Source organism: Monodelphis domestica, chromosome 2 (genome assembly GCF_027887165.1).
Source record: "Monodelphis domestica isolate mMonDom1 chromosome 2, mMonDom1.pri, whole genome shotgun sequence".
Taxonomy (NCBI): domain Eukaryota; kingdom Metazoa; phylum Chordata; class Mammalia; order Didelphimorphia; family Didelphidae; genus Monodelphis; species Monodelphis domestica.
In genome coordinates, this window is record NC_077228.1 from 199,333,006 (window position 1) to 199,402,060 (window position 69,055).

Genomic DNA, 69,055 nt, shown 5'->3' on the forward strand with positions numbered 1-69,055 from the left:
TGGGTTCAAATATGACCTCAGGTTCTTTCTGACTATGTGGCCTTGGGCAAGTCACTTAACCCCCTTTGCCTAGCCCTTGTCTTTCTGTCTTAGAATTACTGAGACAGTTAGGACAGTTATTTAGAACTACTAAAACAGAAGGTAAGGGTTTGGGGTTTTTTTAAACTAGAAAATGCTTTAAATAGTTAAACACAATGATCATGGTCACCCCTAGGTCTTCTTTTCTCTAGTCTAAATATCCCCAGGCTCTCCCAACAGTCTTCATTGGGTGTGGTTTCCAGTTACCTACATCCTGGGCAGCTAGATAGTGAAGTGAATAAAGTAGTGGTCCTGGAGTCAGGAAGACCTGAGTTCAAATCCAGCCATGGGCATTTATTAGCTATGTGACCTTGGACAAGTCACTGAACCCTGTTTGCCTCCGTTTCTTCATCTGTCAAATGAGCTGGAGCAGGAAATGGCAAACTTCTTTAGTATCTCTGCCAAGAAAACCCCAAATAGGATCATGAAGCATTGGCCACAACTGAAAACCAACTCAGCAAGAACATAGTTCTTATGTAGTAAATATTTGTGAAGATTTTAGATAGATGATTTCATTTGAGCCTCACAAAACCCTGAAAGGATACTAAAGATATTTTTAATCCCTATTTTACAGATGAGGAAACTGAGGATCAGGAAATTGAGTGATTTGCCCACAGCCAAAAAGCCAGTAAATGTTGGCAGTAAGATGATGAATCCAGGTCTTGTACATTCTTCAAACAACAGCCTATCCACAATGCCGTAAGAATAACTATCTGCTATCCATAAACTTCTTTGTATCCTCCAGTGTCATGGATATAGTAAGGCACAGGACCAGAGGATTCAGAGCTTAGGGGGCCTAAGAGAACACCTAGTTCTAACCCTTTATTTTACAGAAAAGACAATTGAGGCCAGATTTGTTCAAGGTCACCCAGCTAAAAAGAAACTGGGGGGTGGGTTTGAACCTAGGTCTTCTGATCCCAAATGATGAAGCATCTAAGCTTCATAATAGCTGAGATACATAACAGCTGTTCTTTTTCAAAAGGGACTAATAACATAACAGGATAATATTTTGCCTTTCGACTGAACTGGCTCTAAGTGAGATAGAGTTGTACAAAGTCATTAGCTTCACTGTCTCCCCCAGTCATTCAAGTCCACACAAAAGTAAGGATGACTGGTGATAGAGAAGAATTCAGTAGAAGACCTTGGCATCTTCCATGTCTGACCAAGCTCTCATCATCCCACAGGGATTGCTTCAGCCACCTTCAAGGTTATCAGAACAAATTATTCTCATCCACCCAATTTGCTAGGGAAATCTTCACATGCTTGGAGTAGACACCTCTCTGATTCAACAATGGATTTGAGGTCTATCAGTTACCCTCAGCCTGGTTTAGCTTGAATCTGTTTTAGCAGATGCTACAGCTTCTTGGAGTCACAAATGAGGGCTGGATGAAAAGTGGACATCAAAGGTGGATGAGCTGCCCTGAAAAGGCTATATATAATTGCACTTAATTCTTTAATTATTGACTGATTCTGGGCAAATAACTTTTCCTTTCTGAGTCTCTGTTTTCTTGCCCATAAAATAAGATTGGGACTGTCCTCACAGCTCAAGCAGTAGCAGTGTTTGTATGCCTCTCTTCCCACAATCCCAACATTAGATTTTCCCATCTTTGACAATTTGACAGGTGAAGTGAGACAATGAAATTATTTTAATTTGCATTCCTCTGTTTATTAATACTTTCTAAGAGATTCTTTTCAGATGATTGTTTCTAAATTGCCTTTCTTCTTAAAAAAAAAATCCTTACCTTCTGTCTCATCAATACTAAGTATCAGTTCTTGGGCAGAAGAGCAGTAAGAGCTAGACAATTGGGGCTAAGTGACTTGCCCAGAGTCACACACCAAGGAAGTATCTGAGGCCAAATTTGAACCTAAGACTTCCATTTCTAGGCCTGGCTTTCTATACACTAAGCCACCTAGCTGCCCCTTGCCTTTCTTCTTTTGAAAACTATTCATTTTCCCAGCCACCATTTGTCTATAGGGCAATGGCTCCTAATTTTATAGATTTTTGCTTTCCCTTGAGGAAAATGAAAAAGAGGGAATATGTCATAGTGGATAAAGAGATGGGTTTTAACTGCTTGATCACATGGGTCAATGGGGCTATGACTGGGAAAGTAGACTCTAAAAGATCACCCTAGTGCAAATATTAATAATATGGAAATAGGTCTTGATCAATGACACATGTTAAACCCAGTGGAATTACATGTCAGATATAGGAAGGGGGTGGGGGGAGGGAAGGGAAAGAACATGAGTCTTGTAACCATGGAAAAATATTCTAAATCTAATTAAATTAAATAAAAATTTAAAAAAATAAAGAAATGGGTTTTGAGGCAGGAAAACCTAGATTCAAATCTTGTCTCTGACAGACACATAGTGGTTGTATGATCCTGGGCAAGGAATTTAACTACTATAAATCATAGAGAAGTTATCAATCTGCATTGGCAAAAGGAAGTTACCAAGGGAGAGTTTCACTGCACAAAGGAAATTACAGATCCAGTTTAAAAAGAAAAGGAAAGAACTGTTTTATTTTTCTTTAACAATGCTTGGAACTTAATAAGTTCCTAATAAATGCTTATGTAATTAAATGGAATCTGAAGCCAACAGAAAATTTATGGAGCTGGAAAAGACCATGGAAATCATCTAGTGTGATCTCCCCCAATTATTTTACATACTTATTTTATAAATAAGGAAGCTGGGGTCCATCTAGAAAGCTGAGAATTCCTTTTATGAATAAGGAATCTGAGGATTGTCTATACAGCTCAAGTCCCACAGAAGTAATAAGTGGAAAAGTCAGGTTTTGAACCCAGGCCCTTTAGCTCCAAAATCCACCTCTCTTTCCACTACACTATGGAGCAGGAGGGGGAGGGGTGGCTGGAATGTCTCTCTCTGAAGGTTCTGTGGCAGTTTGTAAGGGGCCATTAGCCAGAGCCAGAAGAACAGGGTTGAGGGTTACAGAAGTTGTAAATAAATAGGAGGAACAGTGTCAGTGGGCATCAAGGGAAAGGATGAGGGGAAGTGACAGAAAGTAGGAAGAACAGCTGGGTATTTAGAGGGAGAGTGAGCAGCACCTCATTTCTCCATTTTCCATGCTGGTAGAAGACAAGGATGAAATCCTGGATGATTGCTGAGGGTGGGGTAAAAAAAAACTTCCCAAACCCCCAACCATTCATGAACTAGTCTTATGTCTGAATTCTTTTCAGCATTTGCTCCAGAGCAGCACCAGGGGATGGTAGGCTACATTAGTTCCTTTGATTCCCCATGAGATGGAGTAGCTATTTAGCAGAGAAAATGCTCAGAGGTGGGAAGACAGTAGGAAAGAATGTCCTATGAGGAGGACCTACTGAGGGAATAGGGCATGTTTAACCTGGAAAATGGAAAATTCAGGGAAGATATGGTAGCTGTTTTCAAGTATTTGAAGAGCTGTCGTGTGGAAGAGAGACTACACTTGTTCTTTTTGCCCCCAAAGGACAGATGAACGTGTTGAGGGGCAAATTTAGGTTCCGTGTCAGGAAAAACTTGCTAACAGAACTGTGTAAAAGTAGAATAGGTTGCCTCAAGACATGGTGGGCCCTCCCTCCTTGGAGGTCTTCAAGCAGAAGCTGGCCTTGTTGGGTATGTTATAGTGGGGTTTCCTTTCATGTATGGGGTTGGATTAGATGTCTGAGGAGGTTGATTCCAGCATTCGAATTCTGTGAATCTCTGAAAGGCAAAGAGGATTGGGTAAGAGTACAGAGATTTGGAGTCAGAGGGCACGAGTTTGAATCTCAGTTCTGCTATTTATCATTGGGCGTGACTTTGGGCAAGTTACTTCCTTTCTGGATCTTAGCTTCCTCCTCTATAAAATTAGAGGATAGGTCCCTAAATGATCTTCTTAGGTTCTATCCAGCTTTTTGTCCCAAAGGCCTAATTCTCAGGCTAGATCACCAGATCCCAGAGAAATCAGGAAATTCTAGGGAAACCAGCCTCAGTATAGGAAAGACAGAAAGATAAAAGCAGATGAATGCAAGGGATCCACAGAGACTGAGATTCTTCTCTAGCTACCCAGCAAAGGCTGGGCAAAATATTTTTTACTTAAAATAGAATACACATTCGTCTTTATCAAGAAAGACAGTTGACGGATTGTAACCTTCTCTATAATGGTCAATGGTTGGTCTTGCTCATTAGTTAAGATTCTCCCTGGGAAGGGTCGCTTCCTTCCTTCCTCTGTATGCACTGCTGATCCCAACTTCAACACTCTCAGAAATGGGGGCTTCCTTACATGAATGCCAAAGGCTTAGTCAGAGCAAAGAGTAACTCTACACAAAAGGGGAAGTAAGGGAGCCCCTCCAGAAGCAGGCAAAGAGAAGGGAAAAGCAAAGAACAGAAGTGGGTTAAGAGGCAGAGTCCTAAAGGGAAAAGCATGAGCAGCAAAGAGAAATTATAGAAGAGGGGCACAAAGCCATGAAAGGACACACTCACCCTCAAATGAATTTAGGGAGTCAGCAGAGAAGACAGTGGAGATTTGGAAGGATGGGGCTGGAAAAAAAGAAAAAACCCAGGGAACCAGAAGCGGGTTAGAAGAAGGGGCTACCCTTTGGGAGCAAATACGAGACACAAGAGTGGAAGAGTCGACCCTGGCAGATGTTGAAAAAACAAGAGCATTGACTCACCAGACTCCAAGCCTTGGCTCCAGGAAGATGGCAGCAGGTAGGAGGAAGGACAATTGAGAAAGCAAAAAGGGTATACTGAGGGGAGGGGGAATTCAGGTTTGATCTTTTGGCAAAGCCTTGTCTTGGGCCTCCCTGCCAGGAGGGCAAGTCTGGAGAAAGCTGGGGAAAGTAAAAAATATTTTTTGGAAAGGTACGTTCTTCCTCCTCTTTTGTTAATAAGAGGAAGTTTCTTGGAAGAGAAATTATTAGATGAGTTTTGTAAGAAGTAAAGACTGCATAGAAGATTTTCTTATGTGGTTGGAGTCTGAGGGTTTGTTTAAAAAAAACCAAGATCTACACTATGTGTATTCTGAAATTACGGTACTAAGAGGAAAAGAAAAAGAGGTCAATTTTTAAATGTTGGTTTTTGGGGTGGGGAGATCTGAATCAGTGGCAGCACCCCCAGTGTTGAGGGTAATAAAAAATAGCTAGCATTTATATTGTTCTTCAAGGATTGTGAAGGACTTTACAAATACGATTTCATTTGGTCCTTACAAACAACCCCGAGAAGTAAATGCTATTATTATTTCTATTTTACAGATGAGGAAACTGAGGTAGACAAGGGTTAAATGACTTTCCCAAGGTCACACAGCTAAAAGGTGTCTGAGGATAAATTTGAATTCAGGTCTTCCTTACTAGACCCAGCACTCTATCCACTGCTCTGTTGCCTCTGAGCCCCTCTTGGTCCTGCAGCATCCCCCACCCCACCCCCACCCCCGGTGGTGGATAGGGACGCAGGCTGTCCAGTTCCTGCGGAGATAGAGATGTTGCCGTGGTACATTAATTGAGCTCACATCCTACCCCGCCCCCCCTTTACCCTCCCCCCCCCCCCCCCCCCCCCGTCGGAGGCAAGAGGACTACGGGGCGTGGCAGACCTACGGGTGCTTGGCCAGGATGTGGCTGCACTAGGGCCGACCGCATCCTTCAAACTAAAGACCTCAGCAAACAGCTGTGTCCCAGGCTACTTGGCTTATTTGTGTAGTTTATCCCTAAGGGCTTCTGATTGGCTTTAGGACAGGTCAATCCTCTTAACTTCGGGGTTAGAAGCGAGGAGAAAGGTCAAATGAAGCCAATAGGAAGACACTTGGAAGATAAGCCCCGCCCCCTCAGGCTTCCTGTCGCCGTCCGTCAACCTCATTTGGGGCGGGACTTTGCTTCGTGGATCGTTGGTTAGCTCTCCTGTCACTCATTCTCGACTTGACTTCGGATAGGTAGGCAAGTCTGTCCATCATTGAAATTTCACGAGTCAATTGGTAAATTTCAGCGTCGCTCTCGAAGACTTTAGGCAACTGGTCGTGAGGGCTGTCGGTCCTATGTGGGTCGGGTTCTCATTGGTAGGGGCCGCCGTCGCTCGGGCGGTGGCGGGCACAGGGATTGGCGGGCCCGGGGCGGGCGGTGTCAGGCTCTCGGCGGCGGCGGAGGCGGCGGAGGCCAGGGAGGAAGATGTCGTAATGAGCGGTGGGTCCCGGCCACTGCCGGAGGGATCTTCTTTCCCCCTATGGCCTGAGGAGGCGGCTGAGGGCCTTGGGGAGGGCGGGTCGGGGCTGGGGGCTCCCCCAAGGGGCTGGGCCCGACGCCGGGGCCCGGCCGCAGGGGGGGGACGGGGGAGGGAGGATTCCCGCCCGGAGGAGGAGCGGCGCTGGCCGGCCGGGCGGAGGCACCCGGAAGGGGGCGTTCGACTCCCCGCCCCCTCGGAGCCCGCTGGGCCGGAGGGCGGCGCTTCCGGAGCGGGCACCCCCGGGTCCCCGGGGCGGGGCGGGGCCGAAGCTTCCCCTTCGGGCATAGGGGCAGGCCCCGAACCAAACCCACCCGTGGGAGCTGCGGGAATCGGCGGATGCATCTCTCCTGGAGAGACGGGGAGTGACCTCCCCGAGCTGTCCCCGGGCTTCGAGGCTCCCACCAGACACCCCCGAAAGCCCCCAAAGGCTCCCAGCGCAACTGTGGGAGCTTCGGGCCCCGGATCGGCCCAGCGCCCTGGGCGTTAGCTGGGAGGGAGGGCAGAGGGGTCTGGAAGGAAGCCGGTAGGGAGATGCCCTCCCTAGGGGGCCCTGAAAAAGAAAAATAAAGTGGACGTTGCCCTTCCATCCCGGTCCTTGGCTTCTCTTCTTCCCTTCTCATTTTAGTTTACGAAACAAACCACCAGCAAAACCCCTGTCCCTCCACCCCCAAACCTGTGTCTCTCCAGGCCATTGAAAACCTGCCCTCATTGCATTTCTTGGATTCGATTTCAGTGCGCTGTCATGTTGAATCGTTTTTTAATTAACTTTTTCCAGGGGGCCATAGTCGGGCTTTACTTAGCTTGTGTTTTCCTGAAGCTCATCTTTTCTTCTGAGGTCACTTCTTGCTCCAGCAGGATTGTCTCCCGGTGTAAGAATCAGATAGTTCTGTTACAATCTCCCCCATACACCTCTTTCTCTTGATGGGCTTTATTGCAGGATGAAGGGAGATGATTGATTGTCTCAGGGAGTTCTAGTGTGCCCTGTTTAAGACGGCAGCCTAGTGGTTCCCCCTAAGGGGCTGCATGTCCGTGGAGGGCCAAAAGTTGAGTTGGTATTTTGGCTGATTGCAAGGCTTCTTCCAGGGCAAGAAAGTTTAGGTTGTCAAAGAGAGGCTTTGAAGGAAATGGTGGTAGAGCCCAGACCAAGGGAACAATTGCGTAAAGAAAAAGCAAAGAAAGTCTTTTTCTGGAATAATGAAGATAACTGCAGTATCTTGTTTTGTTTTTAAATTCTTGTGCGCAATGAAGGGGGCGAATCTGTCAGACAACCTACCAATTGGGCTGATGTGAATGTTCCAGTCGCTTCTAACAGGCGTTAATACCTGTTGGAAATGGATTCTCATTGGCTGGGGCGATTGGTAAGTTTTCTAATTCTTGTTCTTCCACTTGGTTGTGCAGATGCTTATCCTCTTTGGTTTTTTTGTTGTTTTTTAAAATTCTTTTTTTGTTGTTTTTTATTTGTTTGTTTGTTTTTTTTTACTTGGGTTGGTCTGACCCAACTATAGATTTGGAGAGCAGGTCATTTGACTGTTAAAGGCATGCTTCTTACCAAGGAGACACTGTTCAGCTAGTTTATCAGTTACCTCTTCTGACTATTTGCCCAGGGGGAGAGAGCCAAAATACATAAAGAATTGGTTCCAAGAGGAACAGTTTGGCATCTCTCCTGGCAGCCCATTAGACTCGTTCTTTCTTTTAATCTTTTATGGAGGTTTTGGTCCCATGCAAGCCTGTCAATAGAGACTGAAGGAATGGTGATGTGAGGCAACCATGCAGAGATACAAGGATGAGGAGACTAATGACAGCAAGAATATAATGGGTGGAATAACTATCATTTGACCTGTGTGAAGTGTTTGGTTCCATTCTTGCTTACCTGTAAACCCTCCTGATAACCAGCTTGCCATCCCACCCTTCCTTACAGGGTCAGTGGTAGTTGAATAGCTACTTTTTAATCTACCTGCCTGTCCTAAATAGTTCTTCCCTGTGTACAAATGACTATTGGCAAACTTGTTTTAAAGTAGTGTTTCCCAACCAGCATGTCACAACACTTTAGAGTGTCATAAAAGTGTCCTAATATGTTGCAGCAAACTTGTGAACTCGAACATCCTCAGCTTGGGCACAGATATGTGTGGTGTTTTTTTTTTCTCTTTCTCTTTGATTCTGTCACAATCGCCCTAAACAAGCACAAGCTTTTTCAGAGGCCTACTATCCTCCCTACTTATTCCAGGAATGCACACACCCCTACCAGATTTCCATGATTGGTATTCTTCCAATCACAAGATGTCATGGAAAGTTAAAATTGAGAACTTTTTCTCTCTTCTACCCCCCCCCATCCCCCCTGCCTTTTTTTTTTATTGGTGGAGAAGACCAGAATGAAAAAAGTTGAGAAGCATTGCTTTAAAGTCTCTGTAGAGTATGGCTAATAGATTGGGGCTGAAGTGCTAGAGTAGTCAGTAATCTGTATTTGTATGATTAGGTGGTGGGCAGGACAGATTGTATACTCTGAAGCCCTCTGGGCTACTAGCTTGAAGTTAAATATATGCTCAATAACTCAGATAATTGTTTCTGAGTTTGTAAGGAGATGAAATCTTGGGCCTCTCTTTTGGCTGGTAAATGGATTTGTTCCAAACAACCTATTTATTAGGAAAGTTCAGCCTCTAGACACAAGCTGTGCTAGAAAACAAAAAGATTATGGTGTATCCTAATAGATGTGAATCTTCCTATAATGCTTCTACATCTGTTGTGGGGAAATATCAGTTCTCTTTGCCTTTATTTCTTTTTCCAGAGTGCCTATACCTTCTTTTTTTCTTGAAATGAAACCTGTTTTCCTCCTTAAAGAAGAACTCTTTTTAACTTTCTATATTCCTTCAGGAGATCTCTGGGAGCCAGCTATTGCTTGTGAGCAATATTTACAAACCCTAGGGTAAAGAGAAAGGTCTTTTAACATAGGCTAGCGAATGAATAAGATGGAGAGGGAAATGAATGTTTCTAGTTCCTGGCCATTAGCAATGTGAATAGAGAAGGGAATGAGAAATGATACAAAAAATCTGGCTCTTTCTAGGAGGTGTTCTTAGTGGTGGGGATTGTAGTAGATCTTTTCTAATTAACAGACTCCCAGGGCATAAAATGGTCTTTTCTTTGCTTCCCTGAGAGAATGAAAAACAACCCCACCCTCCAGCTGTGGGACTATCTTTCCCAGTTTGGGCAAAGCCAGGCTCCTGCTACCTTTTGTCTAAAATGGCCTAATAAAGAATTCTTTCCAAGAGACTCTCAGATTCTTCTGACATGGGTATTTAAAGAGGCCCTCATCACCATAGGCCCCTGGGCAGCCTTGCCATTGGAGGATGAGCTGTGCTCAAGGCAAGGGGTTTTGAAATTGCTGAGTGTCCAGTTTATTTGCCTTTCAGTTCACACCCAAAGAGTAGCTGGAAGCAGTGTTGAGGTGCCAGAGTTGTTTGAGTCATGAGAAGATCACGCAGACATAGCTATTAAAATCCTCTTTTCAGTTGATCTCACATCCTGCTCTCACTTTATTTCATTCGTTAGAATCATCTATGTCATTTAAACAGAAGCTTCACTGCCATAATTCACATTCTGTATCACAGAGACTTAAGCCCAGGTGACTTGTTTGTTTTATGACAGTGAATAGGATTCACTGGACTCCAAAATTTAATTTTCCACTATCCATTGCATCTCAGCTACAGAGTTACTTTATATGGTCCAGGGGTGCACATGCACCTAACTCTTCCTTTTCTGATGTCCCTTTCTTTCTTCTCAATTGGTTCTTAGACTATCTTCCTTTCTACAGGCTTCTGTGTGAATTGGAGTAGAGTATTATTCCTAGTGGATACTTGATCTTTTCTAGTTCATCAAAATGTAAAAAGATAAATCATTACCCTCTTCTGAGGAGTAGGTGGAATCTCTCACATAGCATAAATTTATCCTTGCCATAGGTAAATGAGTGAATGATTATCACAAATAAGAGTGTAGAGATAGTGGGACTTGGGAAGGCCCTACCTAATCCTAGTCCTTAAAAAAGAGCTATTTCTCTTATTCCTCACTCCTGTCCCTCAGGGCAGAATCCCAGTGGAAACTCATCTTTTGTTGAAAACAGTTTACAGTTTCCCATACCCTGTGGGGGGAATGTTTCCATCATATCTAAAGAGCTTGAGTGCTAACCCCCTTTCCTGGCCTGGTTTCTACTGACTCCTCTTCAGTATGAACAGTACCCAGACATCATTTAAACCCACAAATAAGAGTCTCCCATTAGCTGGAGAGAAATGAATGGGGTAGGAATAGACAGGTGAGTTATTTGTATTGGGTAGACTATCCATCAGGACTCCTGACTCTTAATTTACCTAGAAAACAGCTTTCCCAAAATATGTATTATATGAAGGGGGGGGGGGGTGGAGATAGATTTTCTGCTATGTGAAAATGAGACATATGTTGTTTTTCTAGCACTTTGGTTTAGTTGCATTGAATCATTCCATTTAGTTTGCAGACAATGCCATTTGTGAGATGGACTGGTTCAGATAAGGGGGTTATTCTTTCTGGGACAGGGATAGAATACAGTTTAACTGATCTGTGGCAGAAGAGAATCTCAGATTAGCACCAGGTACTCTAGCCAGGGAGCCAACTACTTTATTTAGTTAACGGGCACATGGCTAGAGAAATCTATTTCTGTCTGGTTTTTTTTTTCTCCTTCCTTTTCTTAAAGGAAACTTGTCTCCACATGGGAAAGTTTGGCTTTGGGGTTAAAGTATGTATCATTTACAAATGGTCATGTGAAGGGTGGTATTTTCTTCCTTATCTTTGCAAAGACAAGATCTTTATTTATTTACATTGCTTTCCTGGCCTGCTATGCTGAAGGATCCCAGCCCCTCAGCATTCTTATGTTTGGTAGTATAAAATCACTTCCATTTTTGCATGTGTTTATTGAATAGCTTCTCAACTTTTTATTAAATTGACTCTGTGTTGCCTATGAATAGTATGTAGGCTGAATCTGGAATCTTTAACAGCTCATCTGATTGTTCTTTCCATCCAAACTAGCTCTACGGATTCATTTCTCCACTGCTTCAATTGTCCAACTTTATTTTAAAGAATCAGCCAGAGCCTGGTTCTTCCCCATCAGCCATAAATCCCTTAAGTAAGTCACAAAAAAATTCTGGACTGAGAAGCTGCTTTGCTGGCAGCAGGCCTGGCCAAGCTGACCAAAATATCCTGCAGAATGAATGTTGCAAGCAGTAGAAATTCCTCCAGAGGAAATGTCATACTTATGCCTTCTTCCCATTCTTATCCCCCAGATCATCACCAGGATGATCAGAATGCATGAAGGGAGAAAATCTAGGCATGGATTTGACTCATAAAAGCAAAGATGAAATTCACAACTTGAATTTTTTAAATTCTCTTTTTTAATTAAGAATTTTGTACAGACATGTAAAGTAAAACACAAATATTCAAAGAGCAGAAAAAAGAATTGTATGTGATTCTGAACTTTTACTACATGGAATTTTAAAAATATATTAAATTTCACATGTTAGTAACAAAATTGCCCAGTTTGTATCTCCTTCAGAACTTTCCTTCTTTCTCCCATGTACTTTTAATATTTCCTTAATACTCTTTTTCTTGCTTCTTTTTTTAACTTCATTATCTCTATCCCTCAGTTCTTTCTGCCTAATTCCCTCTAGTAGAAGTCCCCTCCCCTTTAACAAATACTTGTAGTTAATTAAGTAAAACAGATAAAAACATTGGCTATGTTTGAAAGTGTATGTCTCATTCTCAAATTCAAGAAGTGTGGAAAGAATGTGTCATCAGCCTTTCAAGACCATGACTGACTTGTATTAATCAGAGTTCTGAAGTTGTTCAGTTTCCTTCTCTTACATCACTGTGGTCACTGTAAATAGTTACCCTGCTTCTACTCACTTTATATAAATTCTCTCAGTTCTGAATTTGTAATGTCATTTACTATGGCACAATAATTACATTTATTTATTTTCACCTACCTTGCTTCCTGTTCTTTGCTACCACAAAAAATCCTGCTGTAAATATTCTCTTATATAGAGCATCTCACCCTCTGTTTTTGACCTTTTAGGGGTATGTTTGTATTGATTTATCACTGGGTATCACAGTTTATTGAATTTGGAAGTACAATTCCAAATTGCTTTCTGGCAAGTTGGACCTTCTCAGTCCCTCCAACAATGACTACTTTTCTTTCTTTTATTATCTTTGCTGAGTTGATGAGTATGGTGCAGAATCTGAGTTATTTTAATTAGCATTTCTCTGTTAGTAATGATTTGGGTCATTTTTTTCTTATAGTTGATAGATTATATTCTTTTAAAAACTTCCTATTCATGTCCTTTGACCATTTATCTACTGAGTGATCTTTTTATATATTTATATTCATTTTCCATCTTAGAGAGTAGACCTTTATCAGAGAAATTTGCTATAAAGATTTTTTTTTCCCACAGTTAACCCAGCGGGTAAATTTTTTCATGCTTTTGGCTAGAAAAAGCCCTTTCTCCCATAATGCTTTTTGTTTGTTTTCCTCATACCTCTCTCTCTCTCTCCTATTCTCTCTCTTTTATTTTTATTTTTTAACCATTTCTGTCTTAAAAACTGATACTAAATATCAGTTCCAAGGCATAAGAGCGATTAAGACTAGACAACTGGGGATTACGTGTTTTACTCAAGATAACCTAGCTAGGAAGTATGTGAGGTCATATTTGAACCTAGGACCTTCCTTCTCTGGACCTGGCTATTTCTCTCCTTAGCCACCTAGTTGCCCCTTTCCTTTTCTTAAGTATTTTTAAATTTGGCACCAGAGAGGGTCTCTGAAGTGGTATGATTAAATTGAAGAATAGAGGAAGGCATGCTAAGTGCTAAATCTCAGGATATGGGGTCCTCTCCTGGACTCTGCTCTTGTTCCCCTTACCTGGGACCTAAATCATCCCAGAGAATAATTGTGATCATTAAGTTAGATACTAGAACTTTCAGGAATACTAAAGGAAGAGGGAGTTTTTGATGGATTGAGAATTAAATTATTCTCTGGTATAGGGAAAAGATACTCCAGGAGGAAATCCATAGCTGCCAACTTGGCTGCTGCCATATTTAGAGCTTGACATAGTCTTGTTAATTCATCCTCTGCCCTCTCAGTTCAATTCAACAAACCTATATTTAGCAGGTACCATGTTCAAGGTTTTATACTCGAGGGTTCCAGCCTTAAACCTGAGAAGAAAATATAGAAGACAGCACAATATATGCATAATAATGGAGAAAAGGCAAAAGTGGACCAGTGAACAGTCTCAACTGTAGAATTCTAAAAGGAGGCACTTTTATCATTTCAGGATACAAGTAGCACCACTAAACAACATTACTAAATACACTTGTTGCTGGACCTATTTTAAAACTAAATATGTCATTGGTAAGAGTACATTAATTTTTTGTTTGAAAATAGGAAGCCCTGGGTTCAAATACTATCTCTGGGTTCACATACTGGCCTAAGTGACCCTGAGGAAATCATTTAAGCTCTCAATATCCCCAAGTAACTTTATAAGACTCTAAAATGCAGGTTATTACTAAGAGTTTCTTCAGACAATGAAATTATGGGTATATGAGCTCTCCCTCTCCTTCAAAAAAATAAATGGGTAAATAAATAAAAACAAAATGACTGCTATTAAAGAAGTTTTTAAAAGCCAAAGATTGTTTCAGTAATCATTAGCATTTCTTATAAAAAATAAGCTTGCATAAAGAGAAATCTAAGCCTTTCTCAGATCCAGTGTCATAGCTCCAATTTGAGATTGCATTACCTATTTAAATGTTTTTGGGCCATAGTATTGCAATTCTAACTTCTTTTTTCTCTCTTAGACCTTTGTTCCTTTTCTAATGTCTGCTGGAAATGCATCATTTTAGATCGTTTTGTTTTCCCTGGACCAAGGCTTATCATTATAGGCGCCCCAAAGCCCTGGGTGACCCAGAGAGACGCATTTGCAAACATTTGTGAGGTTATTTCAACTCACCTGTATTTGCTCATTCGAGAACAAATTAGAAAGGATATGACCCACAATGAAATGGTATAGCTTCAAGAATGAGCAATCCACAGTTGGTGTCCAAAGGAAATTCAGCTTTTCCCCTAATTGATTTCAATTTGGTCTCCAAATATTTTTGAGCACTAATTTATAAGGTAGCAAAGCAAAAGCTAACTAAGAAATGTGGAACTAGAGGGGGTCAGGTCACTTTTGTTTTTTAATTATAAAAATCCTTACCTTTTGTGTTAAAATCAATACTGTGTATTGGTTCCAGGGTAGAAGAGCGATAAGGGCAGGGCATTGGGAGTTAGACAGCCAGGAAGTGAGGGGCAGATCACTCGTCATTGTCTTTTGTACTCATGGGGCCATAGATAAAAGGGACTTGAGAGACCAGATGGTATAACTCCTTATTTTACAGACAGGGAAACTGAAAACCCAGGGAGGTTAAGTGACTCGCCCTAGGTCACACAGGTAGTAAGTGCCAGAAAAAGGATTGAACTTAAAGCCTTTGAATGTAGCATCAGTGCTGATTCCACTGTGCCACCCTGTCTCCTGGAATAACTCCTCTTACTGTATTTGTTTCACCAAATAAGAAAATCCCAGGCAGAATCATTCCCTATTATTAACAAAGAGAGCTTGAGCCAAAGACAGCAGCCACTGCCTTCTCATTATTCCCCTGAAGGCCAATATGGTGGTACTGAATGTATGTGTTATCAATAATGTAGAAGTTTAAAGGTGAAGAAGACCTTAGAAGGCTTCATTTAATCCAGCTTCCCTCCCATTGCAGGGATCCCTTCCAGAGCTTTCTTGAGAGATAGCCATCTAGCTTCTGCTTGAAGTCATAGGGTGTTCACTCCGTCATAAGGCTGCTCATTTCAAAAGCTCTTAATGTTTAAGTTTCCCCTTCAACAACCTCCATGAACTAATGTGGAATGAAATTAGCAGAACCAGAACATTATGCACAGTAACTGAAATATTGTGGGACGATCAAATGTGATAAACTTTGCTACTAGCAGCAATGCAATCCAGGACAATTCTGAGGGACTTAAGAGAAAGAATTGTGGGAACAGAAATGCAAAAGAAAAACATATGACTTATCACTTGTTTATATGGGTAAATTATTTGGGGTTTTGGTTTTTAAAAATTAGCCTATGACAAAAATTAATAATATGGAAATAGGTTTTGAGTGATAATACATGTATAACCCAGTGAAATTGATTGTCAACTCTGGGAGTGGGGTGGGAAGAGAAGAGGGAGAGAACATAAATCCTGTAACCATGGGAAAAAATTAAAAAATAAAATAAAATTTAAAAGTTTCCTTTTATACAGAGCTGAAATCTGCCTCCCTATAAATTCCTGCTCTTTGGAGCTATGCCAAATAAATTGAATCCTCTTTTTACATTGTTATCTGTTATGTGAAGGCATAGCATATCTTTAAGTCTTGGTTTGTTGTTCAGTCATGTCCAGCTCTTTGTGACCCCGTTCTTGGCAAAGATACTGGAGTGGTTTGCCATTTTCTTCTCCAGCTCATTTGACAGTTGAGAAAACTGAGGCCAACAGGGTTAAGTGACTGTCCCAGAGTCACACGGCTAGTCACACGGCCAGATCTGAACTCTGGAAGATGAGTGAATCTTCCCGATTCTGGGCACTGTACCACCTAGCTGACTCCCTCTCTTGGTTATTCATCCTCAGTTCTTTCAGTTGTTCCCTCTGTAACATGATTTTAGGACCCCTTCAATAACCTAGTCACAGGCCTCAGGATGTGCTCTAGTTTGTCAGTGTTTTGGTTTTTTTTTTTAATCTGAACATAATTTCTGAGGTGTGGTCTGGTCAGTAAGTAAAGCATGATTGCTAGTATCCTCCTTATGGGCATTATATTTGTGTTAATATGTTGCATTCTCAGATAGTTTTCTTGGTCATGTCCAGCTGTTGGTTCATATACCTACCTCTAAGCATAGGACTTTGTGTAGATCCCTGTTGAGGATCCTTTTTTGTCTGCCCACTATGCCATACTGTTGAGATGTATTTGACCTTTGATTATGCCCTTCTACATGCCAGCTATTCTTTCCCACTTTTTGTCTCCTGTAAATTTTATAATCATATTGTCGTCTTCATTGTTGATACAGATTTTGAACAGGACAGGACTATGTCCTGAAACCTGGGACATCATCATTACTTAACATCCACATAGTACTTAAAGACCTGTGAATCCACCCACTGTACCAACCTCCACTTCTCTTTCTTGTGCATAATAAAATCATGAGAAACTTGTCAAGTGCCCTTGCAAAAATTAAAATATACTACATCTGTAGTGTTCTGATTTACCAGACTAGCAAGCTTGTCATCAGAGGAAATAAGACCAGTTTAGCATGACTTGTTAGTGAAACAAATCCATGCTTCAAAGGACTTACATACTATCTTTTAGAGAATTCATTGTAACATTTTCTTGGGCATTGACAAAAAGGTCATCAGTCTGCATACTGGGGAAATCTACCTTTATTTCCTTTTTGGAAACATCTGCTCATCTCCAGCTTTCTGGCACCTCTCCTTTTCACCATAATTCCTCAAAGATTACTGACAGTGTTTCCATGGTCACACCTAGAATGTGTTTTAGTTCCTTGGAATGTAATTCATTTGGACTTGGAATCTTAAACCTACTTAAAGCAGCCTGATCTCTTACCATCTTCTTTCCCACCTTGGGCTTTAATTCCCTCAATAATTATATCTGTTTTACCCTTTTGCTGATCATTCTCCTTGGTGGAGAAGATGAAAGCAAAAAAGGAATGGGGAAGTTGTTTTCTCTGTGATTGTTAACAAACTTTCTTCCCCCCAACAGTGTTTCTTCAGCAATCCATGTTTGTTATTTGAAAAACTTTTCAGAAGCCAGACAGTCCTCATCAGTTTGTACAGATCTCTTAGATTTGCCTTTTGGCAGGTGCCCATCTTGCATTTTGGGTACATTCTATATAAACACCTCAGTTTGTCAGGAAGCTTTGTGGAAAGTTTTATAGTTGCCATCCCTTTCTTCCTTATCAGGATAATTTGTGCTGTCAGAATTTGTAAAGGATCTATTTCCTCTTAAATGTTCCTTCCTTCCTTTGGCCTGGATATTATATCTTTCTGACTTTTTCTTGTACTCTTTAAAATATTTCTGACTCTGCCCAGCATTCTCAATTCTGACACTTATAAAATGATATGCTCAGTCTCTTCAAAGGTTTCTTCCACATTAGTTTCAGCAATCAGTTGTTCCTTGTAGGAATTAAATCAAATGTAGTAACTTGCTGAGGGAGAATTATCTGACTTTCTCTGTTCACCATTTCATGAGATACTCTACTTTTAGGGGATTAAGACCCCCAAAAGATGCAGTTGCCTGCTGTAGTTTTTTTTTAAACTTATATATATTTTTTAATTTTACCTGGCTCACTGTTGAGTCACCATGCAGCCCCAACCTGCTATAGTCTTAACCTTTGAAGGCAACTTGTTTTGGCCACTGCCAAGTCCTAGGAAACAAATACCTTTTCCTCATGGTTTTATTAGGAGTAGCCAATGTGACAGCATTATTCTCCATAGAGATCAGATAAGGAGGGAGGGGCTCACATTAATATTTGCCAGGTTTTAGGGTTTATTTTTTTATTCTGTCTTGGCATTTTGCTAGATTGCATTTAATAATAAAGGATCTCACATTTCCTGTCCACTTAAAATAATTTCGACATGACCCTATAAATATAAGTGGAGGAAAAGGAGAATCTCTAGTGTCCTGATCCCCAACTTGCTAGAAAAGAAACTTTAAAGTTGCCTGTAAAATACACAGACTTTACCTCTTTTAGCAGTATTTGTTGTCTCCAAGTCATCTATGTCCCCTTTATATCCCTTCTTTTTTTTTTACTCCCAGTATCTCCATGCCATTCCTCCTCTGACTCCTAGCCCAACCTGGGCCCATGGCTTGCCTGGCATGTGTCTTTGGCATTCTTTAACCATCTCATTCTCCCAGTGCAGAACAGTATGTTACATCTCTCTTCTTCCCATAGTAAATACCCCTAGTCAGTCCCATTTCTTTTAGGGATAGGGGCTCAATTTCTTTTCTTCCTTCCTTCCTTCCTTCCTTCCTTCCTTCCTTCCTTCCTTCCTTCCTTCCTTCCTTCCTTCCTTCCTTCCTTCCTTCCTTCCTTCCTTCCTTCCTTCCTCCCTCCCTCCCTCCCTCCCTCCCTCCCTCCCTCCCTCCCTTCCTTCCTTCCTTCCTTCCTTCCTTCCTTCCTTCCTTCCTTCCTTCCTTCCTTCTTTCCTTCCTTTTAAACCCTTACTTTCTGTCTTAGAATTGATACTATTGATTCCAAGGCAGAAGAATGAGGGTTAAGTGACTTGCCCAGGGTCACACAGCTAGTCTGAGGCTAGATTTGAATCTAGATCCCACCTCTGGGCCTAGCTCTTTGTCCACTGAGCCACCTAGCTGACCTCTCAATTTACTTCTTACTATGTCCCTTTACTGTGTTGGGTATTGGGGATGCAAAGGCAAAAGCAAAGAATCAATATCAACTCTCCAGGAGCTTACTTCTCCTGGGAGGAAATGTAGGCAAGTAAGTAAATTAGGAAGTGCCAAGGAATTTTAGGGTTGGGAGAGCCCTAACAATTGTGGTAATCAAGAAAGGCTTTTATAGAAGGTGGACCTGGGTTGAAGCAGGGGATTCCAAGAGATGGAAATAAGCGGGTAAACAAAAAAGTAGAAAATGGAGTGTTATGTATGGGGAACAAGGAGGCAAGTTTGTCTGGAACATGAGGGAGAGGAATGGCAAATAAGTCTGAACTAAGAAGAGTTTTAAGTGTCTGACAGAGGAGTTTCATTTTATCCTTGAAGCAATAGGGAGCCACTGAAGCTTCCTGAGCAGGGAAGTGACATGATCAGGCATATGCTTTAGGAATATCAATTTGACAGCTGTGTGGAAGATGAGCAGGAGAGTGGATGGGCTAGTTGCAGCAGTCCAGGTGAGAGGTAATATGTGCCTGAAATAGTATTTGAGGAAGAGAAGGAAGGGAAGAGAAAGGGGTGGAGGAAAGATAGGTTGTGGAGGTAAAATTAGCCAGACCTGGGAACAGATTGCTGATGGAGATTAAGTGAGAACAAAGGGTTAAGAATGACTAAAGTAGGGAAATTAGCAGGAAGGGGTTTACAAGCAATTAATAAGTATTGTTTGGGATACTGGTGAAGTGGAGATGTCTCTGAGGCATCCAGGAGATGGATCATCAAGGGGTCTGTGCTGGAGTGGAGCTCAGGAGAGGAAAGAGGGCTTCTCCCTCTCAGAGGTCAAGGAGTAAACGCCATCTTCAGCATAGTGATTTGGTGATTAAGAGGAAGTTGGAGAAATTAGGACTTCTGACTGGGGAATCTTTGAAATCAAGGGTCATGGGTTTTGTTTTATTTTTCTGTCCCTTTCAGAGTCCAGCACAGCACCATTGGGCATGGCAGATACATAATAAATTCTGTCTGGCTAAAGGCTCCCTTCACTGCTCAGTCTTGTTTTCTGTGCCAGGGGTGGCCTCGTGGTGTATTGGAAAGAGGGCTGAACTTAAAAGTGCAGGACCAGAGTTTGAAACTTGACTCTGCCGATTATTGTCTGTGGGAATCCAGAAGATGACCTTTGATCCCTCGTGTGCCTTCTGATTTTAGATTTGTGGGCCTGTGATCCTATGATCCAGCTTTGTAGTTTGTTTTAGGAAAATGTCCACATCTGTCCTTTAATGTGCTCCCACAGCAGTGGCACTGATAGGTGTGATTTTTAGACTGTTCTTTCACCCTTACTATTAGATCTGTTTCTTAAGTTCTTCTCTTCTATTGCCATATTCCAGTCTCAGTCGTTCCCCGGATGATATTTAGGAAACTGGTGCCAAGATGTCAAATTGCCTGTTTTGTTCCCTTTCTTTTATGAGCCATACTCTGTACACTAGAGACAACTGAAAAGGCCCTTGGTGTGCTCTGCCCTGCAAGAATCTTGGCAGCATGATCTTTGGGCACTTGACCTCTGCAAGACACCCAGCTTGAGCTGAAGTCAGGTCTAGCAGAGGAGCTGGGAGTTTCCTCAGAATTAGTCTGTCTCCATCCCTGATAGGAGCTGTGCTTCTGCCATTGTCCAGCAGAGGGAGGCAGTGTCTCTGGGTAGCAGAGCCCATCTGACAGAACACTTGGGTGTCTTCATGTTGGCCTGGAATCTCATGCATCCTGGGAGAGGCAGCTGTCCATTGAGACAAGGCCTGTGCTTTGTGATGAGAGGAGCATCAGGACGGCTAGGAGGGTTGTCTGGCTTTCTCAGTCCTTGCCAACGGGTTGTCTTCACTGTCATGATTTGGGGGCGGTCGATATGATGAGTGAAACAAACACAAAGGCCAGAAATCTCTGCAAGCCCTCTTTTTCACTCTTCTTTCTGTTCCTTGCAGAAGATCAACAGACCAGTATGGCTGCCACTGCTGCCGTCAGCCCCAGTGAATACCTGCAGCCCGCTGCCTCCACTGCCCAGGTGAGAGGGAGGGGCCTGCATGAACCCAAACATTCTTATAACCAATATGAAATCCTGCCTCAATGGGCTTGTATTGTACATAATGTCCCAAGAAGTACCCAGTTGTATAATAAGATCCAGTTTCACAACATTCCTAGATAAGAACAGGAAGAAAAATAATTATCTCCATTTGTTAGGTAAAGAGGTTGAGACCCAGAAAGATTAAGTGACTTCATTAAGTCCACATGGTGAGTGAGGTGTAGAACCAGGATGAAAATGTAGCTGGCCACCTCAAACCAAGTCCGAGTGTCTTTATAGGAGAATAGGTCCTGGAAAAGTCATTCCCACCAAATTACCATCTACTCTATTGTAGGGGAGCTAGTTCTACTTATTGGTCTTTGGGAGCTGGATCCCTCTTAAGCAGCATCTATAATAACATATGCAGTAGGCATTATTGGATACCAGGAAGGAAAATATTTATTTTTTCCTCCATTCTCATCTATTCCATCTAGTGGTAGGCTGGCTAAACCTTTGGCCATCATTGTCCTCCCTAACAGAGCTGAAGATCTGAGGGTGTTGAGGGGCCTGTGTTAGAGACAAAGGCACAAGGGAGAAGGAGATGGGGAAAACAGGAGTGCTGGGGTTCCCCCCCCCCAAGTTAGTTTGTTCTGAATAATCACATTTCTGTGCTGCTTTCAAAGAATTCTTTCAGAAGGATTCCTTAGATCTGTGAAGACATTTTGCCCTTGAAAAATATAGAATATTAATTTTGAGCTTCTATCCCAACGTCTTTCCTAATAGATATTCTTCACTGTTCTGATTGAAGGGAAGCCAACAGGGAAGAGGGAAGGAGCCCTGACAAACTTTGCCCACCCATACTAAAGAGTGCTTTGCCCGGGGATATAGCAAAAGAAGAGCACCTAAAGAGGAAGGAAAAGCAAATCACTCCACCTCTCTAGGTCATAGTTTTCTCATTTGTAAATGAAAGGGTTGGACTAGGTGACCTAAAATTCCTTCCAGCTGTGGATCTACATGCCTAGAGAAGAGAGAGGCAAAGATGAGGAACAGAAATGGGTAGAGGGAAGAGGGGGGCAACAGTAGGTTCTTTACTCTCACTCTTTTTCTCCTCTTGGGTCTTTGCAGGACTCTCAACCATCACCCTTAGCCCTACTTGCCGCAACATGTAGCAAAATTGGTCCACCTGCAGTAGAAGCTGCTGTAGCCCCTCCTGCTCCCCCCCAGCCCACACCACGGAAACTTGTTCCCATCAAGCCTGCCCCTCTTCCCCTTAGCCCTGGCAAGAACAGTTTTGGGATTTTATCCTCAAAAGGAAACATACTCCAAGTCCAAGGTTCACAACTGGGTACATCCTACCCAGGTGGTCAACTGGTGTTTGCTATCCAGAACCCTACAATGATCAACAAAGGAGCCCGATCCAGTGCCAACATTCAATACCAAGCAGTTCCTCAGATTCAAGCAGGCAGTGGGCAGACCATCCAAGTCCAGCCTAACCTCACCAACCAGATCCAAATCATCCCTGGCACCAACCAAGCCATTATCACTCCTTCCCCATCCAGCCACAAGCCTGTCCCAATCAAGCCCGCCCCCATCCAGAAGGCTGGCTCTGGTGGCATGGTGAAGCTTACAGGTAGTGGTGGCAATGTGACCCTCACCCTGCCTGTCAACAACCTAGTGAGCACCCCAGACTCTGGCACCCCAACTCAGCTGCTCACTGAGAGCACCCCTGCCCCACTGGTCAAGCCGAACAAAAAGATGAGGAAAAAAGGCGTTTCTACCTCCTCACAGCCGGCTGTGGCAGTTGCTGAACAAGTAGAGACTGTGCTGATTGAGACGACTGCAGACAACATCATCCAGGCAGGGAACAATCTCCTCATTGTGCAGAGTCCTGGAGGGGGCCAGCCTGCCATGGTTCAGCAGGTGCAAGTGGTACCCCCCAAGGCGGAGCAGCAGCAAGTGGTACAGATCCCCCAACAGGCCCTTCGAGTGGTGCAGGCAGCCTCCGCTACACTCCCCACTGTCCCCCAGAAGCCCTCCCAAGACTTTCAGATTCAAACACCTGAGCCAACACCGACTCAGGTACCTTGCTGACTTCATCTGTCTCTGCCCCCTTCCTGCCCTCCCCTGCAGGGAACATTTGAATTAGTTTATAATTGGGGATTAAAAACCTGGGGTACTTCCCTTCCAAGTGAGCTTTTATAAGCACAGAGCATCAGCTTGACTTTTGGGAAGTGAGGCAACAGATGAATGCATTTTGAAGTAGTCAGGGTGTGAGGTTTTGTTGTAGTGCCAGAAAAGGTTAGAGGAAGTTTCCCAGTCCTTGGTCAGTGAAGAGAAATAGGGAGAAGGAATTGGCATGAACTTATCGTGGGAGGACATAAGGTTAAATTGAGTTCAGTTCAACAAGTATTGAGTAACTACACTGTCTTTAACACATTCCTGGACTCTGGGAATGTATGTATTGGCAGTGTTCGTTAAAGGAAAATTGTACATAGTTCTTGCCTTCAAGGAGTCTACAATCTACTTAGACATTAGAAAGATCATTGGATCACAGGATGAGGCATCGAAACAGTTGTGCTAGGTTACAGAATGTGGAGGGGCCCTTTCATTTGGGGGGTATAAGTATGGTCTTGCACATAATAGATTCATACCATAGACTTTGTTCTTAGACTTGTCCAGGCACACGTGAAGCCATAGAACTCATGTCAGAGCAGAAATTCAAATCCAAATCTTTGTCTCAAAGATCAGTAGTCTTGACTGTTGTTAGCTGCAAGTAGCTATCTTTAAACTGTCCAAGTTAGGAAGCAATAAAACAGGGTCTCTATTTACTTAGGAATTTTTTACTTGGACTATTTTACTTAGGACTATTTACTTGGGACTCCAGTCCTAAAGCTCATTTTACTACACTTTTAACTAGATTCAGTAATATTTTTGTAATAGAATTGGCAGCCAAGCGTTAAAGTCTTATTTACTCAGGGAATTTTATTCCAATGATTGACAGTCAAGGGAATGAATGAATGAATGAATGGGAGGTATGGGAGAATCAGCCCTAAAACATGCTGGGGATTTGAAAATTGATATAAGTAGTTGACAGTGGAAAATCTATAAGATAATCCTAAGAGTTGACCATGTATGTCAAGATTAAAGGTTCACCTAATGTCTGGGAACAAGAAACAATTATTAGTAAATAGCAAACATTTATCAATCATTTACTATGTATGTGTCAAACATTTCTAATATACTAAGAATAGAAAGGGGCAGCTAGATGGCACAGTGGATGGAACACTGGGTTTGGAATCAAGAACTTCTCATCTTCCTGAGTTCAAATATGGCCTCAAACACTTAATAGCTACCTGACCCTGGGCATGTCACTTTACCCTGATTGCCTAGCTTTTGCCACTCTTCTGTCTTAGAATTGAAACTAAGATAAGGAAAAGGGAGGCTGCAGAATCATATTTTCATTTAACAACAGAAACATAAATATGACTCCTATTCTCTAAGAGTTCAGATCCAACAAATAATAGAAGAAGTTGCTAATAGTGGATCCCTGATGCTTTGGGTTGGGTCCTTAGTTACAACTAGCAGTAATCAGCAGTTTTAAGCCACTCCACCCAGAGAACTTTCATCTTGTGTAAGTCAGTATTTAAACTAACTCCACTTATACCTGTGGGTTCAAAAATACAACATGGTGAGCAGATCTCATTCCTAGAAATCCAAAGACTGATGCTGTTTTCTTATAAAATTAGAACTGTACTTCAGAACAAAAGACTTTAAATACCTCCTTTCCTTTTCAAAATAGGAAATCAGTTTTACTTCTCAGCTGAAAATGAGAAAGACCAGATTTTAGCATATCTGTACTTGCATATTTCGCTCAGACTTTTAATTCTTTCATAAGAAGATTTTATTATCAAGAGGGATTTTTAGAAAATTCTTAAAACATCAGGATTAGTGATTCTAGTAGCTAATATTTTACACTAAATAGCACTTAATCTGAACACCCTATTCTCTGACCATCTTTTGAGAGTACAGCAGCTATCATATAGAATAGGTACTAGCTTTGTAGTAAGAAAGACCTGGTATAGATCCCACTTCTAGCCATTCCTAGTTATATGACCTCAAAGGAGTGACTTCTCTAGGAGCTCATTTTCCTTATCTGTAGTAACCCCCTCATACTATGTTAAGGGAGGCTCAAATAAGCTCTTCCCTGTAAGGGGCGGTATGTGTATCTGCCCTTACTCTACTTGGTTGATGTTTGACAATGAGACAACAGTCCCCTATAAATTTACACCAGAAAAACCTGTCCAATTGAGGTGTGAACACAGCCTCCTTAACGTCACTGAATAAGCCTGCTAACCTTCCTTGGGCTCTGTTTTCCCATCTTTAATAAGAACATGTTGGACTAAAGGATCTCTAAGGCCCCTTCCAACTGAAAGAATTCTGTGAGTCTTTGTTCTTTTGTTTGTTTTGGGGGATTTGATTAAGAACATTAAATTGTTCAAATTAACACATGACTTATACACCTACAACATGTACGGCAATGTGCCAGGCACTGTTCTCAATGGAGAAAGAAGATTTTGGTTTCTGTTGACTATTCACTGTTAGCCAGCCTGACAGCATTGGGCATTGGCTCACTGAGGAACTTTTAAGGTGTGAGCAGGCCAGCCAGCTAGGTGGTTTAGTGGATGAGCTAGTTCAAGACAGACTTAGTGTAGCCCTGCCCATGCCTGTTGTTTGAAGTAAGTTCTCTGCTGCTGAGTTGACCCTCTTTCTTCTCACTCCCACCCAGATCTACATCAGAATGCCTTCAGGGGAGCTGCAGACAATACTCCTACAAGAACCCCCTTCGGTGACAGTACCCGCTGCCTCCACCACCTCTAGTAGTAGCAGCCCTGTAGCCCGGGGCCCTCACTTGGGTGGCACCAGTAAAAAGCACTCAACTGCTGCTTCCCGAAAGGAACGGCCCCTGCCAAAGATTGCTCCTGCTGGAGGCATCATCAGCCTGAATGCAGCCCAGCTGGCTGCTGCTGCCCAAGCTATGCAGACCATCAATATCAATGGTGTCCAGGTCCAGGGTGTGCCTGTCACGATCACCAACACTGGAGGTAAGAGGATTCTGTGTGCCTTTTAATCTGCCAGTCTTTCAACAATGCTGCCTGATTTGGGGGGGGGGGGGGGGGTTGCTGTGATGAGTCCTCCTTTGATGGAGAAAGGGATGCATGAATGAAAAACCATTGATTAAATGCTTAGTATGTGTGGAGCACAAATAGAAAAGGAGACAGTCCCTCCTCTCACAGAACTCATTCTACAGGGGAGACAACATACATGGAAAGTTTCTGCTATAAGTCAAATGGAAAAGGTCCTTAGGGTGTAGTGGCACACCTCAGGGTTGAGGAGAACGGACACATGAAAATCCTTCAAAACATTTCCAAATGAATGTGCTATAAGCTGAGGATCTAAGTGCTGGGGAAAATTGGGGTAAAGGAATAATTGGAGTCTGATGAGGTTAATTGGCTGAATAGAACTTTAGGGATGAAAAGGAAGACCCTCATCAGACATGATTTGAGCAAGGCCTGATGCAACTAACATAGTTACCCAATGACCAGGAAAACGTTTGTAACTGAATTCAGTAACAAAGCAAAAGACTTTTCAGGCTGATAAAAGCCTTTTCAGTTTCTTCAGCTCCTTAAGAAGTTTAGTGAATATATTTTAGTCTTCCTACCTCCTAAAGAGGAGGCAGAAAAGGGGGAGTTCTTCCTGATGTTCCTGATCATCACAGACTGGTCATTAGCATCTCTGCCCCACTTCCAGGCCTAGGATGGTTTCTTCAGGGTCAGTCAACTCATGCTGACAAAAGTAGAAATGGGGTGGCAGGGCACTGGTCCATACATAAGGATCCCTGTGGGCCCCATATCAACTTAGCTTTAAATTGTAGCATTACCTGTGCTTTATTGTATTTTTATTTCTTTTGTCCCATTGACATTTTAATCTGGTTCAGCCGCACACGGGAGTATTGTAACACATCTGCCTCAGAAGTTCTTCCCAAGCTCCCAGATTGACTAGAACTTCTCTTACATCTAGGGATGTACATCCCTGAGGCCTTTCCTGCAACTAGAGAGAGAAGGGGTGTTACAAAGGAACTCGGGGATGGAAGCTCCTGGGAAACCATACAGTGAGGGCCTTTCTGGGCCCAGATGGAGGGGAGTATAGTGAAGTGAGAGGGGCGTTCCATATGCAGGTGGGAGCATTCTTAGGGCTAGGCCTTCCCACATGCCTCCTATTTCCTTCACCCTGAGTCCTGTCCTTCCCCTCCCTCAGGGCAGCAGCAGCTCACTGTCCAGAATGTTTCTGGGAACAACCTGACCATCAGTGGCCTGAGTCCTACACAGATTCAGCTGCAGATGGAACAGGCTCTGGCAGGAGAGGTCCAGCCTGGGGAGAAGAGGCGTCGAATGGCTTGTACTTGTCCCAACTGCAAGGATGGGGAGAAAAGGTAATTTTAAGATAAGGTCTGGAGAGAGCCTGGGCCCTCCCACCCTAGCCAGCCCACCCTGTGCCCCAGAAGGTTGGAGGCCCACCAGCTTGTCGTGAGTAACAGGACTCTCAGACCATCTTTTCTCATCTGTCTCATCTTTGCCCCCATTCTGCCCTGCTCTTCCTGCCCTTTCTCCTATCTCATCTTATTCCCCCCCATTCCATGCTTCTCTCCTGCTCCCTCCTCACACTTTCCCTTCATTTCTTCTGTTTTCCTCCAAACCAATCTCTAGGTCTGGAGAGCAGGGTAAAAAGAAGCACGTGTGCCATATCCCTGACTGTGGAAAGACCTTCCGAAAGACCTCATTGCTGCGTGCCCATGTGCGCCTGCATACTGGAGAGCGGCCCTTCGTCTGTAATTGGGTCTATTGTGGAAAGAGGTTTACTCGTAGCGATGAACTCCAGCGGCACGCAAGGACCCATACAGGTCAGATCCCTGGCCTGGCCAACTCCCACCATTCCCATGCACCCCAGTCTTATTGTGCAAGGGACAACATCAAAAGAGCCAAAATCTTGGGAGAAGGGTGGTTCAGTGCAAAGGATCCAGGATCTACTCCCATCCCTGGCATTTGCCTTTTTGACCTTGCAGTTACCTTCCTTGTGCCTCAGTTTCTTCAGCTATAAAATGAAAGGGTTTAGGGGGCAGCTAGGTAGCACAGTGGATAGAGCACTGGGCATCTGATTTCAAAATCTAGCCTAATGCACTTCCTAGCTCTGTTACCTTGGGCAAGTCACATAATCCCAGTTTGTCTAGCCCCTCTCCCTTCTATCTTAAAGTCAGGATAGTAGGTAAGAGTTTTTAAATAATTAAATAAAATGAGGGGTTGGACTTGACCTCAAAGATCTCTTCCAATTCTAATATGTCTGTGATACTATGATTTACTTTGTGAGGGGGCTAGAATTTGCAGAGGAAACATCTCTCTGTGCAGACCTAACTTCCAGGAGAATGCATGCACATGAGGTAGTCTTTTGGGTAAATAAGAGGCCTGATCATTAGTAGGAGAGGGCACCATAAGTGTCAAAGAAATGGCACATTCACAAAATAACCTGGCCAGAATTGAGTACCAACTGAATATCTTAAGGGCTGAAGAGATTAGAAAGGGGCAGAGTCAAAACTGGAAACATTTTCCTTCTGTTTTGAAGGAAGGGATATAGATGGTAGAAAGCAGTTAGGAGGTAGAGGGAATCATCCAAAAGCATGGACTCCAAGATGAACAAATCATATACAAGGGATTTGAGAATGGATTAATTTGTGACAAAAAAAATTGTGTTGGGAACAAATAAGGTTAATTGAAGTGGCCTCAATGGCTGGATTGAACAATTGGATTTGATATGATAAACAGTATTCCCTGAGCAGAGTCTCTAAAGCCAGTTTAACATCAGGGCCTGAAGTGAGAGCTGATAAAAGTAGCAGCATCTTCATTTGGATATTTGGGCCCTCTTCAACCCTTTGAGAGATGAGCCCTATTGAGGAGCAGAATGATCTGGAGGGTAGGGTGCTGGGATGACAGGCTTCTCTTCTTTCCAGGTGACAAGCGTTTCGAGTGTGCCCAGTGTCAGAAGCGCTTCATGAGGAGTGACCACCTAACCAAGCATTACAAGACCCATCTGGTCACAAAGAATTTGTAAAGCCAGCAGCAGCCGTTGGAAGGCCCTGCAGATTTGACTCCAATTCAGCCTGGGGCCCCCAGAGTCAGAGACACCATGGCTGATTCCCTGCCCCTTTATTCCCTGACTTCGGGCCTCGGAGAGAGGGGCTTCAGTAACCATGTTTCCTCCTTCCTAAGCCATTTGGCTGCCACAACAGCCCCTCTTCTCTCCCCCATAAGCTCCTGGCCCAGATCCCGGACATTGGCCATGTACAATGAGACGTTCTAAACCAGGACGAATGGGAACCTTTATTTCCAAAGGAAAAACATGAATTTCACTCCGTCGAGGAGCCAAGTGAGAGTCCCCTTCTTTTCTCCTCTCCCATCCCATAGCACTGATGTGGCCCAGGGCAGGGGAGTCAGAAAGGAGACACATCCCCCGTGCTACCCTCTCTCCTGTGGGTCTGTCATACCCTACTCCCACCTGAGGGCAGCATGGCAGCAACATAAAGAACACTTGGGACATTGTCCCAGAGCCCCCATTCGAGGGCCACCCACAGAGAAAGTGGGAAGGACACCTGCCTCCCTCCCCCTAAAAAGCAAAATACTTTCTTCCAGCACATTCCAACTTTATATTTTAAAATATATATAACCACAGACTCCTCCTGATCTTCCCTGTTTTTCTATGAAGAACGTTGCCTTATACTCTACTTCAGATAATGAACACTGTGTATTGTGTGCGCTTTTAAATAATTTTATTTAATTGCTCCCTTCTTCCTTTCCTTATCTTTCCCCTTCCCCCATTCCTCTTTTTCAGTTTGGGGTTGGGGGAGGTTTAGGGGGTTGTTTTTGTTTTTGTTTTGGACAATGATGAACAGAAAAACATTTTTTCTCTCCATAGACTTTTCACTTCTAAATAACGTAAAATGTCAATTTGAATCCAGAATCTTTTTTTAAAGAACCCTCACATACATAAAAACATACTGTCCCTCCCCTTCCACTTTTTTTCTCACCCCATATCCCCATTCAGATCCTGTTTGTGTATAGTGTATATTGTATAATAGACAATATTGTGTCTACTACATGTTTAAAAACATATTGCTTGTTATTTTTGAGGCTTTTAAATTAAAACAAAAATCCACTTTATTTTTAGTTGTAACTGCTTGAGGTATGTTTTTTGAATTAAGTGACAGATTTGTTATCCTTTATTAACAGTGTACTTTGTTGGTCAGCACAGAGCTGGCAAATAATTTTTTCTTGCTAATAAATTTAGTTGCCTAAGGCAAAGTCAGCAGCTTTCTTTTGAGGCTTTCTTTTGTCTTTGTCTTGATGGAGCCATGAGCTTCAGGAACTGGGAGAAGGGTGGCAGGGGAAAATAAGGCCCAGCCTCCTCATCCTTCAGCAGGAATTCCCATCTAAACTTATAGAAAGTTGGGTATTTCTATTCATGTGTCCAGTAACAGCAAAGTTGACCAATGTTGGGGATCTCTTTGGGTAGATGCCTCCATTTTTTCCTCTGTTGGCGAATTTTCCCCAGAGAAAAAACATACTAGAGAACCAGACCCTCCACAAGCATTGTCATCAGTGCAGTAGTGGGCTGCTGAGGAGTGCAAGTCTCTTGGGTATTTTTATTTTTTGAAGAGACACTCATGTGAGAGTATGGAAGGTTATGAAAATAAGGAGGAAATCTACCTGCATCTCCTTCCCTAGATACACAGAGGAGAGGGGCATTGGGGGAGGCCAGAGAAAGCCCCTGTCAATGAACTTGGCTCCCTAATGGAACAGAGAGGCCCTTAAGGAGCTAGATCAAGGGTCAAGGTATAAGATGTTTTCCTTGTTGATAAGGATTCTAATTTGCCCAAAGAAGGATCCAAACAATAAAGATGTGCCACAATAGGGATGGATTATACCAAGCTATCCACACTTTTGCTCTATTCCCTTTGTCATCAGTATTTGCTAGAGTCTTCAACCTAAGAGCATGGAGGCTGAGTGGGATATGTTTATAGTTGCTGAGCCTGGAGTCAACAGACTGGTTCAAATCCTAGCCTCAACTCCCACTAGCTATCTAAACAAAGACAAGTCACTTAATTCTGAGACTCAGTTTCCTCATGTGTAAATGAGGATAAGAGTTGTCACTACCTGCCTTACAGAATTTGTTGTAAGGAAAGTACATTATATAAAGGAGACTGCTCTCTGTAAAGCTTAATTGCCCCCTCAATACATGTCCTAAGAGAATGTCCTCATGAACTAGAGCCAATACCCATACCTACACCATTTTGTACAGCAGAAAAAAGAGGCTCCAAGCTCACTGGCAGTGAGGTCTATGACCCCAGCTAAGACAGGTTATGTGCTCATCTCAATGCTTCCTTCATAATTGGCAGAGAGAGCCACACTGTAGCCACCCAGAGCTCAGGTTGCTCAAATGTGGACAAAAAGGCATTTCCATTTGGCAAAGAAAACTCTTAGGGATTCAAACATTGGTAGACAGGGGCATCTGTCTTGTGTCTACCTTATTTTTCAAGATGGTAAGTTACAGAAAGGTTACCTTGTCTGTTTAGAAAAGGGAGTTTCCTCACTGGGCATAAAAGGTCCAAATACCATTTCCCACCTTCCCCAACTCCCCAGTCCAAATGTGCTATACTGGCAAGCAATATTTTGTTTTAAAACACTGCCAAACTATAGTGTCAAGTAACAAAGTAGCCTCTTTTTCTGCCTCAGCAAAAGGCCCCTGTTCCCAAGACTTTCCCCTAGGCAGTAGGGTTTTTCCTTTTCCTCTTCATTCCCCATAAGACATGCATTCTTATTAAGAGGGAAAGGTGAACAATGGTAGCCCTGCAGGTCCTCTACCTGCAATCTGAAGAGTAGAAACTTTGAGCTATACAGAACAGTCATGGCCAAAACACCATGTTTTATGTTAACAATTCCCCACCTGCAAACTTGGACTAGGTTTCTAAAGCCCTTTCAAGCTCTAAAATTCCATGGTCTAGAAAGAATGGAAGGATGTGGTAAGTTTAATCCAATCTTTATTTGAAATGTTCCGGCTTATATACAAGAAAGTCTATGAAAAGTCTTTTGGTCATGAATTTTGATTTCCAAGATAATATCTCCAAGATGAGTGCAGAAGTTCCCACCTGCTCTGCAGACGGAGCCCTCCTCTCTGGCAGGAGAGACCAACACAACACCTGGATAGAGCTGATCCTTCAAGGCTCCCATTCATTACCCCAAATCAACACTACTTGCTACCTGGCTTCCACAGTGTACATGGATATATAAGAGCATGGTGTTGGGAAAGAGCCAGAGTGTTGTCCTAAATGGGGGGACAGCCCAGTCTATGGCCTCCTAGTCCTCAGCTCTGGTTTCCCTTCTCAAAGCCATCAGTGTCAAAGGCAATGATGGGACAAGGAAGTAATTCCCTCACTTTTTTCCTCTTCTCTTCCCAACTGACCCTGGACCACACAGCTCACATGAGATCCTAGATACTAGGATTTCAGTCCTATAGTCCCTCAGTAGGACAGGATTATGCTGAGAAAAACACAAGCCTTAGGGGAAGGATTATCCATTCCCACCAGTCTTCTGAAGACAGATCCTGATGGTACAGTGCTTGCCTGGAGGGTGCTTTTTAAAAATATATAGGTATGTATCTGCCAACAGATTGCAGGACCTGGCCCAACCCCCACCTCACCACACTCACTCCATCTTTACAATCATCTTCTTGACTGCCCTCCTTGAGGTCCCGCACTTGCTGTTGATGACGGCATTAAAGTTACAGCCACGGCCACACACCTTGGTGACATATTCTGGGGAAGACAGAAAAGGAAGCTGTTCAGATCTAGCTCCAAGCCAGGAGGAGGTGGGCAAGGGTGCACTCCCAGGCTGACACAGCCATTCTGATATAAGTTTGCACTTGGTCTCCCAGGCTCTCATCACTGCCTATATTAAACCAAAATGCCTTGCTCTTCAGCCATGCCAATAGGAGGCCGAGGAGCAGGGAGAGCTGGCAAAGAAATGGAGAATTATGTCTCTTCCCTGCTCCCTAAGACATGGCCCAGTTATCTGCTTCATCATTACTAGAACCACAGCTGGAGAAAAGAATCAGGATGGGGGTGGAGGGAAGGAAGAGAGAGATTGAACAGGCAGGAATGCTTTTCAACTCTGTGTGGGCCCATCCCCATTCTCATGACCCTGCATGGACCATCAGGACCCTATCCTTAAAAGATTTACATCTTTCTTTAGTTTTCATTCTGGATATTCCCATCAGTTTTTTCTTCCTCAGCTTTCTCGTTGATCCTTCATGCTTCATACCACAATGTAGTTGATGGCATCCTTCAAAATACTAGATACCACCCTGAACTTGAACTCTTCCCACAATGTCCCTCAGCTTTCTATTCTCTAGTTTAACCTATCACAACTCCAAAGGCAGAATTGCATCGATTGCCAAAGGACAGATAGTAAAAGAGTCCCCATTTAAAAAATAACAACAAAAAAGAATGTTAGGGCTCTAAAGATTGGTAAAAAATAGCCTCTCAAAGTAAACTGACTAAAAACCTAGATCTTCAGGCCAGTCTCCAATGCCACTACTTCATGGAACCCTGCCAGAGAGAAGCCAACAGCACATACTACTCCATCCCTCTTCCTGCCTCAGTCATAAAACACTAGCCTTGAGGGAATCTGCCCTAGTACCTTTGATGGCATTAACCACAGCAACGGGCAACCGGATGGGTTTCTCCATGGTGGTGTTATTATGGGCAATTCGTTGACCAGTGGCAGAGGATCGGGCCAGCGTCTCCCGAGAGAAGAAGTAATCCAACATTCTCCTAGTCATCAGCTTGGGTTTGTCTGTTGACACCTGAGACAGGTCATCCAGCTGGTGGTGAGTGATGTAGACCCCTGAGTTGGGGATCAGCTCTAGCTTGGGTCTCCCATTCTCCTGAGGAAGGGGAAAAGGCACTGACTATTAGCCTGCCCTCTAGCAGCCATCCTATTCAGCCTGATGTTGTGCCTGGGGAAGGGGGGGGGGGGGTCTCTTCAGGACCCAGAACCCACAAGGTGTCTGGTCCTAGATGTTAAAAGACTAACGTCTTCCAGGATTCAGGATTAATTTCTCAGGCCCTGGGGAACCCAAAGCAGCAGATATAACTTCTAATTATAAATATAAATTTCATCCCAGATTCCCTTCACATCATTTCAGATGTCTTGGAGGCAGGTTTGGAAGGAAAAGTCTCCTCGTCCTAAAACCTCTTGTCTGTAGGCACTTTACTACTTAAGCCATTCATGAAAGCTGCAGGATTATTAGGAAACCTGGCCTTATCCTCTACCACTGAGTTCTATGTAGCACCCACCTCCACAGGTGATGCCCATACAGGGGTTCCATCAGGCAATGTATCCTGAACATTCTCCTCCCACAGACAGGTGGCCTCGCTCAGTGTAGCAGGACTGCCCACCCCATCCTCAGAGGTCAACCATGTTGGAAAGCCACTGGGGAGTCCTGCTCGAAGCCTACGGACTGGTGGAGACCGTGGGGCCTCAGCAGGAGTTCCCTTGGGTTCCACAGGTGGTGATGTGGGAAGCTGTGCAGGAAGGCCATTCACCTGGAGAAGGAAGGGGGAGCAACTCTAAGCAAGGGAAGCAGCATCATCTCAGCTTCCTGTTGTATCCCTTACAATGAAGGTTGGCAACCTCCCCCAAAGGCTCTGGAAATGCTCCCACCAGTGCCAGGCCACTGGTGTCCCTGTCCCCTGTTAAAGGACAAACAAGGCAGATTACCCTTCTGGGAACATGCTCCCCATTTCCCTGAGGGTATCCCACCCCAGGCTAATTCTAGTTGGTCCCTCTGCTTCCAACAGAATTGCCAGATCATATCCAAAGGGCTGGATTCTCCCTCCTTTCCTCTGCCCTCCACATCCTCCATATGTAGGCAATCAAAGTCAGAAAGAGTTTGTGGGGAAGGTGTGAACTGTTCCCTCCTGAGGAGTAAGACCATCCCACCAACCTGAAAACCAAAATGGAGCACACAGTCTATGTTCAATGAATAGGCAGGAATCATATGCACATTAACATTTAGCTCTATTATTTTGTATAGTTGAGTGTGGCCTTCAGGAATCTAGGCATCTAGATGAATATTTTTGACAGAAACCTATCTTAGCATCCACCCAATGCCCAAGCTCCATCCGTGTCCCTCTCCCCAGGAGCTACCAGCTCATCAAGGACCCACCTGTAGTGCCATGTTGCTCTCTAGTAGCCCCACGAGGCCCTTGAGAAACTGGATGTTCCCTTCATTGACATCTGAGAAGAGAGAGGCCACACCCATGGGGATGGCTAAATGAAGACAGACGTGTTTCCAGGAGAAGGCTACAGTTGGATGTTGATGGGACTATGAGGACCTATTAGACTCTGGACTCAACCTCCCCACTCCCCAGCACAAGTGCCAATAAGCCCGCTCCCTTCCCAATCTCCTCTTTCTGATGTTCCTTTTGTTATAGATCCTGGACCCACTGGAAGTGTCTTCCTGGGGAGCTCACTGCTAAGTAATGGGTCCTAGGGAAAAGGAGAGATGATGGTTCATCAGGACAGAGCCACCAGAGGACTTTTGAAGCAAGGATAACAGAGGGATCATATATAACAAAGTAGGGAAGGAGGGCAGAAAAAAGTGGCAACTCTTGGTGAAGAGCTCTTTGGGGAGGGCAGAGACTGAATCTTGGGAAGTGGAATAAGGAACGAGGACTCAAAGAAAGAGTGAGTGGAAAATGCAGAATTGGTAGAAGAAAAATGAGTTTATAGAGAAGTTTGATGCCTGAGTAGGAAAGGGGAAATGATTGAAATGGAAACAAAAGCAAAGCTGGCCAGAGATCACCAAGTCATCCAAAGGCAACTGAGAAGGGGCCAAATCCCTTTGGGGACCCTTGGGGAAACAGCCAGCCCAGCCTGAGGGATCCCCATCCAGCCACCTCCTGTCCATATCCCAGAGAGGACAGCTCCCGTTACCAAGGCTACTGGTCCCAGAGCTGAGGCTGGTGTTGGGAGAGGATGCTTTGAGCCCTGCACCACCTCGGGTGCTAGACAGCAGATCATTCTGCTCCTCTAGACTCCGCAGTTGACCCTTGAGCTGCTGATTTTCCAGCTCCAACTCTCGGATCCTCCTCTCTTGCCGTAGGGCTGCTTCTTCCCTAGAGACCAATAGCCTCCGAAGCTCTGCCATTTGTAATTCCAACTCCTTCACCAGTTCTGCATACAACCCGGTTACCTTGCCTCCTCCTGCAGCCCAAGGGCAGGCTCCTTCTGAGGCTAGGGGCTCTGTGCTCAAGGCCAGGGGTTCTGTGCTCAACCGGCTTAGAACAGGTGTGGGGTGGCACAGCCGGGCAATAGTGGGGCGGGCAGCCCTCAGGGGTTCTGGTGTCCTTGGAAATCGGGTAGTCTCTTGGAGGCCCCCAGGTCGAATGTCCAGACTGCTGGTGCCACCACTTGGGAAGAAAGGGACAGCTGGTAGATCTGGGACACTTAGTCCCCGTGGGAAGGGAGGACCAAGGTTTGGCCCATTGGTAGGCCATGGTCTCTTCCTGTTCTTGGCTTCTTCTTCTGGTGCTAACAGTGGTGGGGGAGGCCTCCCCAGAGTCAGAATCCCCCGTGCTTGGACACTAAAAACAAAACACAAACCTAAGCCACTGGTATCTGTTTTCAAAGCCCCAACCCAAGGAGAAAATCATGGGAGGAAGTAGGGTATAAAAGGGAAGACCTCCCTTGGATATTTCCACCTCCTGATTTCATCCAAACTAAAATAAGGTACCAAAAATGATGCTAGTTCTAGTTCCTAAGGCAACTCCTCCAGGATATTAGGGATTCCGGTTTCTGGAGACAGGGAGTATGTCTATATCCCTGCGTCAACCCCTCAGAAAATATATCAAGCCTAATCTCTCAGGGTCCAGCTAAGAAGTGTGGCCCCAGTACAAGACAAATAGAGCCTAGAAGCCCCAGAGGACAAGGATTCAGGCCTTCACGAGGCCAGTGCCCAACACAAAGTAATGCTTAATAAAAGCAGTTTACAGATAGTACCTCTTTCAAAGTCAATAAACATTTTTTGAATAGATATCCCAGTGGGTAAATCCTAGTACTGGCTATAAAAGGAAAACCAGAAGAGGGAGGTGTGGTCCCTGACCTCAGGGACCCCTCAGTCTAAAGGGGGTGAGTGGGATACCTAAGAAAGAGCAAGACAGATTTACAAAGCAATCTTCCAAGAGCTACATTTGTATAGGTCACCACTGTAGAAGGGGATGAAAATAAGAAAGGATGAGTAAAAGATCCACACATCAAGAACAGGGCTAGCCTAGTGATCGCCTTTACTAGGTCCCATCTAGGCCTAGGTCAGGACTTAAGAGTTAGACTCCTGGGTCTTCAGGCTATTAAATTCCATCACCAGAACCCAGGCTTCTCTGCTGACATACCAAATAAGAATCTTCCCTGCCACTATCCTAATGTCATTGACCTTGGAATGGAAATAAACGGTTTTCCCAGGATTTAGACTCAATCCACCAATCTCCCCCTTTCTCCAAACCTCCACAGTACTCAGGGCTTCAAAATCTATTTTTCTTTTCATACTCTCATAACCATCTCTGGTGTATTGTATTTTATCACTGGCCTTACCGTACCTCAACTCTTTTGCCTTTATTTCTAACCATTCCACCAGGCTCTTGACCTCTAAGGAGAGTTACACTTTTCTTTCTGTCTCTCTCAAATACTACAATCCTCATGATCCTCTCCTCCAGTGCGTTACAGCCCAGAGCTGAACAATGTGGCCACAAGAACAGAAAGTATGTCACCTTGAGGTGTGACATCAACATATTGCTTATATCAGTGCCAGTGGATTTTACAGGTGGGGATATATATATACATATAGCAAGAAAGTTGGTACAATAAACTCTCACCACACTGACAAGAAGCTGTTTCACAGAGAATACCAAATAGCATATAATCCATTATTTCTAACAGAATGAGCACTGACTCTGATGTCAGAGAACCCAGGTTTAAATCCCAATGCTGACCTCGCCTATGTGACCTTGGGCAATTCCCTGGGCCTCAGTTTCCTCATCCGAAAAATGAAGGAGGAATTAAGACTATATGGCTTCTGTCGTCCCTTCCAGCTCTATGACCCTTTGAGGCCTTGAAATGAGTATATATATATATATACACACATATACATGCATGCATACATACATATGTTATTGGCAAAATTTCTCTTTCTGATGGTGTTGGTTCTGAAAATGTATCACCCAGAGTGCACAATGATGGCTGAGAGAAATCTGCATAAAATGGACTCTGGAGATTTGACTATTCACTGTCTCAAAAAAATCAGCAAGAGGTCCCTTACCTGGCACACTCCAGGGGCACTTGTCTTGGTGGCTCTTGGACCTCCAGTTCCTGATGCTGCTGAAAACTGGGACTACACAGGGGACCCCCACCCAAGGCAGTTTCAGGCAAGTCAAAGGTGGGATGAGCATCAGCTGGTTCTCCATTACCCAGTCCTGGGTCCACAGTCTGGAAGTGGCTTTGTAGAGCCACCCTCTCCCCGGCCCCCTCAGCCATCTGCTGGCACAGACCTGGGGACCAGCCCCCGAGGCACCTGGGAAGGAGAGAAGCGATGAGGCTCATTCCAGGTAAGAGGTCAAGTCAGGGAAGTCTGCCGCACCATGCACGGAACAGAACCCATTCTGAGGAGCGTGATCTCAGTCAGCGAGGGGCAAGCACCTACCTGGCTTACGGATGCCCCTGTGCCCGGAGTATCCCCGCAGCCCGCACCGCCTCCTCCTCGAACCCCGGATCAGTCCTCGGTCCTACAACTAACTTCATCCCCGGCGCCCTCCTAGCGCCAGCACTCCCTTCCCCCAGCCCAGCTCACCCCATTACCCTGCCCCTGTCCCAGCTCTCCCCTTCCCAGACCCCTGAGCTGAGCTCTGTGGCTCCCTCTTCCCCTCCCCTTCCATGGGACGCCAAATCATCCCGGCTGCCCTGAAGACTGCTGCCGCCCCCCACCACCACAGTACTGTGTCCCCCCAAGTCCCCGGTCCGCTCCCCCCTCCCCTCCCCAGCCCAGACTCTGGCAGCCCCTGTACCTTTAACAACACCTCCATGTGCGTATTGACGGCTGTGACTACATTTCCTGGTCTCTTTGTTCCCGCCCCCTTCGGCGTTCCCCATTGGTGCCAAGACTCTGTTTTTCCCGTTCCGATTGGCCCCGTTCCCGGAAGGTTCAAGCCAATGACCTTTCCGTGTTGTCCCCCGCTCCCCGACCCTGGGCTCTCATTGGATTACAGAGTGGGGGCGGGGCCGGCGGGAGGTTAGACAAGTGGCAAAACTCGGATTTTGGAAAAAGCTAAGATTCGGAAGCTGAGTCAGAGCTTGGTGCTGAGGTTGGAGAAGAATTAAAAAAAAAAAGGAGAGTGGGAAAAGTATGGGAGGGGCGAGGGCAGGCGGTTCTCGCGTACGTGCGAAGAGGCGTCACATGGCCTTGCGGTCGCCTTGACAACCAGACTCGAAGCGAGGCGGGCAACGTGCTGCGGGGCGTCGTGACGTGAGACCAGCTGCCGGCGTGCGGGCAAGATCTCTTACCTTTGCTGCTGGTGTGCGGTGGTCATGGACCTGGGACACATGAGGAAGAATTATCTCAAGGACCATGAGGTGCTGGCTCCGAGGAGTCGTGGGGAAGGAATGGCTGGGTCTCCTGAGTGGGGACTGGTGGGTGGAAGGGGGCCGCTGAGGGAGTTCGGGAACACAGGGACAGACCCCAGCCCCATTCTCCACCTGCTCAGGCGTTCGAAGAGGAGCACCTGGCCTCACTGGACCCCATCAAGCAGTTCGCAGCTTGGTTCGATGAAGCCTCTCGGTGCCCAGACGTGGGCGAAGCCAACGCCATGTGCCTGGCCACATGCACCAGGTTGGTACTGACACCTCCCAACCTTACACCAGACCCCCACCACGTTCATTATAGGTGAGAAAACTGAGGCCTGGATACCTGGCCACATGCCAATGTCACCCCACTCCACCCCAGGGGGTATATTGTTCTATTTGCCTTATTTGTCAAAGTGATGACCTTGGGCAAGTCACAACCTTCAACTCCCTCTTGTTTTTCATCTGTTAAAAAGGGATATTAATAACACCTTCTACCCTGGGTTTTGTGGGGATCAAAGGAGATAATATATGTGAAGCACTTGCAAACTTTATCATGTCAATTATTTTTAACCTCATTAGCCAGTAACTGTTATTTAACTTCATATTTTTGTATCTTCCCATAATAAATTACATAAATTTCTTGGAGGCACACACTTCCTTTTCACAGCACTATGCTCTATAAATAATTGACAGGTTTTGATCCCTGGTCTTTGCCCTTGGAGAGTTTATAGTTTGATTAGAGAGACAGGACTCACAAGGGCAGAACAAACAAGTCAGTGACTATATTGTATATCAGATGACATATTTAGGGACTAAGAAAAACAACATGGTATTTGGACACAATCAGTGCTACCTGAAGTTAATCAAGTCCCTTTTCTTTGATACTCTTTAGAGGAGGGAATTAAGGGCATGAGGGTTGTGTGCTGACCACTGTTCCTAATCTTATGTCCTGTAGGGATGGAAAGCCTTCTGCTCGAATGTTGCTGTTGAAGGGCTTTGGCAAAGATGGCTTCAATTTCTTCACTAACTTTGAAAGCCGAAAAGGAAAAGAGCTGGTGAGGGTTTCTTGTAAAGAAAAAAGTCAAAGGCACTTTCTCCATGCCAACATAACAGGCATTTAACATCTCCCTTCTTGTGCCCATCCATAAAAATCAGGAAAGAGGACCAGACATGAAACTTTGGTCCATTCTTCCTCCCCTTTACCCCCTTACAGTTGCTCAGTTAGCCTCTCCACACTTCATTCATTGAAGTCTGGATTCCCAAAGGCTATTTTTTGTTGAACCTTGTGGTCAGCAAATGAGAAATGTTGGATAAATCACAGGTACCTGCTTTTCCCAGAGAGTGTTATTCTCATCTCTTCCTCCCACCTCACAGAACTAGAACTTCCTCATTGGGAAGAAGCTCTATTTTTCACCTTGTCCTGATGCCCTTTTCTGTTTTCTTATCCCCAGGATTCTAACCCTTTTGCTTCCCTTGTCTTTTACTGGGAGCCTCTCTCTAGACAGGTGAGTAATATCCAAAACAAGGTCAGAGATGAGCTAGGGGAGTTGGTGAGCAAAGGTGGTAAAAATGTGGTTATGATGGATAGAGGTTTCCCAAGAAACTTCCCCTTGTCCTTAGGGTCTTAGAAATACAGAGGAGAGAGCTCCTGGGTCAGACTAGATTGTGGTTCAGAGGTAGATGGGGGAAATGGAAATGATTGGGCTGTGTTCTAGAGAAGTTTGTGTGAAAAGCTCTATCCTCTTCATATGGGAATGTCCGTGTAGGTTCGTATAGAAGGGAAGGTGAAGAGACTGCCAGAGGAGGAAGCTGAGTGTTATTTCCACTCCCGTCCTAAAAGCAGTCAAATTGGTGCAGTTGTCAGTCGTCAGAGCTCTGTTATCCCCAATCGGGAGGTGAGTGACATATGGAAAGAAGAAGCAGGGAGAAGGGGGCACCTGGCTTCTTGCTCTATGGTCTTTATTCTTTCTGAGTAATTCATACATTCTCAATCAGGCAGAGGGACAAACATTCCTCCATGCTGGGCTAGTATTTTTCAGGGGTCCTGGTACTTATTATATTTCTCCTCCTCTTGAGTAGTACCTGAGGAAGAAGAATGAGGAGGTACATAAGCTATACCTGGAACAGGAAGTACCCAAGCCTGACTATTGGTGAGTGACACAACTTGCATTGGATCATAGGTTTTGGGCTGGAAGGGACCTTAGAGAACATGTAGTTCAATCCTAAAGAGATGAAGTGATTTGCCCAAAATCACACAGTTAAAGTTGCAAAGCTAAGATTTGAACGTAGTCTTCTGACTCTAAATTTAGCTATGAAAATGAGAAGTTATCAGCTCTTTAATTCTGGCCTGCAAGAAAGCAGTGTCTAGCTCTCCCTCAGCATCTCAGGGACCAGCTGTAGCCTCAAACCTGAGATAAAGCTTGACCCAACCAATTGTCACAGTGGCTTTGAAACCTCTCCTTGTCCCTTTTCCTCTTCCTCCCTCTCTCCTTTTAGGGGTGGCTATGTCCTTTACCCAGAAGTGATAGAGTTCTGGCAAGGTCAAACCAACCGTCTGCATGATCGAATTGTCTTCCGGAGGTTGCAGCCTGAAGAGGCCCAAATAGGGCCTATGACACACCGTGGGGCAGATGACTGGTTCTATGAGAGACTCTCACCATGACTGTCTGATGTCTGGTGATTGGATCCTCTCAGCTCACAGCTGGAACCTGGAACAGAGTGGTGAGAAATACAAGGAAAGTTCCCATCAGGCTCTAAGCAGAGCCCCCTTATTGTACATTCAGAGCCTTGCCAACTTGGTCACCTAAGCACTTTGTTATTAAGTCAACTCTAATTTATTCATGGTTAGTAATGAAGAGTACACAAAAAACAATCCAAAATTGGATAATCCAAAAATCATTTGTTTGAGCTTGAGTGTTTACAGTAGGATATGCACATATATTTTTTGGCAACAAAGTTGCCTGTAACTGACCTCAAATATGTGAAGGTTTGTCATTATGATGAAGAGAAATTATATTTACTCAGTGTATTCCTAAAAAGACAGACCTAGAGCCAGTGGCTAGAAGTCATAGAGAGGTTAGTATCTGCTGTAGGAATCTCCTGGTGGGGATTCCAGAATGGTGTAAACAATCAGACTACATGAGCTCTACTTTTTTTCTATTCTAAAATTAACTTGAACCAATAGTAATTATAAAATTGCACAATTATGAAATTATTTTGCATTCTTCAGCCAGATCCTGGTGGAAATAGGTCTAGTGGGCTGGGAGGAATCCAGGGTGGTCTTCAGTCTTCTCTGTGCAGCAGCTACATGGGAGAAAAATTTGCTTGCTGCTTGTACTCATTGATGTTGTCCTGTCTACTTTGTGAACACGTGTATGGTTTCCTGAATAATCAAATGTGCCTCTGTCTCCCTACCCCAATTGTAAGCTCTGGAGTTTGAATCAGCAGGCCATAGCTCACACCCACAGGAACCTGTTGTTGTAAGAGCCCTGGAGCTAAGAATAGTTTGAAGTTTCCCCGTATTTAAAAAATATAAAACCTTCTTAGCTCCCAGGTCCTTGGGGCCAGATTTGATCCTCGCCATAATTTGCACCTTGCTGCTTGAGAGTCTGTAGTTTCCATGAGTCTGCACAGCTGCACAAGCTGGGGGTAGGAGGCTAATCTGTCTCCCTTTGCCCTTCCTTTCAGTGTCTATAATACTGTGTCATATTGAGGGGATTCCAAGCAGAGCAGTACATGAGTGTTTGTCTCTCGATGTACAATATGGTCTGGTGGTCAGGCCCTGTTTTATCCCTTCTCAGCCTGTCCTAGTCTCTGGGTGCCACTCTGGCCTCTGCTTATGTTCTGGTCTTTTGTACCAGTTCTGTAATAAAGTCTTCAGCTGTGCTGTTTAATGGTCACCTCTCAGGCTGTCCAGGCTCTGTGCCCTCCTGGTAGTGGGTGGGGATGCATGAGTCATTCTCCCCCCCACCCCTTCTCCTGCTGGAGTTAAGGAGGGTCAAGGCTAAGGGGAACCTCCATCCCTGTCCAGTAGAGGGAGCTGGACACCCAGGATTGGTCTCTATCAGGTGGATTCCAGTTCTGGCTGGTCCCCCTCCAGTAGTGTTGGGTCCTGGCCCAGTGAAACTGCTACCCAGATAACCCCTGGCCTCTCCCAGTTCCAGCACATATTTGCACTCTCAGTTCCTCCTCCTCCCCTCCTTCCCCTTGCTTCTTCATCTCCTCCTTCCAGACTGGCACCCTATCCCTGAGGGAGAGCTCACTGCAGAAGGCACCCCAGGGAGGGCAGGACTGCTGAATAGCACCTCCCAGCAGAGATGGGGCCTTTCTTACAGGGGGAGTAGGGGGGCCAGTCAGTGACTGCTGGGGAGAAGGAAGGGTAGGAGTAGTAGGGAGCTGTGGCTATCAGTAGGAGTTGAAGCTAGTGGTGGGACTGGGATGATCCCAGGATCTCTACCTTCCCTGTTGCATCAGCAACTAATCTCAGTGAAATGGGCTCCAGGTTGGGGGCCAATAAAGAATAGGTCTGGTTTCTTTTCTCAGCAGTTATCTATCTCCTCTGCTTTCTAAGCTGGCTTTTTCCCAGCACCTCAGAGGAAATGGAAAACAAAGCTTCTGTCACCTGTCCCTGCACAGGACTTATTCAGTCAGGAGAGGATAACTTACCTGCAAGAATTCTACCTTCCCACCACCACCAAAAAATCCACCAGTACTGACCCTGGTAGTGAGTGATTTAAATGTATGGGGTTTTGTTACCCCCTAGAGAAAATAAGGTGAGGAGTTTCCCTTGTTAGGGTAAAGAGATTGGGATGAGGGGCTTCAGGTGTGAATTCAGATAAAGTGTTTGGCAATCCTTGAAGGGAAGCACCATGAGTGACCTTTGTTCTAGAACCCCAAGGTACACAAAGTCTGGGAGAAGAATGCCAAAGCTAGTCTAGCCCTTCCCCCTACCTCCCTTACTCCCAAGTTCCCCACTAGCCAGGGTGAGGCACCATGACAAAGGTGTCCTTGTACCATAGGCCCCAGTTTGTTTTGAAAATAAATTTCCTGGGAAACAGTTTCTGAGCAGCTGTTCCCTAGGGGAGGGTGGCCCAGTAGGCAGTGAGGTTTGAGTAAAAGCTGCAGGGTGGCATTGTTTGGTCACCCTCCCTGCTGTTCCCTCTCTCCAAGCTCCAGGGATATGGCTCATTCTTTTTTATCCCTGGTTCCTTTCCATTTACACAGGCAAAGCCTGGGCCTGAGGACCTAGTGGGAAAGATTGGAACATATCCCAGAGCCACTAGAGATGTCAAAAGTAAAAAGTGAAATTTATTATTGAAGGGAACTCATCTCCCAAGATCTAGCCTTCCTTTTCCAGACCTAGTTAAACCTCAGATTTGTTGTGAGTGGTAGACAGATAACTTTAGTCCCTTTAGCTTCCATTAGTGGCCCAACTATGCCCCCATAGAATATGGTGACAGTAAAAGTGGAGTTTGTCAGTAAACTGGAGGATATTAAAACTAGCCCCCTCACAGTCTGATGCTTCTTAGGAGATAGTTTTAAAGCAAATAAGAGGAGCTACCACTTTACAAAGCAGACAGAAAGTTTCTCTAGCAATCCTGAATATGTACATATATACACACACACACACACACACACACAACAGGTCCCAGTTCATGGGGCTTCAAAACAAAAAAAAAACAACCACAGGGGTGAAAAACCCATAAGAAACCATGAAAGGTGAGTGAGAGATGCTTCTGTGGTGAGGACAGTACAGCATTTAGGGCTACTCTCTGAGCCAGAGCTGCACATATGCTGTTTTTTTCATCTTCTGATTGACCCAGATCTGTGAATAGGAGATGTGGAGCAAGTAAAGTGTGGGACAGATTGTGGCAGCTTTCTGGAGTTCTTCCATTCAGTTTTTATTCTTCTTTTCATTTTTTTAAACCCTTACTTTCTGTCTTAATAACAACTCTTAAGACAGAAGGACTGGGACAACTGGGTGGCTCAGTGAATTGAGAACCAGGCCTAGAGACGGGAGGTCCTAGGTTCAAATCTAGCCTCAGACACTTCCCAGCTATATGACCCTGGGCAAGTCACATGACCCTCATTGCCTAGCCCTTACCAGGTATTGATTCCAAGATGGAAGGTAAGGGTTTAAAAAAAAAAAACAGGACAAGGGTTAAGCAAATTGCATTAAGTGACTTGCCCAGGTTTTTTTACACAATTAGAAAGTGTCTGAGGTCATATTTGAACCCAGGTCTTCTTGTGGTCAGGCATGCTCTATCCACTGTGCCATGTAGCTGCCCCACTCCTCCTTTTCATCCAGAGCTAATAAATGGTGGCTGCTAACTCTGGGTCAAGCAGGTAGAAGAGACCATACCAGTGACTGCCATCATGAAGACCCCTCATTTTCAAGTTTCAAGGCATGTTTATTTCCAAAAAGAAATTTATGATCAAACTATAAAAACAAAAAATTCAAGGCCCAAGATGTCATTCAAGGGCTTTTGTCATCTATATATTCTGGTAGGGAGAGTCGATGGGTGGGGGCATCTTGGTTTCCCTGAGCAGGAATCCTTTGGAGCTGTGTAGCTCCCCCTTTGTCACTGTCTCTAGAAGACAATATCCCTGACAGGAACTTTACCAATCTGTTTCTTTGGGGGTCTTAAATGGAAACCTAAGAGACCCTCTTCTGGCTGTTTATGGCAAAGTTCCAGAAAGTACGAAAGGAGGTGAAGTAAAGGGCTGAAACTCTACTCCCCTGACTGTTGGAGAAAAACTACATCTTCACTCCATGTAGAAAAAAATTCCCACAGGAAAAAGGCTTTGGGTGAAAGTGGAGGAGGGAGCAGCAATTCAGACTTGACCCTAATCCTTGTTCCTGTGGAATAGGAGTGGCACTTCACCCATCCCTCCCTCTCAGTAGGCACTGCCTAAAGCTATAATGAGGATTGGCCCTCTCTTTCCAGAGACAATCCTTGAACTGAGGAGGACCCTACATATGGGGGTGAGGACAGGCCCAGTCCTCCCAGGGCCAACCTTTGCCTAGTATAGAGTTGTGCATCTATAAATAATAGAGACATTTCCTTGCCCACAGGCATGGAGGCCAGCAGAGGACACCCTGCAGAGCCTAGGCTGGAGGCAGAAAGGCTGGAGTGACAGTTTTCCTTTTCAGAATCCAGCTGATGGTAGGAAAGAGGGAGGTACCTAGTATCCCCCTTCTGATCCTTCACTGTCCTTTCCCGTGTCCATCATCAAAGAGGCTAGGGTTTTCTGCCAGAGTGGCTCGAACCTTTTTCTTCTCCTTAAATCGGCCAGAATTGGAAACCTTGACATGTTTGCCCTTGGTGTTCTTGTCCACAATTTTCTCTAACCGAGCATTAAAGTCACTGTTAGAACTCTCTCCGTCAGGTCGGGTGGGCTCAGTACCTCCATCCAGGTGGGCATAAGTGTCCGGGCTCTCATACAACACCTTGGGAGTTGACTTTTTTTTGCGCAAAAAGGTCAGCTTCCACCAGCCAACATCTGCCATGATTCCCTGGTGCAGAATGTTCCAAGGAGACCTGTTGAAGCCAGTGTTAAGGGAAACATACGTACATCAGTCAAAAGACAAGATGGGGTGGCAAAAGCCGAGTCTTCCCTTTGTCCCCTTGCCTAACTCAGAATCCCAGTCTGTTTTAACATGGGCCTAAAAAGTATGCCATGCTGAGTATAATGGGGATCTAGAGAAGTAAGCATTTGAGTGAAAATGCTGGACGTTTTCAGAATGCTTTTACTGTCTTTCAAACTCTCAGTGCCATTGCCATGGTGATTTCAACCAGCAGAATTGCTTTGAGGTCACGTTTGGCCAGCTGAAAAAAACAGGCCCAGGCAAACAGAGGAACAAACAAACAGGGAAACAGGTAGAAAGGTAGAGTGAATAGAACTCCAAGTCTGGAGTCAGAAGGATCTGAGTTCAAATGTGACTTCAGATACTTCCCAGTTGTGTGACTTGTAACCCCCATTGCCTAGCCCTTAGTCCCATCTGCTTTAGAATTTATACTGAGGGGCAGCTAAGTGGCTCAGTGGATTGAGAGCAAGGTCCTGAGTTCAAATGTGGCCTCACAGGCTTCCTAGCTATGTGACCCTGGGCAAGTCACTTAACCCCCATTGCCTATCCTTTACTATTCTTCTGCCTTGGAACCAGGACATCGTATCAATTCTAAGGCAGAAGGTAAGGGTTTTAAAAAAGAAAAAGAGTTGTTAAACACAAAGAATCAGCTGATATAGGAATTAGAAACACAGTCATCTAGTGTAGGGGCTCTTACCCCTTATATATAACACAGACTCCTTGGACACCATTTGGTGAAGCCAATGGACTCCTCAGAATAGTGTTTTCAAAAATTTAGGATTTCCAAGGAAACCAATTATTTTGAAATATTATCAATATCCTTAAAAACAAGTTCATGATCCCCAGGTTAAGAATCTGATGGAGTCCAACACTAATTTTGTAGGGGAGAAAACAGATCCAGAAGAGTGACTTGCCCAGCATCCCAGCAGGCAGTGGGAAGGCTGGGTCCAGAGCAGCAGGCTCCTTTCCAACACAACTAATGGCCAAACCTACTGGACATGCTATACTCTATATCATGGATCATTTTGGGGGTATAAATTTGTTTCATTTGAAATCCTAAATAAGGGACACAGTTCTGCTGCTGCAATACAGGCAAGACATAAGGACCAATAAAGTGGCAGGAAACCTTTTGCACAGGTGTCTGTAAAGTGGCTTCTGAGGCTTGGTGGTGATCTCCAACCATTCCCTGCCCATCACAGACACCTCTTTCACTTCTCTCTTCCCTCTTGTCCTCTGGAGTTTTAGGCCTTTCAGTGGTGACCGCCTGAGCTAAGGGAGGCAGTGACTAATCTTTGATGGTTCCCACTACCAAGATTTCTGACCTCTGAGCTGGGAGTCAGGAGACCCTGGCTTTAGCCCCGTTCTACAACCGACTCTGGATGACTTTGGGCAAGAGTTCTCTCACTGTGCCTCAGCTTCTTCCTCTTTCAAATAAGAGTCTATAACATAATGATCCCTATTTCCCAATCCAAGTAAGACTGAATCATTCTGTTAAGTCTTTCAATAAACATTTTTCTTTCTTTTTATTTTTTAAACCTTTCCTTCTTAGTTGCAGGGGTTTTTTTGTTTGTTTTGTTTTATTTACCTTATGTCTTAGAATTGATGCTGTGTATTGATTCCAAGGTATAAGAGTGGTCAGGGCTAGGCAACTGGAGTTAAGTGACTTGTCACACAACTAGGAAGTACCTGAGTCCACATTGGACCTCCTGATTGTAGGCCTGGATCTTAATCTACTGAGCCACCTACCTGTCCCCTTAGTATCAATTCTAAGACACAAGGGCAAGAAGGGCTAGACAATTGGGGTTAAATAAAACTGACTTGCCTATGGTTACACAGCTAGGAAGTATATGAGGTCAAATCTGAACCCAGATCCTCTTATCTCCAGGCCTGGCTTTCTATCTGCTATGCTATCTAATTGCTCCTAATGAACTTTTCTTAATTGTGTTCCCTCTCTTTCCTTGAAATATTTCATGATAGACACTGGGGAAGATATAAAGAATTTATCTTTAAATCTCCCCTAAAACAATGCAGCTTTGGGGCTGGAATGAAGACTGAATGAACAATAGTCATTTGAATGTTCGAATTGACTGCTGTAATGGAATCGAGTCCTTTAGCAGAAATGTTCAGCATTAACAGCAGTTGTGATAAAAAAGAACAGAGTTTTCCATTAATTTTAATAAGTAAGGCATTAGATAAAGTGTTGGGAGCTTTTGAAAAGATAGTCAAAGAGCTATTGTGGTTTGGTTTGGTTTTTTCCTTTTTCAGAGTATACAATTAGATAAGGGCAAGGGGATGTAAAGGAGAGAATTCTAGGTTTGTATTCAGGAAAAATTTGGGTTCTAGGTGTGTCACCTTGTATTAATCTCTCTGAGCCTAAGTGCCCTAGAAATGTAAGTTGTATTTGAAAGGACAATGAAAAGTAAATATGGGTACTGATGGTTATTAGAGTTTCCAAAAGGGCTCTGAAGGGGATTGGGAAACAGGATTTTCAAAGGAGGGGTTGTCCTGGATGGAGAAGATGATGTGGGGCTGGAGTACAGGGCAGGGGAAGGTGAGATGAGAAAAAGGAAAAGGAGACAAAATAAACCGAAAAACTGCCAAGGCAGGAATAGGCAATGAACCAAGAGATAGCAGAGCATGAAACCCAAAGAATCCAAAAAGAGAGATTGGGACTCTAATATGGAAAACACCAAAAAAGGCTGAGGAATAGCCGGGAGGAAAGCCATGTGGTTAGACCAGAATGGGTCATCTCCCTTTAAGACCAGGAGACCCAAGTGTGGGAGAGGGAACGAATCCACTGAAACCCTCCAGCCAGCCATGTTGCCCACCGTCTCCCCACAGCAGATCCAACAGGTTCCCTTCTGCCTATTTGTCCAAGGTGGGTGTTCCTCACTGCCTCCTCCCTTCTCCATCTGGAGACTATGAAGCCAACATCGAGCACCAGGAGGTAATTTGAGGAGGTCTCAAGGAACTCGGGGGAGTGGGGGAAGGAAGAAATGGGCCAATTCTTCTTGGGAATGGCCAAATTACTGCTTTCCAATGACAGGTGCCCACTTAGGGAGGAGGATATACTGAGGGGACAGTCTAGAAAGTACACTTTGGCAAATTGCCCCAAAGTCTGAGCATAGTACAGCCTTGTACAGGACTAGGTGTTCCAGAATGACTCCTGGAAGAAGCCTGAAAGGCAGGAGGGGCAGAGCCACTGTGAACTGTGGATGGGACACTGCACACCTTTTTCTTCCCCAGTCATTTTGGGACTAGGGGCAAATTTCAGTCTCCTAGTTTTGTCAAACAGCCCCAGACTAGGTTAGGAAGATCGAGCTCACTGCATCAACTTGTGCCACAAAACAATCTCTACCCCGATTTCTCTTGGAGGGAGCATCAACCTCTGTGAAAACCATGACATGTTTGGTACTTTGAGCTCAATGCAAAGCTCATATTCATGGGGTCTTGTCCATGGCAAGAAAGGAGGCAAGGAAAAAAATTCTCCCTATATTAGTCTATCTGCAGGAAGGAAGCAAAATCTTCTCAGAAACTTCCCTGGGCACCTCAGTTTAACTGTTGCCTGTCCTACAGTATCACCTGTTGTGCCTCCTAGAGATGCTCCCATCTGCCTTGGGAGTGACATCAGAGCATCATGACACAAGCCCAAAATGAGAGGGGGGAAAAAGGATACATTTATGGGGCAACCCTGTGCTTTACAAAAGCAATTCACAAGATTCCTTTAGTTGATTTGATGGGTGGATAGGATTCCACCAATGTCCTCCTCTGGTGCCTCCTGCCATGGAGGTGCCCCAGGATCCCGAAGCCTGGGCCAGTCCATAAGCTCTGGCAAACCGTATGACAACCATCCAAGGAGCCATTCTGCTAAGTCTGGAGGGTGATCAACTTTTTGACCACAGTAACTCAAGAAAATCCTCAAATAAAGCCGAGAAGGTTGGCCATCTGCATTTCTAGGAGGAAGTACTGGATGACAAAAACCCATTTCCTTACCATATTGCCCTGAGCTGCCGAAGGCACTTCGAGTGGGATTCTGGTTACAAAAATCTGAGAGCTGTATCCAGTGCACCTTCACATAGGCGCACATCTAACCCAGCTGCACAACACGAGGGGCTGAAGTAAGTCTCCAGGACCCAAATGCCCCAAGTCTGTGTTTCTATGATATTACGCAACGCTGAGGGGCCCTTCCTGAAATGGTCAGAGCAAAGCAAAGGGCTTGGCCCCAGCCCTGGAGCCCTGGAATGCATCTCAGAGATAGAAATTGCCCCCATCCAGCTTGCACAATCCCAAGGGCCCAGACACAGCCTCCAGGGGAAAAGAAGCTCCCAGGGAACCTACCCAGAGATAAAGAGCAAGGTGTCCTCACCAACCTGCTAGCACTCCCTCCAGCGAGCCAAGAATGCCACACAAATCACATACCCAAAAGCCCCGGCTTCATGGAAGAAATGACTCGGAAAAGGACCCACACCCCGCCAAGAGGCTCCAGCAGGGCCGATCCAGCTTCTGTCCCACCCAGCTGAGTGGCTCGATCTTTATCCCATCCACACCCCCTCAAGCCTAGGCACCAGCTCTTCTTACGTATTGCTGGCCATAAGTAATAAGTTAACCATTGACTAAGAGGAGGCCTCCGAGGGTAGGTGAGGGGGTGGGGCTGGGGCCGGGACATAGCACTCTGCGGGATTTGAAGGGCACCCGCGCATTCTTCCTCCTCCTCCTCCTCCACCACCACCGCCGCCGCCGCCAATCTGCAACTTTCCAGGAGCTCTTCCCCGCCAAGGGCAGTCTGAACGGAGACGTTCTCCACACGGAAATGGCGAGCCCATTCACTCCCCTCGGAGACTCCAAGCCCAGCAAGAGTTAAAAAAGAAACACTTCCCAGTGAAACTCCCGAGGGGGTGGGGGGAGGGGGGAATCCTGCCAGGACCTGGAACGACTCCAAGCACCCAGTCGAGCCCTGTGTCTGCCCGCCTGCCCAAGGAGAACGGAGATGCCCGAGTGCCTTTTCCACCCATTGAAACTCAACTGGGCAGTCTGGAGTCGGGGCTGGGAGTTGCTCACGTCCCTGGTTTCCCCTGATCCTCCCACCAACCTGCCTTCTGCCTGTACCTGTTAATCCAGACTTCTCTGGTGGAGACCTTTCCCAGGGAGGGGGTGAGGACAGGAGAGTGAGAATGGGGGAGGCAGGAGTGTCTCTGAGGTTGTCAGGCAAGACTTGGAGCCCAGCACGCAGGAGAGCTGAGTGGAGAGGTGGGCTGGGGCAGGAGCGACCACAAGGGCAGCAGATGCATGTCAGGTGCAGCAGAAACAGGTGCAAGAGTCAGGTACTTGCTCCGGTTGCTTCTTCAGAGCCAAGGTGAACTGAAACTCAGCTCCTCCCGGCTAAGTAAACAGGAGTCCAGGCTGGGTGCAAACCACTGAATATTCATCACCCAGGAAATCCAATCCCGGTGCTACCTGCACCCACTGGAAGCAGGGGCATATGGGGATGAGGTGGTGATCTACAGAGGGGAGGAAGGGGAGCCCTTTTAGCAGGAGAAAGGTCCCAACCCCCGCAGCCCAATTGCATACCCCCCCCCGACTAACCATCGCCTCCTCCTCCACCTCCCCCAGCCCCCCACAAAAGGGGCTGGACAAAGTTGGCTCAACCCAACATCCCACCCACCCCACCTCAGGTAACCCAAGCCCTGGCCAGAGCAAGGCTGTGAAGGGGTTAAGTTTGTTTCTCCCCTTTGCATGTGGTGTATTCCTGCTCTCTTTGAACTCACGAAGTCGAAACTAGTCCCTGGTAAAACTGGTTAGGGGACCGGTTCCCGGGCTGTCCCCAGCTCCCCTGTTCCCATTCTTGCGAGTGCCCTGATAGCCAGAGACGCCACTCCCTCCGGCAGCTTTGTCTGACCGCTGCCCGCTCTCCTCCATCTTGGTTTTCCCCATCTGTAAAATGGAAAGGGTGCATGGTGCCCCTTCTCCATGCCAATCCTTCCCCCAGCCTCCACTTCCGATATCTTACCCAACCCTACTCACATCGAATTGCACTTTGCACTCTCTTGTGCATGTGTGTGGAAGACTGTAAGCTTCCTGAGGGCAGGAACAGATCTAATGATAGGTGTACTCCCCAGGACCCAGGACGCTATCTTGAGCGTAGTAGGCACTTAATAAATTCTCCTTGGTTTGGATCCGACCTTTCTAATCCCTTCCCTACCCCACTGCAAAGGGTGAGTGATCCCTCTCCCTCTTCCTGCCTTTGGCTCTCCCCGCCCCCCTCCCCATATTTTCCTGTAAATCTATGAATTGCTCTTCCCCGCAGTCTATCTTGGGTCCAGCATTTGTATCTAGATCTCATTTTAACGATAGCATCGTCTTGATCTCAGCCTCTCTTCCCCTCCACCCCCTCATATGGCAACGTCCTTGATGGCAGGGACTGTCTTATTTTTTATTTTTGTATCTTTTGGCCATTGCTTATCCAATCTTCAACTGAATGGAATTATATCAAGACCAAAGCCCTTCTGCCCCCCAGCCTGGCACCTGCCACTAATTCCCAACTCCAGCATTTATTCTCCTCTCCCTGTATCTCAGCCCTGGATTTACCCTAGTCCCGTTTTATTAGCACAGACTTTAGGCCACTCTGAAACCCTGTGGGGCATAATGATAATCCTTAACATCTCTATGGGGGCTCATTCTTATTTTCTCAAATTATCTGCCCTGGGGTGCACGCAGGTCTGTGTTGGCCTCCTTTATCTTCAGTGTTTTGCCTTTAAGCCTGAGACCGTTGGGGGTGGGAGGTGGCCAGGTGATGGTCACAGCAAACTGAATTGGGATGGGGAGGGAAGGCTGAATCCATATCAGGAGGAAGAGCAGCCTGAATGTGGTTTCTGAGGAGGGATGAAGCCCCCTGGGCACCAGCTTCCCAAACTCTGTTCAGCTGATAAGACCTGGACACAGATCCACCTCTGGGAACTTCCCTAGGTTTCTGCTGTGTTTCTAGTTGACTAGTCTGGGACCTGAAGCTAGACCCAGAATGCCATTGCTCCCTTTTCCATAACTTGCCTTATTTATTTATTTATTTTTATTGCCATATTGTTCCTTTTTGTAAGTGACTAATCTTATAAAACAAAAACCCAAATAGACAATGGAAAAACCCCATCCTTTGATCTGCATCTGACTCCAGCAGTTCTTTCTTTGGAGGTGGAAAGCATTCCTTGTCAGAAGTCTCTCAGAATTGTTCCGGATCATTGTATCCAGTTTATAGAAGAAGGTTCTGGGATTTAGTCTGACCAATCAATAAGTTCCAGTGGCTCCCTTTTATCTCCAGGGTCAAATAAATAATTATCTGTTAGGCTTTCAGAGTTCTTCACATCCTGGTCGTCTTCTGCCTCATTCCCTTCCCCTACTCTGTGGTCCAATGACACTGGTCTCTTTATTATTCCTCCCTTGAGACACCCCATCACCCCATTCCAGGCATTTTCCCTTTCTGTCCCCCGTGCCTGAAATTCTTTTCCCTCCTTATCTCTAGCTCCTGGCTTCCTTGGCTTCCTTCAAGTTCCAGCTAAGATCCTCATTGTTGTTCAGTCCTTTCAGCCACATCTGACTCTTCGAGACCCAAAGATACTGGATTCGTTTGCTATTTCCTTCTCTAGCTCATTTTCTTTTTTGCTAGATATGGTTCTGTCAACATGGAATCTAGAAACCCCAAACTTGTAGCCTAGTAAGATCTGGTGCACCCCAAGTTTTAGGACTAGCTTATAAATTGGAGACCCCAAAGCTTGTCCTTGTTCCCTGTTCCTGTGAGAATCCTCTCAGGACCTTGTTCTTTAGCGCTGTGGGCAGTGTGTCAGCCTAGTAAACTGAAGACTTTAAGGTCCTGAGTTCGACCCTGGTGTGATACCATGGGAGAGGTTTCTGGAGACAAGAAGAGTCACTTGGCTTAGGCTTGGCCCCACCTGACAGGGATTGTCATTTACCTGAGGGTCCATTATTCAGTCTGAAATTCCCTTCAGGGTGGATTCTCACAGGAATAAGTTTGGGGTTTCTAGATTCCATGTTGACATTGTACGTAACTGTTTGTAGGTTGTCTCCCCATTTGGAGTGTGAGTGCTTTGAGATCAGAGACTGTGTTGCTTCTTTGTTTATCCAGAGCTTAGCAGGGTACCTAGCACATAGTGGGGGCTTAATAACCGCTTGTTGATTTAACCAATCATAGGAGCATTGAAACTTTTTTCCTCTTGAATCTTCACTTTATTAAATAAACTGACTCCACAAAACTGAGCACCTCCAGGATATGGAATAGGAGTTTTTACCCTGAGGCCCATGAACTTTTTTTTTCATTCTTTTCATAACTATTTCAATATAATTGCCTTTAGAGATCTACTCATTTTATTTTGTGCTTTGTGGACAAAGCAATAGGCAGACCTCAGTTTACATGGTTTCCTGGCTGTGTGACCCTGAGCAAGTCACTTGACCCCCTTTGCCTAGCCCTTGCTGCTCTTCCACCTTGAAACTAATACACAACATGGGTTCTAAGACAGAAGGTGAGGGTTTGGGTGTTTTTTAAACAACACTATTCCGGAAAGGAGTCCATGGGCTTCACCAGCCTGCCAGAGGGGTCCATGAGAGAATAAAGATGAAGAACCTTCTATGGAGGTTCTCTCGGTGCTGATTGAGTACCAAGCATTCTGGAGCCATAAAGCTTTCCAATTTTAGACATTGTGAACAATATTTGATATCAACTCTTGGGCTAAAATCCAGAATTGAGCACAGATTTTTCACTGACTAAGCCATCTGAAGCGGATGGTGGGAGGGTTAAAGGTGCCCCAGACGCTGAAGAAACTCTTTGAAGAGCGGCTTGTGCAGAGCACCACCTTTTGGACAAATGAAATATTCCACTTCCTCTAGGAGTCACAACCTAGCCCTCCCAGCTGACCCCGTCTCCGCCAGCCCCTGGCACCACCCTGGTGCGTCACCTCACCTGTGGACTAGCCAACGCCCACTGCCCAGCCCTCCCTGCTTTTCCTGCCTTGGAGCCAGTGCAGAGGATTGACTCTAAGATGGGATATAAACGTCTTTTAATGCCCTCCCTCTTCTGATTGTCTCCAATATAACCTATATAGAGCTTGTCTGTATAGAGATTTTTTTAAACCCTTACCTTCTGTCCTAGAATCAAGGCTATGTATTGGTGCCCAGGCAGAAGAGCAATAAAAGGAGGCAGTGGGGATGAAGTGACTTGCCCAGGGTCACACAGCTAGGAAGTGTCTGAGGTTAGATTTGAATTCAGGACCTCCTGTCTCTGGGCCTGACTCTCCCTCCACTGAGCTACCCAGCTGCTCCCAAATGTGTATAAGTTTCAGAGCTCCTGGGCTTGAAAGAGGCTGTGAATGAGCCTGAGGACTGCTACTGCTGTTGCAGCACCCCAGGGGTTCTAGAAAACTTAAACCAAAGTCACACGTCTATAGAATGAATACTTCACAGCTTTTAACAATGCTTTCATAAAAAATATATATATATGTATATATATATATATATATTTAATGTCTTGATTGTCACAACAACCCTGTAAAGGTAGGTTAGGCCCATTTTATTATCCTCTGGTTCAAATTCCAGCTCCGCTGGGACCTCAGTAAGTCCTGCTATCTGGAGGCCTTTGTCTATAAAGTGGGGATCCTGATCCCTCCCTGCCTTGCCTGCACGAAGCACTCCAAGGATGGGTCCGCCTGGATTTATAAGCCATTACTAAGGAACATTGTCTCAATCAAGCTTTTGTGGGTCGGGCCATGCCAGGCTAGGAAGAGTTGACTTCAAGCTCATTCTCACTCCTTGTGTCCACAGTCAAGCTCTGATAGCGATTCCAGAATGGAATTGGGTTGAGTGGGCTTCCGATGTAGGGGGGTCAGCTGCCTCTCTGGGGTGGGGAGGGTGCCAACCTGCCTGATGCCAGCTCTAGAGTCCCATCCATCCAAGGTTTCTTGTGGTTCAGTCATGCCCCATTCTTGGTGATCCCAGGGACCATGGGGCTTTCTTGGCAAAAAATACTAGAATGAGGGGGCAGCTAGCTAAGTGGCTAGTGGATTGAGAGTTAGGCCTAGAGATGGGAGGTCCTAGGTTCAAATCTGACCTCAGCCACTTCCTAGCTGTATGACTCTGGGCAAGTCATTTCACCCCCATTGCCTAGCCTTTACCTCTCTTCTGCCTTGGAATTAATACATAGTATTGATTCCAAGTTGGAAGGTAAGGAGTTTCTTTTTTGTTTGTTTGTTTTAAGGATACTGAAATGGTTTGCTATTTCTTTATGCACTGAGTCCTTTTGCTTTCCTTCTTACTCAGAGGTCAAATTTAAACTCGGGTCTTCCTGATTTTTGTCCCAGCACTCTATCCATTGAGCCACCTAGCACATAGTAGGTTCTTAATGCATCTTGTTGATTGATTTTAGAGGATCTTATGTTCTGGAACTGGAAGGGACCTTACAGGTATCTAGTCTGGCTTTCTTATTTTGTAACAGAGGATATGAGTCCCAGAGAGAGGTGGGAACCTCCCCAAAGTCACCCAAGTAAGTAGCAGAGCCAGGGTTTCCTACCTTATCTGTGTCTGGCAATCCCTAAATGTAGGAGTGGGTAGAGAGGGCAGCACAGATGAGAATTACAAGGGGTCGAGACTCTCAAGGCCTTCCTTCTTACTCAGAGTTGCCTTCATAGGAATGCCAGCCAGGGAAATGCCAGGCATGTCAGGCAGCCGAGGCCCAGCCCACCTTTCTGGACCTGAGCCAACTTTCCCTTTCCAATTCTCCCCAAGGTGGTTCCCAAGCTCTCAGGAAAGGCTCTACCCATAGCCTCCAGGGAAATGACTCCTGGAAGGGTCAGGGAGGGAGGGAGGGAATGTGAGATAAGACCTCTGGTGAGTGTGCCTGCTCAGTGCTGGCTGGTGGGTGGGTGGGTGCGTTTGTCTGCACACGTGCCAGTGCCTGTGGGCGCCAGCATGTCTGTGAGTGTGTGAGAATATAGGTACAGGTGCGCCCTGCTTTGAGAAAATCCAGAATATAAACATTAAATTTGGTAGTTTGGGACCAAGAAGAATCAATTACATTCAATGTTCATATAGTGGAGTGTTTTGATTTGATTTTTATTATGAACTTAATAATCATTAACACATATTCAAATATACAACAAAATTTAATAATAATAATAATAGCATTTATATAGTGTGAGGCAGTGGATAGATCATCAGGCCTGGAGTTGAAAGGTCCTGAGTTCAAATTTGACCTCAGATACTAACTAGTTGTGTGATCATCACTTAACCCTGTTTGCCTCAGTTTCTTCATATGTCAAATAAGGCAGAGAAGGAAATGGCAAACTATTCTAGTATTTTTGCCAAGAAAACCCCAAACAAGTTCATAGTCAGATATGACTGAACAAGAACAACAATATAGTGTTTTAATGCTTGCAAAGTTTTACAAGTAATATTTCATTTAATCCTCACAACCACCTTAGGAAGTAGATGCTACTACCCCTATATTATAGATTAGAAAACTGATACAGAGTTTAAGTGACTTTCCCAGGGTCATATAGTTTATAAGTATCTAAGGCTAGATTTGAATTCAGATCTTCCTGATTCCAGGACCAGTGCTCTATCCACTGTGCAACCAATATAACACTGAATTTTTATTACATAAAATTTCTTTATACAAAATGTATATTAAATTCATAAGGTTGCAACAAAGTTTTTTCTGTTTTCCCTTCTGAGCCAATTTTTTTCCCTCTGTATACTCTCTGTCTTAGAATCAATACTGTGTATTGGTTCCAAGGCAGAAGAGTGATAAGGGCTAGGCAATGGGGGTTAAGTGACTTGCCCAGGGTCACACAGCTGGGAAGTGTCTCAATCCAAATTTGAACCCAGGACTTCCTGTCTCTAAACTTGGCTCTCAATCTACTGAGCCACCCAGCTGCCCCCTTTTGGTGTTTTGTTTTGTTTTTTAGCTTTGTCATCTCCCATCAACAATTAAAAAAAAAAAAGCATTGTCACACAAATGACCCATTTCACTTGTCCAAAAATGTCTTGTTCTGCCCCTCTAATCCACTGACTCTCTGCCCAAGCTAGGAGAGAGACATAGTTCACAATTAGCCTTCTGAAGTCAGGATAAACCACTATATTGATTAGAGTTCTCAAAAGTCTTTCAAAGTTGTTTTCCTTTATACTATTGTGTTCATCATGTTAATTATTCCCTAGTTCTGCTTATTATACTAGTTTATAAGTCATCCCAAACTTCTCTGGTACTTCAAATTTTTTATTTTTATGACATAATAATGGTCTATTACATTCAGATGGAACAATTTGTCTTGCCATTCCCAATTAAAGAGCACCCACTTTCTTTTATCCACTTTACTATCACAACAAAGTGCCACTATAAACATTTTTGTACACATGGGATCTTTCCCTCTGGCTCAGACCTCCTTGGGCTATATGCCTAGCAGTGATATTGTTGAGTCAAATAGCATATATAGTTTAATAACTTTTTCTTAAACCCTTATCTTCCATCTTAGAATCAATACTGTGTATTGGTTCCTAGGCAGAAGAATGGTAAAGGTTAGGCAATGGGGGTTAAGTGACTTGACCAGGGTCATATAGTTAGGAAATGTCTGAGGTCACATTTGAATCCATGACTTCCTCTCTCTAGGTCTGTCTCTCAATCCACTGAGGCATCTAGCTGCCTCCCAGTTTAATAACTTTTTGAGAAAAATTTAAAATGGTTTTCCCAAACAGATGGAACAATATATAGTTTCACTGAAGATGCCCATTATAATATTTAATAATATGTCATATGTATAATAATTTAATATTGTCTATTATAAAGAAAAATGCTATCCTCCCTCAGAGAAAGAACTGGTGAAGTCTGAATGTAGATTGAAGCATACGTAACATTTTTAATTTTTATTTTTTATTTTAGGATTCTTTAAAATTTCTTTATCTTTCTTGGGGGGTTTTTTGGGTCTGCATTTTCTTTTGCAACATGGTCAATAAGGAAATGTTATCATGACTACATATGTATAATTTATATCAAATTGTTTGCCCCTTCTTGAGGACAGAGGAAGAGAGGAAAAAATTTGCAACTCAATATTCTTCAAATGAATGTTAAAATGTTTGGTTTACAAATAATTGAGTAAAAACTTCAAATTAAATGCAAAAAAATTTCTTAAATAGTCCAGAGGTCTATCCTACCACAGCCTCTCCAACATTTGCCATTTTCCTTTTTTGAATCTGATGGATATGGGATAAAATCTGTTGTTTTAATTTGCCTTTATTTTATTTTGAGTTATTTGATTATTCTTTCATGTGGTTATTGATAACTGGAAATTTTTCTTTTGACAGCTCTCCAGGGGCAGCTAGGTAGCACAACACCAGGTGTATCCGGTCTGGATTCAGGAGGACCCGAGTTCAAATCTGGCCTCAGACATTTCCCAGCTATGTGAATTTAGGTAAGTAACTTAACTCTGTTGCTTATCCCTTGCCCTTCTTAGAGTTGTTACTAAGTCAGAAAGTAAAGGTTAAAAAAAAAAGACAACTCTTTATTCATACCATGACTACTTATTTATCTATTAGAGAATGATTCACATATTCTTATATATTTGCTTCAATTCCCCATATATCTTGGATATCAGGGAGAGACTAGAATCAGGGCCACCAATTAGAAAGCTATTGCAATAATCTAGGTAAGAGGTGACAAGGTAGGGTGGTGGCTGTGTGAGTAGAGAGATGGAGAAATAGGTGAGAAATATTGGCAGTAGTGGGATCAATAGGATTTGTCTACTGAATGGCTATGGGGTATGAGGGAGAGAGGAAAGAGTCAAGGATGACCAAGGCTGTGAATCTGAGTGTCTACGAAGATGATGATGCCCTCATTAGACAGAGCAAAGTTAGGCAGATTGAATTTTGGGGGAAAGATAAGGACCTCCATTTTGGACCCATTGAATTTGAGTGGCCAAAGGACAGCGAGGTGGGGCTGTCCAACAGGTATCTGGCCATGAATGACTGGAGAGAAAGAAAGAGATCTGGATATGTGATATCTCTATTGAGATGATAGTTGAACAAGAGTTGAAATCACAAAAAGAGACTATGTGGCAAAAAAATAGAGGAAGACCTCGTCCAGAGATCTGGAGAATATTTATTTCATAGGAGGCATGAGGAGTGATCAGATGGGACAGAGGAGCTCTAGAAGAAAGAAGTGTCATTCTAAGGAGGCACAGCTTCTACCACCTGCCCATCCAGCTCCTTTCCCCCATCTACCTACTGAAATAGATAATCTCTTTCTATTTCTAATCAGGAGACAGGCATTGGCTACCATCCCTTCCCAGACATCCCACAGGACCAAGGATCCACTTGGGATCTGATTGTTAACATTTCAATGTCAGCATTTATACCCTAGAAATTGGTAAACACAACCAATAATGGCTTGATTTATTGTTTTCTTGATTTCCATACTTAATATAATGCAAATAATGCTATTAAAATGTTAAAAGTATATTGGGGGGGGGGGTAGCTAAGAGTCAGGCCTAGAGATGGGAGATGGGAGGTCCTGGGTTCAAATCCGAGCTCAGACACTTCCTAGATATATCATCCTGAATAATGTATCATACCTGGGGGTATAACTTAATCCCCATTGCTTAACTCTCACTGCTCTTCTTCCTTGGAACCAATACACAATATTGATTCTAAGACAAAGATAAAGATTTAAAAAATATATATAGTGCATATTTGCCCTACCCTCTCCCAGAACTGTTAAATATTTACCAACACAACACTGCTAGCTCTAAAGTACCATGATCCTTGGGCAACTGAGTGGCACAATGGATAGAGGACCAGGCGTAGAGTCAGGAAGCCCGAGTTCAAATCCAACCTCAGGTACTCACTAGCTGTGCAACCCTGGGCAAATCATTTAACTCCCATTGCCTAGTCCTTACCACTCCCTAACACAGTATTGATTCTAAGATGGAAAGTGTTTTAAAAAACAAAAAGAATTGGAAAAAAAGGCCATGCTCGGGGCAGATATTGCATAACGAATCTCAAATGAGGCATTATGAAGGAGAAACAGAGTTCAATTATGTCATCAAAGAAATGTACAAGCAGAAAGATTAGATGGGCTGGTAACATGGTGGGGTGGAGAAGGGCTAACTTTTGGGCAGTTTGGATATACTACAGTGAACTCTGAACTGCCAGGAGAAATGGAAGGAGACCACCCAGCATGCTAGATGGATTTCCATTTAGTGTAACCCTGGGCAAATCATGTAGCCTCTTTTTTGCTTCAGTTTACAAAACTGTAAAAAAAAAAAGAGAGAGAAGAATAATAGCATCTACCTCCCAAGGGCCTTGTGAGTCGAATAATACTTATAATGCATTTTGCACTGTGGCTGGGCCGTTGCAGGTGAAAAATAAATAAATGTTCCTTTCCTTCCTTCCTTTTCCCCCTTGTTATATAATAGCAAGTTATATACTATAACTTTGTGGTTTGCAAAATGCTTTACATATGTTCTCATAACAACTTGGGAGGTAGGGGCTATTATTATACCCATTTTACACATGAGAAAATTGAGGCCAATAGCAGTTAAGTGACTTGCCTAGGGCTAGTTCAGGTCTGATTCAGGATTCCAATCCAGGTCTTTATGATTCCAAGTCCAACACTCCCTGAACTACTACATTACCTATCTACATGACAAGAGAAGACAGGGGCAGCTAGGTGGTCCACTGGATAGAGTGCCAGGTTTTGAGTCAGGAGGATCTGAGTTGAAATTTGGCCTCAGATACTTCCTAGCTGTGTGATCTTGAGTAAGGCACTGATTGCCAAGCCCCTGCTGTTCTCTCTTTGAATTGATACAAAGAAAGAGGTTTAGGGTTTTTATTAAATGAAAATAAGAGAAGACAAGCTATGGGAGTCCTTTGCCCAGGAGGCAATAGGTTCAGATAGAGTTTTTTCCCCTCTCAATCTGGAGAGGCATCCTACAGCAGAGGGGATTGGGGGAGGGGGGAGTTGGCAGGACAGACTTCACAGTGACTTCGTTCTGAGTGATGATGGGAAACAGGATAAGGTTGAGAACATGTGAGATTTGGAGGTGAGTCTAAGAAAGCAAAGGTGTGAATCAGAAATACATGGGACAGGTTGATTGGGGCAGGATCAGGGAGATGTTGGTTCCTACAAAGCCACAAAAATACCATAAACCACTTGAATTTTTCCAGAGTGAAGTCATAGCTGATCAATGCTATTCAGAGTCCTGACTTTCAGAGGTGAGCTAGTTATGTCCAGTTCTTTGGACAGAGGAGGAGACTGACATGGTACTAGCTCCAAGTTAACACCCTCTCTTCAAGCCTTTTCCTCTCCTCTCTTCACCTTTCCCCTCAGTAAAAGTTACAACTACCCCAGGATATTTATCTAGTCACTAAGTCAACTAGTGAGGGAGGCCAAAATGACCAGCCTTGAAAATACAGGAAGGCCTTAACAAGCTAGCTAGCCTTGGAAGTTAGTCAGAACCATAAATATGCCAAACCCCAGCTGCAGTGGGTACCAGATAAAGGCCAAGGAGATCCCAATAACATAAAATTGTCAAAGTTCCAAGGATGGTATGTAGCAGATAAGAGGCTGGAAGGGGGGCCATACATGCTGAAAAGTATTTAAAGCCCAGCCTCTCAGAAGCAACTTGGAACTCTGATGGCAGAGGTTCCCACTGGTGCATACCAGTTCCATAATAAATGGCCTTTTTCCTTGCCTGATTGCATTGTCCGCTATCTTCCTTGGTGGTGGGTGAAATCCCGGACCTTAACACTAGGAGCTATTGGGAGTTTCAGAAGGATGGGGGGGGGAGGGGGGAGGCAAGGATATTACACTGCCTTCTACTAGAGAAGGTTTAGTAAATCTAGATTCATAGAGGACTCTAGTTCAAATCTCAGTTCTGCTACTTTGTGACTAAACAAATATTTCTCCTCTAAGGCCTTAGTTTTAAGATCTTGTGTCTATAAAAGTGGATGGTATGTCTCCTGGCACTGACCTTGAGGATCTAACCCTGTTTTATCATGGATGTCCTACATGACCTTGAGCAAATTCATTTCCATTTTGTAAGACTGTAGTGCCCAAATTGGAAACCACACCATCTTACATGTAGTTTGGAACTCAATTTTCTATCTGTAATATGAGTGTTGGACTAGTTATATTTTAAGGACACTTTCTTCAGGTGCTGTGCTTGTAAGAAAGTGAGAAGGAGACTCAAGGGGAACTAGATTTACTTACCTCTGAGTGGAGATTCCCCCTACAACATCCCCAGAAAGTAGTCATTCAGGGCAGCAACAAGCCTGGAAGGCCACCAGACCAGAGAAAAGCTTCAGATCCTTGAATTCTAATAGACCTTACATTCTAATAGGGAGAAAACATATAGGGGATTTGGGTCTGAAGAAAAACAGGAATGGCATAGGGAAGTCTTGCCACCCATTTTCCAAAAGCAATGATAGAATTGGTTGGCATATAGTTATATAAATTGCATTCCAGCTTTGTAGACCCAGCTTTGTTTTTAGTATTTGTATTCTGGTTTTGTATAGTACTTACAGTACTATATAAATTGCACTGTCACTTGTTATGCAGAAGACACACATCTGACTCCCCTGTCATTAGTAGGACAGATACAATACTTGGAGATTGTCCAATAAGGGGGATGGATTCCCTGGGTCTCCTCTCATCATCCTTTGAGATCTGTGGTATCTAGTGGAGCTAGGAGGATGAACTGAATCCCATTTGGAGAAAAACACATTGGGAGGACATGATCTCCATCTTCAATTATTTAAGTTTAAGGGGTAGTTAGTGGATTCAGAGCCAGTGGATTGAGAGCCAGACCCAGAGATGGGAGGTTCTGGGTTCAAATATGACCTCTGAGACTTCCTAGTTGTGTGACCCTGAGCAAGTCACTTAATCCCCATTGCCTAGCCCTTACCCATCTTCTGTCCTGGAACCAATACACTGTAGTGATTCTAAGATGGAAGGTAAGGGTTAAAAAAAAAATCAGAAAACATTGCAACAGTTATTTAAGTTTATCACTTGGAAGGGAGATGAAAACTGTTTTTTTCCCCCCTAACTGGTACTGTCTATAACTTCCCCCCTATAAACCCTGCTAATGTCCATACCTTATTTTTGCTCTAATCCTGGTACTATGTATAATTTTTTTTTCTATAACCCTGGTACTGTCTACAACTTACTTTTTTCTATAACCTTGGTACTGTCCTTCTCAGACCTATAATCCTCCAGTGGGCTGGAGCAGGGGTTAGAAGGAAGCAAATTTTGTCTTGATAGAAGAAAAAACTTCAGAACATTGAGAACTGTCTAAAATATTTGGCTGGTGGCCTCAGGAGACAGTGAGCTCCATTTCCCTAGAAGGGGTCTTCAAATTAAGGCTGGATGACTTTTTAAAAAATTAATTAATTAAAAAAATATACTTTTCCATGTTTCAATGATACTTTTTCTTTTCTCCCTCTTCCCAGAAGGGCTGGATGACTTTTTGTCGGGGATGGAGTAGGGGTGAAGAAGGGAAGTTCCCTCCAACGCTGAGATTCTGGAATTCCATGGGACAGGGAGCCAGAATTTCCTGAGAAAGAAGCAAAAAGGCCCCAAGCTCTGTCCCTGTGTAGCCTCCGGGAGAGAGCCAAGCAGAAAGTGAGATTATCAACCAGCCCGCCCATTCTACTGATTAAAAATCCCGGGATTCTGGCTTCTATCCTTAAAAATGCCTACAGCCGCAGTCAGGGCGCCAGGTTAGGCCTCGGGACAGGGATGGGGAGAACATCTGCGGTCACTAGGACTCAAACAACACTTTCAGCAGATCCTTGTTGAAGCACGGGGCGGGAAGAACCCGAATCCGTGGCTCTCGGACGCGGCCAGCTGGCGGCATTTTGCAACCACAGCTAAAACCCGGACTAGGTTGGCCCGCCCCTCCATCCGGCTGCACTCGTCCTGCGCACTCCCATTGGCTCTCCCTCCTCTTCTCCCGCCCCACTCAGTCTTAAGCCATTTAGATCCGGGAGGGGAGCGAGACATACATCCAAAGCACCCTGATTGGTCGTTGGGAGGAGCCGACGTGGCTTATCGGAAGGGACACGTGGGCCTTACCGACCCCGGTAAACAACCAACCCAGCGTAAAAACGAAGGAGGAGGGCCTCTTATAAGGACCGGAAGCGGAAGTGGAGAAACATGCAGGTCTGGGGGAAAAGGGTTTCTTGAGGGTGGAGGACTAAGCCCCAAAAGACACTTCATTACCGGACCCCGCCCCCCAGCCTGAACCCTACCCCACCCCACCCTACATTGCTAATCCTTCTTTTAGGCGTCTTCACGGAAGTGGCCAATAGAACCATTAACTGATCCCCTCGAGCGCGAGCCCTTCCTCACTACTCCCCTCCCCCTCCTCTGCACTCACGCGCGCGTACCCCACCCTTAGGGTGATGGTTGCCGAGCAATCGAAAAAGCTCTGGAAAGGGGCGGGGCTTCCCGCCTCTCCCCTGGCTGGAGCACCTCCTCTTCAGTCACGTGCTGCCCCTCCTTCGTTTTTTCCCTCCAGGACCACCAGCACGTGCCCATTGACATCCAGACCAGTAAATTGCTTGGTATGAGGTGGTGGGGCCGGGCTGGGCTGGGGCCTTGGGTTGGGGCTGAGCTGGATAAGCTCGGGTCTTGGGATGAAGTTGTGGGGAGATAAAGACAAGGCCTTTATGCTTTAAGACCACTTCCCCAGGGTCCAATCATCAGTTTCTCTGTTTTCTGGTGCATGGTAACCCTGTTTGTGGACAGAACCCCGAAGGCTGAGTGTCCAATTTCATTTCTGCTATTCAGTGGCCAATTAACCATGGCGAGGTCAAGTCACATTGACTCCACAGCATCCTCTGTAAATAAGGAAGATGGGCTGGGTAGCCTCCAAGGTCACTTTTCATCTAGGACAGGGTATGATTCTTGGCATTATAGAAAGAAAGGTCATTTTATCCTCATTTTACAGGTGACTTAAGCAAGAGGGGCAAGTAATTTGCCCAAAGTGGCAGAGGCAGATATTCTGACTGAATCCAGAGACCAGCACTCTTTTCATTGTACTGTGATACCTCCCTTGCTTTGGGGGAAGAGGGTGACTTTTGTGGTTTAGTTTATCACTTGACTGAACTAGCTTTGTCTCTGGATTCAAAGGTCTGATTTCAAATCTTGCCTCTGAAGCTTTCTATTTGTGTGACCTTTAACCTCTTGGGGCAGCACCTCATTTGTAAAATGAGAACATGATAGCAGATGGCACCTGAGGTCCCTTAGCCATCCCTTCTCTGTTCCCAATGTTGCTTTTTCATAGTCTAGTCATGGGTGTTATTGAGCTTAGCTTAAACATAATGGACAGAAAACCAAGAGCCCTGAGTTGGTTCTCTCTGTGAGCCTTCTAGACCGAAGAAAGCAAACCTAATCCCTTTATAGTCAATGCCAAAGACAGAACTTGAACCCAGGTCTAAATAACTTCAAGGCTGTTCTCTATCCACTAAGCCTGGGAGTCCAGGATCACAAATATAGGAGCTTAGAGCTGAAAATGACCTCTAGAGATCTAGTCCAGCCCTGTCATTTTACGGATGAAGAAACAGGTCCATAGAGAGATGACATGCCCAAGATCACTTAAGTAGACCTTAAAGTAGGAAACTAGGTATCCTCTTTAAATTCAGTACTTGTTTGGCTATGTAGCACTTCCTTCCTTGTCTATGTCAACTTGAGCTCTTCCTATATCTTTGTATTAATTGTATTACCTTATAAGGATCATAATGAATAAGAAGTCAAGTTCCCAAAGCCCATTTAGCCACTAGCTGTTCTATTAAAACTTCTTTGCCTGAGTCTTCTTCCCCCTTCAGATAAGGTTTTGCTCATTGGAAGGTAAATTGCAAATTTCTGGCCTCTCTTGGGGATCTTTGTTTATTTTTGTGGTTTGGGTTACCCCTGGGGGACTTTTACCTGAGTGTTTCTGGTGCAGACTGGCTGGTGGACCGGAGGCACTGCAATCTGAAATGGCAGAGCCTGGTGTTAACTATCCGAGAGAAGATAAATGCAGCCATCCAAGACATGCCAGAAAGCGAGGAGATTGCACAACTGCTCTCTGGATCTTGTGAGTGGATCAGGCACTTAGTTTCTTTTTGTTTCTGTTATCTTTTATTTTTATATCATCTTAATTTCCCACTATATCTCCTCACAGAGCACCATCCTAATTTTAAAAATTATTCTTTTTTTAATTGTATTTTTTCCCTTCCAGAAGTTTTCTGCCCTTCTCATCTTCCCCCTTCCTGAGGCAGCAAGCAATCTGATATATGTTATTATATATATATATGCCTTCATGCAATACATAGTTCCATATTCATCATGTTGAATTCACTTCTATTCTAACATCACATCAACAAAATATCATATCCTAGTCCCCCACTTCTAAAAAGAGGGAATAGAGATGCATTTCCATCTCTTCTTTGGGGCCACAGCATTCAGTTTTAATTTTTTGTTGTGGTTCTTTCCAGTTTACATTGTTATGGTCATTGTGTATATTGTTTTCCTGTTTCTACTTTTCTTTGCATTGATTCATATGAATCTTCCTATGCTTCTTTAAATTCTTCCTTGTCATTATTTCTAACAATTTTATTCTATTGCATTTGGATACCAAAATTTGCTTTCCATTCTTTATTTGATAGATAGATATCTACCTTATTTCTAGTATTTTATTGCCACACACAAAAAAGTGCTGCTAGAAATATGATTTTTTCTTTATATCATTGGTTTCCTTGGGATATTTGCCTGGCTTTCAGTTAAGGACAAGTTCACAGCTCCACCAACAGTATATTTGTGAGGTACTGAGTTTCTAAAGTCTCATTTTGACTAAGGCAGTAAGCTTGGTACATTTCAATTGA

The 69,055-nt window shown here is 44.4% G+C and overlaps 5 protein-coding genes across 17 annotated transcripts in view; 3 read left to right on the forward strand and 2 right to left on the reverse strand.

Annotated features, from left to right (window-relative positions):
* Positions 1-3,002: 3,002 nt before the first annotated feature.
* SP2 (Sp2 transcription factor) lies at positions 3,003-30,193 on the forward strand. Of its 5 annotated transcripts, none has more exons than XM_056816840.1 (8): positions 6,139-6,218; positions 7,507-7,616; positions 20,706-20,785; positions 21,908-22,861; positions 25,569-25,884; positions 27,098-27,272; positions 27,547-27,740; positions 28,842-30,193. In XM_056816840.1, the coding sequence occupies exons 3-8, from the start codon at positions 20,723-20,725 to the stop codon at positions 28,940-28,942; spliced, it is 1,803 nt and encodes a 600-aa protein (XP_056672818.1). In that variant the 5' UTR covers positions 6,139-6,218; positions 7,507-7,616; positions 20,706-20,722; the 3' UTR covers positions 28,943-30,193. The 5 variants fall into 5 exon arrangements, with proteins under 5 accessions (XP_056672816.1, XP_056672814.1, XP_056672818.1 ...); XM_056816839.1 differs by lacking the exon at positions 6,139-6,218 and adding an exon at positions 6,459-7,127; XM_056816841.1 differs by lacking the exon at positions 6,139-6,218 and adding an exon at positions 6,459-6,781.
* Positions 30,194-31,908: 1,715 nt separating this feature from the next.
* Positions 31,909-39,246, reverse strand: LOC103101315 (uncharacterized). Of its 4 annotated transcripts, none has more exons than XM_056816843.1 (8): positions 39,003-39,246; positions 38,261-38,512; positions 35,884-36,533; positions 35,114-35,184; positions 34,242-34,490; positions 33,583-33,829; positions 32,594-32,699; positions 31,909-32,059 (listed from the first exon to the last, which is right to left on the reverse strand). In XM_056816843.1, exons 2-8 carry the CDS (start codon positions 38,473-38,475, stop codon positions 31,945-31,947), a joined length of 1,653 nt encoding a protein of 550 aa, XP_056672821.1. In that variant the 5' UTR covers positions 38,476-38,512; positions 39,003-39,246; the 3' UTR covers positions 31,909-31,944. The 4 variants fall into 4 exon arrangements, with proteins under 4 accessions (XP_056672821.1, XP_007482408.2, XP_056672820.1 ...); XM_007482346.3 differs by having other exon boundaries at positions 35,114-35,217; XM_056816842.1 differs by lacking the exon at positions 39,003-39,246 and adding an exon at positions 38,642-38,959 and having other exon boundaries at positions 35,114-35,217.
* PNPO (pyridoxamine 5'-phosphate oxidase) lies at positions 39,197-43,457 on the forward strand. Its single transcript, XM_007483015.3, has 7 exons — positions 39,197-39,567; positions 39,699-39,823; positions 40,514-40,613; positions 41,010-41,063; positions 41,325-41,453; positions 41,638-41,708; positions 42,055-43,457. The coding sequence occupies exons 1-7, from the start codon at positions 39,523-39,525 to the stop codon at positions 42,218-42,220; spliced, it is 690 nt and encodes a 229-aa protein (XP_007483077.2). The 5' UTR covers positions 39,197-39,522; the 3' UTR covers positions 42,221-43,457.
* A 2,490-nt stretch (positions 43,458-45,947) lies between these two features.
* On the reverse strand, positions 45,948-52,644 carry PRR15L (proline rich 15 like). Of its 6 annotated transcripts, none has more exons than XM_007482351.3 (2): positions 52,253-52,644; positions 45,948-47,099 (listed from the first exon to the last, which is right to left on the reverse strand). In XM_007482351.3, exon 2 carries the CDS (start codon positions 47,066-47,068, stop codon positions 46,766-46,768), a length of 303 nt encoding a protein of 100 aa, XP_007482413.1. In that variant the 5' UTR covers positions 47,069-47,099; positions 52,253-52,644; the 3' UTR covers positions 45,948-46,765. The 6 variants fall into 6 exon arrangements, with proteins under 6 accessions (XP_007482413.1, XP_007482416.1, XP_007482417.1 ...); XM_007482354.3 differs by lacking the exon at positions 52,253-52,644 and adding an exon at positions 51,517-52,232; XM_007482355.3 differs by lacking the exon at positions 52,253-52,644 and adding an exon at positions 51,485-52,232.
* A 13,459-nt stretch (positions 52,645-66,103) lies between these two features.
* CDK5RAP3 (CDK5 regulatory subunit associated protein 3) overlaps positions 66,104-69,055 on the forward strand; it is an 11,517-nt gene continuing 8,565 nt past the window's right edge. The window contains exons 1-3 of the mRNA XM_001372691.5: positions 66,104-66,350; positions 66,709-66,754; positions 68,137-68,268. Coding sequence (XP_001372728.2) covers positions 66,345-66,350; positions 66,709-66,754; positions 68,137-68,268 — 184 coding nt within the window. The 5' untranslated portion in view covers positions 66,104-66,344. The remainder of the gene's footprint in view (positions 66,351-66,708; positions 66,755-68,136; positions 68,269-69,055) is intronic.

Coding starts and splice junctions, on each gene's coding strand:
- SP2 (XM_056816836.1), top strand. CDS start 6,074: ATGTGGGTCGGGTTCTCATTGGTAGGGGCCGCCGTCGCTCGGGCGGTG. Junction 25,885..27,097: donor CACGATCACCAACACTGGAG/GTAAGAGGATTC, acceptor CCCCTCCCTCAG/GGCAGCAGCAGCTCACTGTC. Junction 27,741..28,841: donor GCACGCAAGGACCCATACAG/GTCAGATCCCTG, acceptor TCTTCTTTCCAG/GTGACAAGCGTTTCGAGTGT.
- LOC103101315 (XM_007482346.3), bottom strand. CDS start 38,475: ATGGCTGAGGGGGCCGGGGAGAGGGTGGCTCTACAAAGCCACTTCCAG. Junction 36,534..38,260: donor GTGCCCCTGGAGTGTGCCAG/GTAAGGGACCTC, acceptor TTTTGTTTTTAG/TGTCCAAGCACGGGGGATTC. Junction 33,830..34,241: donor TATGGGCATCACCTGTGGAG/GTGGGTGCTACA, acceptor CCCCTTCCTCAG/GAGAATGGGAGACCCAAGCT.
- PNPO (XM_007483015.3), top strand. CDS start 39,523: ATGGACCTGGGACACATGAGGAAGAATTATCTCAAGGACCATGAG. Junction 39,568..39,698: donor ATTATCTCAAGGACCATGAG/GTGCTGGCTCCG, acceptor CCACCTGCTCAG/GCGTTCGAAGAGGAGCACCT. Junction 41,454..41,637: donor CTGTTATCCCCAATCGGGAG/GTGAGTGACATA, acceptor CCTCTTGAGTAG/TACCTGAGGAAGAAGAATGA.